Here is a 72,089-nt window from a genome sequence, read left to right on the forward strand (position 1 = left end):
AAGGGCTGGTAAAGTGAATAGATTTCCCAACCTTGGGCTTGAGAATATTTGCTAATTTCAGAGGGTTTTAAAGCTTCCAGGCTGTAGTGAGACAAAGTTTGATCGAGATGGACTCATAAAACCTGCCTACCTTTGTTTGGAAGCTCGAGGAGCTGTGAGGGTGAAACACAGGTGAACCAGCCCTCGTAGTGACCATGGCTCAGCTTCTAGGCATCTCAGCCCCTGAAACTGGGTGAAGATAACCCCTGATTGACTGGGCCACCAGGGGCCTCAGAGAAGCAAACAAAAAGCCTCACTGGAGGCAGAGAACAAAAACAAAATTAGATAAAGGCATTATCAGACAAATGAAACTGAGAGTTTACCACAAGCAGACCTCCACTACAGGAACCTTAAACATGAGTGTTTTAAGTAGAAGAAAAATTATCCCATGTGGAATGATATAGCTGTAGGAAAAAATGAAGAGAACAGAAAAGAGAAAACGTATGTGTGATATTGGCTATGTAAACCAATAAAAATGTGTCTTATGGAGCATAAGATATATATGTTGAAATATGCAACGACTATGGCAGATATCAGAAGGGGATACAAGAATTTACTAATACCCAAGATCTTTGGATTTTTCAAGAAAATTTCAAAAATACCAATTAACTGTGGGCTATGACGAGTCAGGATGCATATTACAGTCTCTTAGGTAACCAATAAAAGGACAATAATAGTGTATAACTGTTCATCTAATAAAAGAGGGAGATGAATTTTAAAACTCAATCCAAAAGAAGAGAAAAGGGGTGCAGGGAAAGGAACTTAAAGCAGGTGAGATGAAGAAAAGCACAGAGTAAGATGGGAGATTTAAACCTAAACATGCCAATGATTACATTAAGCATAAGTAGACTCAATGCTCTGATTAAAAGGCAAGATTATCAGCTTGAGTATAAAAACAAAACAGAGTCATGTGCTCTTTACAGGAGACACACATACAAGAAAAGGAAACAGAGAGGTTGGCAGGAAAATGAAAAAGAAAGATAGGCCATATAAATGCTAGCTCGAATAAAGCTGGTGAGCTCTATCTACTACAGACTTTATGTCTAAAAGGCATTACTAGAGATTAAGAGAAGACTTCATTATGATAAAAAGTTTAATTCACTGAAAAGATATGTCACATTCATGATCTCTGAAGAAGATTTAGCTTCAGGACCAGGGACCAGCCTTGATCAATCAAGAGCTTTTGTGCAGCAGAGTTTCATTAAAGTATAAAAGGGACAGAGTAAGCTTCTGACACACACATCAGAAGGGGGATGGAGAGTGCCCCCTCGCTAGTCTAAGCAAGGGAGCTGTATACTTTTTAATTGGTTATTACAATAAATCACAAGAATGTCTCAAAGTTGAAAAGATCTTACTAGACCCACTCCCACAATTTACATTTTAAGATGACAGGATTCTGTTCAGATCAGTTCAGTTGCTCAGTCGTGTCCAACTCTTTGAGACCCCATGGGCTGCAGTAGGCTAGGCTTCCCAGTCCATCACCAACTCTGGAGTTCACCCAAACTCATGTCCATTGAGTCAGTGATGCCATCCAGCCATCTCATCCTCTGTTGTCCCCTTCTCGTGCCTTCAGTCATTCCTAGCATCAGGGTCTTTTCCAATGAGTGAGTTCTTCCCATCAGGTAGCCAAATTATTGGAGTTTCAGCTTCAGCATCAGTCTTTCCAATAAATATTCTGGAATGATTTCCTTTAGGATTGAATGGTTGGATCTCCTTGCAGTTCAAGAGACTCTCCAGAGTCTTCTCCAACACTACTGTTCAAAAGCATCAGTTCTTCAGCACTCAGCTTTCTTTATGGTCCAACTCTCACATCCATACATGACCACTGGAAAAACCATAGCATTGACTAGACGGACCTTTGCTGACAAAGTAATGACTCTGCTTTTTAATATGCTGTCTAGGGTGGTCATAGCTTTTCTTCCACACAGCAAGCATCTTTTAATTTCATGGCTGCAGTCACCATCTGCAGTGATTTTGGAGCCCAAAAAATAAAGTCTGTCACTGTTTGCATTGTTTCCCCATCTATTAGCCATGAAGTGATGCCATGATCTTGGTTTTATGAATGCTGAGTTTTAAGCCAACTTTTTCACTTTCCTCTTTCACTTTTATCAAGAGGTTCTTCAGTTCTTCTTCACTTTCTGCCATAAGGGTGGTGTCATCTGCATATCTGAGGTTATTGATATTTCTCCCGGCAATCTTGATTCCAGCTTGTGCTTCCTCCAGCCCAGCATTTCTCATGATGTTCTCTGCATATAAGTTAAATAAGTAGGGTGACAACGTACAGCCTTGATGTACTTCTTTCCTGATTTGAAACCAGTCTGTTGTTCCATGTCCAGTTCTAACTGCTGCTTCTTGACCTGCATACAGATTTCTTAGGAGGCAGGTCAGATGGTCTGGTATTCCCATCTCTTTCAGAATTTTCCAAGTCTGTTGTGATCCACATAGTCAAAGGCTTTGGCATAGTCATTAAAGCAGAAGTAGATGTTTTTATGGAACTCTCTCACTTTTTCAATGATCCAACAGATGTTGGCAATTTGATCTCTGGTACCTCTGCCTTTTCTAAATACAGTTTGAACATCTGGAAGTTTATGGTTCATGTACTGTTAAAGCCTGGGTTGGAGAATTTTGAGCATTACTTTCCTAACGTGTGAGATGAGTGCAATTGTGCATTAGTTTGAACATTCTTTGGCATTGTCTTTCTTTAGGATTGGAATGAAAACTGACCTTTTCCAGTTCTGTGGCCACTGCTGAGTTTTCCAGATTTGCTGGCATATTGAGTGCAGCACTAATAGCATCATCTTTTAGGATTTGAAACAGCTCAACTGGAATTCCATCACCTCCACTAGCTTTGTAGCGATGCTTCCTAAGGCCCACTTGACTTCACATTCCAGGATGTCTGGCTCTAGGTCAGTGATCACACCATCGTGGTTATCTGGGTCATGAAGATATTTATTGTATAGTTCTGTGTATTCTTGCCACCTCTTCTTAATATCTTCTGCTTCTGTTAGGTCCATACCATTTCTGTCCTTTATTGAGCCCATCTTTGCATGAAATGTTCCCTTGGTATCTCTAATTTTCTTGAAGAGCTCTCTAGTCTTTCCCATTCTACTGTTTTCCTCTCTTTCTTTGCATTGATCACTGAGGAAGGCTTTCTTATCTCTCCTTGCTGTTCTTTGGAACTCTGTATTCAAATAGGTATCTTCCCTTTTCTCCTTTGAATTTCACTTCTCTTCTCTTCGCAGCTATTTGTAAGGCCTCCTCAGACAACCATTTTGCCTTTTTGCCTTTCTTTTTCTTGAGGATGGTCTTGATCACTGCCTCCTGTACAATGTCATGAACCTTCATCCATAGCTCTTCAGGCACTCTGTCCATCAGATCTAATCCCTTGAATCTCTTTGTCACTTCCAGTGTATAGTCGTAAGAGATTTGATTTCAGTCATACCTGAATGGTCTAGTGGTTTCCCCTTCTTTCTTCAATTTAGGTCTGAATTTGGCAATAGGGAGTTCATGATCTGAGCCACAGTCAGCTTCTGGTCTTATTTTTGCTGACTGTATAGAGTTTTTCCATCTTTGGCTGCAAAGAATATAATCAGTCTGATTTCAGTGTTGACCATCTGGTGATGTCCATATGTAGAGTCTTCTCTTGTGTTGTTGGAAGAGTGTGTTTACTATGATCAGTGCGTTCTCTTGGCAGAACTCTATTAGCTTTTGCCCTGCTTCATTCTGTACTCCAGGCCAAATTTGCCTGTTACTCCAGGTATTTCTTGACTTCCTACTTTTCCTACTCCCATAATATATATTATAAGATAACAGGATTAGTCAGAAAGTTTTCAAGGAGAAACTGTCCTCAAGCAGGATACATTGTTGTTATAGAATCCTTAGTATAGAGCTTAAACTGAGTTGTCTTGTTGTGTAACCATCAGCTCCAGGCTTAAAGGAAAAAACAAACAAACAAACAAAAACATTTTATGTGGCTACCCCAGTGGTAATGTATGGATGCGAGAGTCGGACTGTGAAGAAAGCTGAGCGCCAAAGAATTGATGCTTTTGAACTGTGGTGTTGGAGAAGACTCTTGAGAGTCCCTTGAACTACAAGGAGATCCAACCACTCCATTCTAAAGGAGATCAGCCCTGGGATTTCTTTGGAAGGAATGATGCTAAAGCTGAAACTCCAGTACTTTGGCCACCTCATGCGAAGAGTTGACTCATTGGAAAAGACTCTGATGCTGGGAGGGATTGGGGGCAGGAGGAGAAGGGGACGACAGAGGATGAGATGGCTGGATGGCATCACCGACTCGATGGATGTGAGTCTGAGTGAACTCCGGGAGATGGTGATGGACAGGGAGGCCTGGTGTGCTGCGATTCATGGGGTCACAAAGAGTCAGACATGCCTGAGCGACTGAACTGAGCTGAAGACTAAGGAATGTAGAAAAAAAAAAAAAAATGTCCTTTTTCTCCTCCTTGAGAACTCCAGACCCCTATCTCCTCACTGGGGACCCTGGACTTCTTATCAACCTACCTAGAAGTTGACTCCCTCAGATATACCACCTTGAAAATTTTACATATTTAATAATATAGTCTCAAAATAAATGAAGAAAAAACTGAATTACTAAGGGAATAAACAAATCTATAAAAACAAGAGGGAGATTTAAATATACCTCACTCAAATTAAAAAAACAAGCAGACAAAAATCAGTAAGGATGTAGAAAATCTGAACAATGCATGTAACAAGCCTGACCTAATTGACATATTTAGAACACTGCACCCAGCAACCAAAAATTCTACATTCTTTTCAAGCACCCTCAGAACACTTTAGCCATATGTTAAGCAAGTCTCAACATAGTTCCAAGAATAGAAATCAAACTATCTTTAACCACTGTGCAATTAAGCCAGGTATCAATAACAAAAAAATAACTAGAAGTATCTTTTTGTTCAGAAATTAAGAACCTCACTATCTAAATAACTAATGAGGAAATAATGATGAAAATTAGAATATAGTTTAAATAACAATAAAAAATATTACATATTCAAACTTGCTGCTGCTAAGTCACTTCAGTCTTGTCCGACTCTGTGTGACCCCATAGACGGCAGCCCACCAGGTTCCCCCATCCCTGGGACTCTCCAGGCAAGAACACTGAAGTGGGTTGCCATTTCCTTCTCCAACGCATGAAAGTGAAAAGTGAAAGTGAAGTTGCTGAGTCGTGTCCGACCCTCAGCAACCTCATGGATTGCAGCCTTCCAGGCTCCTCCGTCCATGGGATTTTCCAGGCAGGAGTACTGGAGTGGGGTGCCATTGCCTTCTCCAATATTGAAACTTGGATTCAACTAAATTATTAATGTATCAGAAAAGGAGCTGAAAATCAATAAATTCTCAATCATGTTTTACAAACTTTTCTTCTCAAAAAGCCTCCTTCTTCCTAATTTCCTGAGCCAGACTTCACACCTGCTAAATAAACTAACTTCTCCCCAGGGCTGAATCCATCATTTCCTGAATCCCATTTCTTTTTCTTTCTTAGTGGGCTTCCCAGGTGGTGCTAGTGGTAAAGAATCTGCCTCCAATGCAGGAGACGTAAGAGATGTGGGTTCGACCCCTGGATTGGGAAGATCTCCTGGAGAAAGGCATGACAACCCACTCCAGTATTCTTGCCTACAGAAATCCCATGGACAGAGGAGCCTGGTGGGCTACAGTCCATAACACTTTTCTTTCTTAGCTTATGCCTTTATTTAGATGGTAGTGCATTCTCAAACAACTTTCTGAGAGAACATGATGGGAGATAATATTCCCCAGTTCTTAAAAGTATGAAAATAATTCTATCCTTATATTTGACTTGTCCAGGTATAGGACTTCAGGATAAAATTCTTTTTCTCTCAGAACATTTCCTGAAGACATTTCTTGATGAACTACCAAAGTACAAGGTTACTGATAAGAAAGTTGATACTAGTTTTTTTAAATACCTTTTTTTTCTTTCTTTCTTTCTTTCTTTCTTTAGCCGCATCATGCAGCACGTGGAATCTTAGTTCCCTGGCCAGGGATCGAACCCATGCCCCCTGCATCGGAAGTGCAGAGTCTTAACTACTGGACCACCAGGGCAGTCCCCAGGATGTTTCTTTTTTCCTTGTACACATTCTGTTTTTGTTTGTTTTATTTTCAGAAGCTTTTAGAAGCATCCTTGAGATTTGAATTTCACATTCATACGTCAAGATTTGGGTCAATTTGCACTGATTGTGTTGAAATACAATAGGCTCTTTCAATGAGGAGATTTTGCTCTTTGACTCTAGGAATTTGCTTCTATTATTTCTTGGGCAATTTTCTCTCCCCAATTTTATCTGTTTTCCTTTTGTAGGGCTCATTATTAGTCAGATGTTGAACTTCCTATATTGATCTGCCATGTAGATCATTTAATTTCTTTAAAGATAATTGCCATTTTTGTTTCTGTTTTTTTGTTTGTTTGTTTGTTTACCTGAGTTGAGGGAATATGTAGGTGACTTGATTGTATTCAGTGTGGGGAGTGAGGAAGAGATTGATGGTTCTACTCGCAATTTCAATTACTTCCTCTCTTTACAGCCCCTCATACTACCACCCCCTCCAGTTATACTTGATGTCCTTGTTCCAGTGCCTGTTTTGCCTCTAAGTTTTCTTCTTCGTTGCTGTCTCTCCTTTTCTCTACCTCACCAGTATCACTCTTCACCTATTTTCCATCTTTCAGAAAGTGTTGAAAATTTTCATTCTCTTCATTGAATAGAGATTATAATTTTTTCGAAAGTTTACAATTATCTTAAGGGTTTTGGGAGAGAGGTGGTAAATCTATGTGCTCCATCTCCTGTCTTTACTTGGAAGCTCACCTTTTGTTTCCTTAGCTGTCTACCCACTGTAAGGCAGTAAACAAAGGGCCACCTTCTGTTTTTTCATCTCTAGTTTTAGTGCCTGACACAAACATCCTAACTATCATTGTTTAAACAATTGTTGAATAGAATTGCCTACTGCATATTAGGCATGTTCAGTCACCCTAGGACAATTGCTAAGTCCTTAAGTAACCTATAAAGATATGCCTACAATAACCTTTGTCCAAACTAAAGTTAGGATAAAATTTCTGACAAACTCCAGTGCCTTGAATGAGGACCAAATAGGTGAATGTTTTAAATCTAGATGATCCTTCAGAAATCTGCAGCTCAGGGTTAACCTACTACTCTGTTAAATCTCCAGCGTCTACTTACAAGAAACCCTTTTAGTGTTGCTTTTTTTTTCTTGATGATGAATGAAGTTAGAAGAAATGTCACCTATCGCAATCCTGAGGCTATTAGGGATTTTCTAAGTTGAAAGCAAGAACGTCTCTTCAGAGTGAATAACTGCTGAGTATTGTTCCAGATGTTGCCACTCCTTTTCTGAGTTGATAAAGCCTCGAGATTTTGATCAATGAATTAGGAGGTTTTCCCTTTTATCAATGATTTAGAACCTGCCTTGTGGCTGATGAAAGAGTTTAATTCACAGAGGATTGATTTTCTAGTTATTTACCAGGAAGCAGTCATTCGACTCCCAGAAAGAATGATAGCTCATTTTTCTTCCTTTGTCTGAGCTGGCCAGTAACCTGGGAGAACCAGAGCAGCCCAGATTGAAAGCTTAGACTAGCAGTGTGTACTTAACTCGAAGAGACTTAGAGAAAGTACATCTTTGAATGTTCTGAGACACTAAAAGCCCAGTGAAAGTATTACAAATAAAGTCATGTGGGTCAGAATCTGTATCTCTGGCTGTGTCTCTTGGTACAGATATTCCATGGCAGAGTGATAAAAGCAAGGGCTTTTGAGTCATGCAGGCTCATCTGACTCTTCTACTTTCCAATCTGAGATTTTGGGAAGCTTCTTGACCTTTCTGAGCTTTACCTCCCTTACTTATGAGGCTATTGGGGAAAACTACATGAGAATGTGAATGTTAAAGCATTTATCCAGTGGCCAGTACATAGCAGTTGCTCAAGAAATGCTCATTCTCCTTTTTCCTTTGTGTCTTGGGTAAGAGCCAAAGAGCATCCCTGTGAAACTGTTCTCCTCGACAGAGGACCTGCTCGTGGTTCGCCCCTCTGCTCAGGTGATGGAAACTGATAACTCCTTAGGCAGATTCGACACTGCTTCTCCATTTTAAGGCACCCTCCCACTGCTCTTGCTCCTGTTTCCCTCCCTGTTTTATCCTTCCTTCTTTCCCTCTTTCCCTCTCCTTCCCCACCAAGTCTCACATCTTGTAATAAGAAAAGACATGGAAGACAGTGTAGAGTCAAGAGTAGGAAGTAAAAAGGGAAGAAAGAGAAGAGAATGATAACACTGCTCTGCCTTTGTCCCCCCAAATATTTTTTTCCCCAACATGTTTTTTTTTCCCCCCTCCCACCCTGAGGTCTCTCATCTATGCCTTTTTTACAATTGTCATTCTAGGTTGGTGTTTTGTGATTCTTCATCTCCACCTCAGTTATCTCCTCTCTAACACTGCATATCCAACAGCCATTCAGTGCCTTCACTTCTGTGTCCATATGCTCTTCAAGAGCAATATTTTTAAACTAAACTCATCATTCTCCCACATGCCCGGTTTGCCCACAACCCACTTATCCTCCAGGACAATCTGTTTTAGGTAGTAGCACTGGTGTCCATTCAACTGTCCAACAATAAGCCTTGAAATTTCCTCTCTATCAATTACTGCATGCATCAATCATTAAACTTACCAAAGTTCATGTCCACTAGGATTGAATACTACTCACTGCTGAACAAACATCAACAAGAGAATGATGAATCCCACCAAAAAAAGATACCCCATGTCCAAGGGCAAAGGAGAAAGCCCAGCAAGACAGCAGGAGGGTCTAAATCACACTAGAATCAAACCCCATACCTCGGAGCCAGCGATGCTCAGAGGTTTCAAACAAAACACTGTGTGCACCAGGAGACCCCACAGAGACTGAGCCAGACCTTCCTTTGAGTGTTTGAGTATCTCCTGTCACTCAAACAATATATAGGTCAGCAGTGGCCACTGCAGGGGCAGAGGCTCTGGGTGCAGCAGAGCTGGGTGTGACATAAGCCTTCTTGGAGGAGATCGCCATTAACCCCACCATAAAGCCACCAGAACTTACACGGGACTGGGGAAACAGACTCTTGGAGGACACAAACAAAACCTTGTGTGCACCAGGACCCAGAAGAAAGGAGCAGTGACCCCAAAAAAGACTGACTCAGACTTGCCTGTGAACGTCCAGGAATCTCTGATGGAGGCATGGGTTGGCAGTGGCCTGCTGCAGGGTCAGGGGCTCTGAGGGTGGCAGTGCATGCATGGGACCTTTTGAAGGAGATCACCATTATCTTCATTACCTCCACCATAATTTGGTTTCAGGTCAACAACAGGGAGGGAACACAGCTACACTCATCAACAGAAAATTGGGTTAAAGATTTACTAAGCATGGCCCCACCCATCAAAACAAGACCCAGTTTTCCCCTCAGTCAGTCTCTCTCATCAGGAAGCTTCCATAAGCCTCTTATCCTTATCCCTCAGAGGTCAGACAGAATTAAAATCACAATCACAGAAAACTAATCAAAATAATCAGATGGACCACAGTCTTGTCTAACTCAATGAAACTATGAGCCATGCCATGTAGGGCCACCCAAGATGGATGGGTCATGGTGGAGAGTTCTGACAAAATGTGGTCCACTGGAGAAGGGAAGGCAAACAACTTCAGTATTCTTGTCTTGAAAACCCCATGAACAGTATGAAATGGAAAAAAGATATGACACTGAAAGATGAACTTCCCATGTCAATAGGTGCTCAATATGCTACTGGAGAAGAGCAGAGAAATAACTCCAGAAAGAAGGAAGAGACAGAGCCAAAGTGAAAACAATGCCCAGTTGTGGATGTGAGTGGTGTTGGAAGTAAAGTCCAATGCTGTAAAGAACAATATGCATAGGAACCTGGAATGTTCAAGGTCCATGAATCAAGGTAAATTATAAGTGGTCAAACAGGAAATGGCAAGAGTGAACATTGACATTTTAGGAATCACTGAACTAAAGTTGGCTGGAATGGGCAGATTTAACTCAGATGATCATTATATATACTACTGGGGACAAGAATCCCTTAGAAGAAATGGAGTAGCCATCATAGTCAACAAAAGAGTCTGAAATGCAGTACTTGGGTGCAATCTTAAAAACAACAGAATGATATCTATTTATTTCCAAGGCAAGCCATTCAATATCACAGTAATCTAAGTCTATGTCCCAACAAGTAATGCTGAAGAAGGTGAAATTGAACAGTTCTAGGAAGACCTACAAGACCTTCTACAATTAACACCCCCAAAAAAGATGTCTTTTTCATCATAGGGGACAGAAATGCAAAAGTAGGAAGTCAAGAGATAGCTGGAGTAACAGGTAAATTTGGCCTTGGAGCACAGAATGAAACAGAGCAAAGACTAATAGAGATTTGCCAAGAGAACACACTAGTCATGGCAAACAACCTCTTCCAACAACACAAGAAAAGACTCTACACGTGGACATCACCAGATGGTCAATACAGAAATCAGATTGATTATATTCTTTGCAGCCAAAGATGGAGAAGCTCTATACAGTCAGCAAAAACAAGACTGAAAGCTGACTGTGGCTCAGATCATGAACTCCTTATTGGCAAATTCAGACTTAAATTAAGAAAGTAGGGGAAACCACTAGACCATTCAGGTATGACCTAAATCAAATCCCTTACAATTGTACAGTGGAGATGACAAAGAGATTCACCAGATTAGATCTGATAGACAGAGTACCTGATGAACTATGGATGGAGGTTCGTGACATTGTACAGGAGACAGGGATCAAGACCATCCCCAAGAAAAAGAAATGCAAAAAAGCTGAGCACTGAAGAACTGGTTGTTTTGAACTGTGGGGTTGGAGAAGACTTTTGAGAGTCCCTTGGACTGCAAGGAGATCCAAACAGTCAATCCTAAAGGAAATCAGTCCTGAATATTCATTGGAAGGACTGATGCTGAAGCTGAAGCTCCAATACTTTGGCCACCTGATGCAAAGAACTGATTCATTGGAAAAGACCCTGATGCTGGGAATGATTGAAGGCAGGAGAAGGGGACAACAGAGAATGAAATGGTTGGATGGCATCACCAACACGATGTACATGAGTTTGAGTAGGCTCTGGGAGTTGGTGATGGATAGGGAGGCCTGGCATGCTGCAGGCCATGTGGTTGCAAAGAGTCGTACACGACTGAGCAACTGAACTGAACTGACCTCCCCTAAGCTCTTATTATTCACATATTGTCTCCTGTATCTCCTCTTCAAGTCTCATTTTCCCCATGATTTCTGTCTTTTTGTAGTTTTGATGTGTATGCCTACTTCACAGGGTTTAGTGAGCCTTGACGTGAGTCTGAGTGAACTCCGGGAGTTGGTGATGGACAGGGAGGCCTGGTGTGCTGTGATTCATGGGGTTGCAAAGAGTCAGACACAACTGAGCGACTGAACTGAACTGAACTGAATAAGAATATATCTGTCAGTTTATGTTTTCTAAACAGAAAAGTCATATAAAAAATTGAGGTTTCCAAATAATTGGTGTGATTTGAGGGAAGCTATAATCTTAAAACACAACCTCTACCAGCTTGTCACTGATGCCTGTAACTTCCACAGTGAGAGGAGCTCCCTGGGACTGGGGCAGTATGATTCCAGTAAGCCACTGTTAAAAGGCACATGAGGGATTTCCCTGGAAGCCCAGCTATTAAGACTCCACACGTCCACTGCAGGGGATGCAGGTTCCATCCCTGGTGAGGGAACTAGGGTCCCGCATGCCACGTGGCCAAAAAAAAATAGAAAATAAAATTTCTTAAATGGAATAAAAATGAAAACATAACAAAATAACTAGTTATTTTTAAAAAGGTTCATGATACAGGAGAAGGAAGGGAAAGGGAGAAAGCATGGAGTCATTAGAATTCACTGTTATGGAGGAGTCTCAAGAAATTATTGCTCAGATTGGCTAATTCTCTGAGTATAAGAAATAGGAGAGGTAAGGTTTAATGAGTGAGGGAAGTGTGGGAAAGGTTCCAGGTGATAGCCACAGAGAGAGCCCCTGGTATGCACAGTATTGGTATTCCCTGACCAGTGCCATAAAAGCAGAAAGGCCAGCTTTCTTCATCCTTGAGCAGTGCTTGTCTTTCTCTTAATTTTGTTTTCAGAAGTACTTCTTCCTTTCAGACAATTATCTTCCTCTCCATCAGGCAAAATATTCCATGTATGAAGGACAAAATTGAGGGAAAAAAACATTCGAATCCCTGGTTTCCCTTCAACCAAGAATGCTATATAATATTTTATCCTTCTTTTTCATTTAATGTAAGATACCATCAATTATAAGATACTATAATTTTATGTAATATCCAGTTCAGTTCAGTTCAGTTCAGGTGCTCAGTCATGTCCGACTCTTTGCGACCCCATGAATCACAGCATGCCAGGCCTCCCTGTCCATCACCAACTCCCAGAGTCCACTCAGATTCACGACCATCAAGTCAGTGATGCCATCCAGCCATCTCATCCTCTGTCATCCCCTTCTCCTCCTGCCCCCAATCCCTCCCAGCATCAGAGTCTTTTCCAATGAGTCAACTCTTCGCATGAGGTGGCCAAAGTACTGGAGTTTCAGCTTTAGCATCATTCCTTCCAAAGAAATCCCAGGGCTGATCTCCTTCAGAATGGACTGCTTGGATCTCCTTGCAGTCCAAGGGACTCTCAAGAGCCTTCTCCAACACGTGCTTTCTTCAAAAGCATCAATTCTTCAGCGCTCAGCTTTCTTCACAGTCCAACTCTCACATCCATACATGACCACTGGAAAAACCATAGCCTTGACTAGCCGGACCTTTGTTGGCAAAGTAATGTCTCTGCTTTTCAATATGCTATGTAATATTAAGAAAGAAAAATTTCTTCCAGTTTAAACTATGACATGATATTGATTACTAAGACTTATCCCAGTTTCAGAGATGATAAATGTGAAAAAAAAATGTACATCTTAAAATCTATGTAATATAACACCTATATATCGATGGGGTCGATATATCTGGTCTTCTGCCACTATCTGACATAATACTGTCTATCTGGATAGGTGATTACAATATGAAATTTTACATACACTCAGAAAATCGTTAATTGCTACCAAGGACTTTTTGATAGAGGAGCTATCCCACATCCAAGGTCAGGAGCAGTGGCTGCGCTTTGCTGGAGCAGCCATGAAGAGATACCCCCACGTCCAAGGTAAAAGAAACATAAGTAAGACAGTAGGCACTGAGAGAGGGCATCAGAGGGCAGACAGACTGGAACCACAATTACAGGCAACTAGCCAACTGATCACATGGACCACAACCTTGTCTAACTCAATGAAACTAAGCCACACCATGTGGGGCCACCCAAGAGAGCGGGTCATGGTGGAGAGGTCTGACAGAATGTGGTCAGCTGGAGAAGGAAATAGCAAACCACATCACTATTCCTGCCTTTAGAACCCCATGCTTCTGCTGCTGCTGCTGCTGCTGCTGCTCCTAAGTTGCTTCAGCCATGTCCGCCTCTGTGCGACCCCATAGACGGCAGCCCACCAGGCTTCCCTGTCCCTGGGATTCTCAAGACAAGAACACTGGAGTGTGTTGCCATTTCCTTTTCCAATGCATGAAAGTGAAAAGTGAAAGTGAAGTCGCTCAGTCGTATCTGACTCTTAGCGACCCTATGGACTTCAGCCCACCAGGCTCCTCCATCCATGGGATTTTCCAGGGAAGAGTACTGGAGTGGGGTGCCATTGCCGTCTCCAAGAACCCCATGAACAGTATGAAAAGTTGAAAAGATAGGTTACTGACAGATGAACTCCCCAGTTCGGTAGGTACCCAATATGCTACTGGAGATCAGTGGAGAAATAACTCCAGGAAGAATGAAGGGATGGAGCCAACGCAAAAACAATACCCAGCTGTGGATGTGACTGGTGATAGAAGCAAGGTTCAATGCTGTAAAGAGCAATATTGCATAGGAAACTGGAATGTTAGGGCCATGGATCAAGGCAAATTGGGAGTAATCAAACAGGAGATGGCAAGAGTGAATGTCGACATTCTAGGAATCAGCGAACTAAGATGAACTGAAATAGCTGAATTTAACTCAGATGACCATTATATCTACTACTGTGGGCAGGAATCCCTTAGAAGAAATGCAGTAGCCATCAGAGTCAACAAAAGAGTCCAAAATGCAGTACTTGGATGCAATCTCAAAAACGACAGAATGATCTCTGTTCACTTCCAAGGCAAACCACTCAATATCAGGGTAATCCAGGTCTATGCCCCAATCAGTAACACTAAAGAAGCTGAAGTTGAACGGTTCTATGAAGACCTAAAAGACCTTCTAGAATTAACACCCCAAAAAGATGTCCTTTTCATTATAGCAGACTGGAATGCAAAAGTAGGAAGTCAAGAAGCACCAGGAGTAACAGGCAAATTTGGCCTTGGAGTACAGAATGAAGCAGGGCAAAGGCTAATAGAATTCTGCCAACAGAATGCACTAGTCATAGCAAACACCCTCTTCCAACAACACAAGATAAGACTCTACACATGGATATCACCAGAAGGTCAACACCAAAATCAGATTGATATTATTCTTTGCAGTCAAAGATGGAGAAGCTCTATACAGTCAGCAAAAACAAGACCAGGAGCTGACTGTGGCTCAGATCATGAACTCCTTATTGCCAAATTCAGACTGAAATTGAAGAAAGTGGGGAAAACCACTACACCATTCAAATCCCTTATGACTATACAGTGGAAATGAGAAATAGATTTAAGGGACTAGATCTGATAGACAGAGTGCCTAATGACCTATGGACAGAGGTTCATGACATTGTACAGGAGACAGGAATTAAGACAATCCCCAAGTAAAAGAAATGCAAAATAGCAAAATGGCTGTCTGAGGAGGCCTTACAAATAGCTGTGAAAAGAAGAGAAGTGAAAGCAAAGGAGAAAAGGAAAGATATACTCATTTGAATGCAGAGTTCCAAAGAATAGCAAGGAGAGATAAGAAAGCCTTCCTCAGTGATCAGTGCAAAGAAATAGAGGAAAACACCAGAATGGGAAAGACGAGAGATCTCTTCAAGAAAATTAGAGATACCAAGGGAACATTTCATGTAAAGATGGGCTCAATGAAGGACAGAAATGGTATGGACCTAACAGAAGCAGAAGATATTAAGAAGAGGTGGCAAGAATACACAGAAGAACTGTACAAAAAAGATCTTCACAATCCAGATAATCACGATGCTGTGATCACTCACCTAGAGCCAGACATCCTGGAATGTGAAGTCAAGTGAGCCTTAGGAAGCATCACTATGAACAAAGCTAGTGGAGATGATGGAATTCCAGTTGAGCTATTTCAAATCCTGAAAGATGATGCTGTGAAAGTGCTACACTCAATATGCCAACAAATTTGGAAAACTCAGCAGTGGCCACAGGACTGGAAAAGGTCAGTTTTCATTCCAATCCCAAAGAAAGGCAATGGCAAAGAATGCTCAAACTACTGCACAATTGCACTCATCTCACACGCTAGTAAAATGATGCTCAAAATTCTCCAAGCCAGGCTTCAGCAATACGTGAACTGTGAACTTCCACATGTTCAAGCTTGTTTTAGAAAAGGCAGAGGAACCAGAGATAAAATTGCCAACATCCTCTGGATCATCGAAAATGCAAGAGAGTTCCAGAAAAACATCTATTTCTGCTTTATTGACTATGCCAAAGCCTTTGACTGTGTAGATCACAATAAACTGTTCAAAATTCTGAAAGAGATGGGAATACCAGAACACCTGACCTGCCTCTTGAGAAATCTGTATGCAAGTCAGGAAGCAACAGTTAGAAATGGACATGGAACAACTGACTGGCTCCAAATAGGAAAAGGAGTATGTCAAGGCTATATATTGTCACCTTGCTTATTTAACTTCTATGCAGAGTACATCATGAGAAACGCTGGGCTGGAAGAAACACAAGCTGGAATCAAGATTGCCAGAAGAAATATCAATAACCTCCGATATGCAGATGACACCACCCTTATAGCAGAAAGTGAAGAGAAACTAAAGAGCCTCTTGATGAAAGTGAAAGAGGAGAGTGAAAAAGTTGGCTTAAAGCTAAACATTCAGAAAACTAAGATCATGGCATCCGGTCCCATCACTTCATGGCAAATAGATGGGGAAACAGTGAGAAACTTTATTTTTCCGGGCTCCAAAATCACTGCAGATGGTGACTGAAGCCATGAAATTAAAATATGCTTACTCCTTGGAAGGAAAGTTATGACCAACCTAAACAGCATATTAAAAAGCAGAGACATCACTTTGTCAACAAAGGTCCATCTAGTCAATGCTATGGTTTTTCCAGTAGTCATGTATGGATGTGAGAGTTGGACTATAAAGAAAACTGCTGCTGCTGCTAAGTCACTCCAGTCGTGTCTGACTCTGTGCGACCCCATAGAGGGCAGCCACCAGGCGCCCCCATCCCTGGGATTCTCCAGGCAAGAACACTGGAGTGGGTTGCCATTTCCTTCTCCAATGCATGAAAGTGAAAAGTGAAAGTGAAGTCGCTTAGTCGTCTCCGACTCTTAGCGACCTCATGGACTGCAGCCCACCAGGCTCCTCCGTCCATGGGATTTTGAGTGCCGAAGAATTGATGCTTTTGAACTATGGTGATGGAGAAGACTCTTGAGAGTCCCTTGGACTGCAAGGAGATCCAACCAGTCCATCCTAAAGGAAATCAGTCCTGGGTGTTCATTGGAAGGACTGATGCTGAAACTGAAACTCCAATACTTTGACCACCTGATGCAAAGAGCTGACTCATTGGAAAAGACCCTGATGCTAGGAAAGATTGAGGGCAGGAGGAGAAGGGGACAACAGAGGATGAGATGGTTTGATGGCATCACCGACTCGATGGACATGGATTTGGGGGGACTCCAGGAGTTGGTGATGGACAGGGAGGCCTGGCGTGCTGCAGTTCTTTGGGGTCGCAGAGTTGGACACAACTGAGTGACTGAACTGAACTGAACTGATGGTGATGGTAAACTTAACCTTCAGTTTTTCATGGAGTATAGTGTGGGAAATTTTACATACATAGTAGATAAAGAGTTGGGCATGACTGAGTGACTAAACACAGCAAGACAACAGATACAAAGGAGATGTACAGCATAGTGTTTCAAATTTTTTATAGATTAATTTCTTTTATAGTTATAAAATATTTGCTTTATTTCCTAATATATATCATTGTAGCTAATTTATTTTTCACATATTAATAGTAGTTTACACCTTTTAATCTCTGATCCCTGTCTTGCCCCTTCTCCCTTCCCCCTTCCTTCTCCGCTGCTGGTAACCACTAGTTTGTTTTCTGTACCCTGTGGGTGTATTTTCTATACCCTGTCTGTGGCATTTTTCTTCTTATATTCACTAGTTTGCTTTATTTTTAGGTTCCCCACAGAAGTAATAACATACAGTATCTGTCTTTCTTTGTCTGACTTATTTCATTAAGCATAATACCCTCTAGTTCCATCAAAAGATTTTTTAAAGGATACAAATGGTTTTATTCCCCAAGAAACAGATTTAGTTCTTACCATTAGTTTTCAAACTGAGGCTCAGAGCTCAACTGTAGGCCCAAAGGGCCCTCCCAGGGACCCTGAGAACAACAGGGATCCTCAGACCCCATATGAAGTCTTATAGAAAACCCACCTCATTCCCCAGACCCCAGAGACCTCCTCACCAATCACAATAAAGGACAAACTCCATCAATCCAAGGGACACCAATACCATAGGACATTCAGTTCACATCAGATCAGATCAGTCGCTCAGTCATGTCCGACTCTTTGCAACCTCATGAATCACAGCATGCCAGGCCTCCTTGTCCATCACCAACTCCCGGAGTTCACTCAGACTCACGACCATCAAGTCAGTGATGCCATCCAGCCATCTCATCCTCTGTCATCCCCTTCTCCTCCTGCCCCCAATCCCTCCCAGCATCAGAGTCTTTTCCAATGAGTCAACTCTTTGCATGAAGTGGCCAAAGTACTGGAGTTTCAGCTTTAGCATCATTCCTTCCAAAGAAATCCCAGGGCTGATCTCCTTCAGAATGGACTGCTTGGATCTCCTTGCAGTCCAAGGGACTCTCAAGAGTCTTCTCCAACACCACAGTTCAAAAGCATCAATTCTTTGGCGCTCAGCCTTCTTCACAGTCCAACTCTCACATCCATACATGACCACAGGAAAAACCATAGCCTTGACTTGCCGGACCTTTGTTGGCAAAGTAACGTCTCTGCTTTTGAATATGCTATCTAGGTTGGTCATAACTTTCCTTCCAAGGAGTAAGCATCTTTTAATTTCATGGCTGCAGTCACCATCTGCAGTGATTTTGGAGCCCAGAAAAATAAAGTCTGACACTGTTTCCACTGTTTCCCCATCTATTTCCCCTGAAGTGATGGGACTGGATACCATGATCTTCATTTTCTGAATGTTGAGCTTTAAGCCAACTTTTTCACTCTCCACTTTCACTTTCATCAAGAGGCTTTTGAGTTCCTCTTCACTTTCTGCCATAAGGGTGGTGTCATCTGCATATCTGAGGTTATTGATATTTCTCCCAGCAATCTTGATTCTAGCTTTTGTTTCTTCCAGTCCAGCGTTTCTCATGATGTACTCTGCATATAAGTTAAAAAAACAGGGTGACAATATACAGCCTTGACGAACTCCTTTTCCTATTTGGAGCCAGTCAGTTGTTCCATGTCCATTTCTAACTGTTGCTTCCTGACCTGCATACAGATTTCTCAAGAGGCAGGTCAGGTGTTCTGGTATTCCCATCTCTTTCAGAATTTTCCACAGTTTATTGTGATCCACACAATCAAAGACTTTGGCATAGTCAATAAAGCAGAAATAGATGTTTTTCTGGAACTCTCTTGCATTTTCGATGATCCAGAGGATGTTGGCAATTTGATCTCTGGTTCCTCTGCCTTTTCTAAAACCAGCTTGAACATCAGGAAGTTCATGGTTCACATATTGCTGAAGCCTGGCTTGGAGAATTTTGTGCATTACTTTACTAGCGTGTGAGATGAGTGCAATTGTGCAGTAGTTTGAGCATTCTTTGGCATTGCCTTTCTTTGGGATTGGAATGAAAACTGACCTTTTCACATAGTCTTCATTAAATAATGCCTATAAGCCCAGCACCAAGTAATATTATTAGAGTTAAAAAGGAAGTTGATCACCCAGACCCTGCCCTACTCTTCCTGGAAATCCCAAAATAGACAGTAGGTTCTTAGCACATGGTAAAGTCAGGGTATTCCCTGGAAAAAGCCAACGAGACCCCCATAGTCTATATGGTGTGAAGGCATGCATCATTACTTTGGTGAGTTCACCCAGAGTCTGAGTTCTGGCCCTGAAAAGTTTCATCTCTCTAGAGAAGAGATTTATCTCTCGGGATCAGACTCATTAAACAGGACTGATAGATAAAATCAGAATGTAAGTTAATTCACTTAACAAGAAGAATTGTAGCTGCTCCATGGACTTGAATTCTTCAGTTCCCAGCTCTATATGAGACACCAGTCCACAGATGGAGTTATTGGGTGATCCTGGAAGCAGGATAAAAGGAGGGTAGTACAGGACCAAATGTGTAGGGGCAGCAGGTTAAAGTTGCCCTGAGGGACCTACCTCCACAGTAGGTTCTCACCCATTTGACTGGAAATGCAACAAACTCATTGCCTGCAGCCGTTTATCTCCACATTAGACACAGCTTTGCCTAATGGGATCAGAATAAGCAAAATGCTATGGCTAAGGCACCTGTCTCTACTCCCTGGATGAACATTGTTCCAAGATTTGCCTTTTATTTTTATTCTGAGGCTAACCAGCCCCTTCTTTCTTTAGATATAATAATTCTTTCCACCAGGTCTTATTCTGACCTGAGAGCCATTCTGTCTCCCTAAGTTAAATTCATTTTACTACCCATTCAATAAGAAGTAATTGAGCAACTACTATGCGCCAGTATTCCAGGCACTATGGTAGGCACTGGGACAGAAGTGTGAGCAAGTGTGATAAGTGTCACAACCGAGGAAGTCCAGATAGACAAGGAACACATGGGAGAGATTCTGGAATAGACTCTGGGATGGAACGTTGTCCCAGAAAGCTGACTGGAGAGTTACCTAGAGAAGGCTGAAGGACCTACAAGGAAGAGAGAAGCACAGGAAGAAAGGCTAGCCTGCAATTCAATTGCAGCTGATGCTTCGGTTGATCCTCCAGGGAACTCTGAAATTGAGCTAGCCCTTCAGAAAGCTCCTAAATAGCTCTCCTTTCTCCAACTTTGTGTCCTGTGCCCTTGACTCAGGACCTCAGGATTCAGTCCCAAGTGTAGCCTTCCAGCTCCTGCTGGTACATGTTAGCCAGATTCTGTGGCCACTTCAGCAGATGGTCCCTCTTCTCCTTAGTGGGCCGAGCTTATCTTCAGTCATGTGGGGATTTAGCCCATGTGATTGATCTAATTACCAGGAGAGGAGACAGAGGTAGACTCTGAGAGAAACAAGCATCATCTTGTAAGACACCTGCCTCAATGGAAGCCTCCACACGATCTTCAGAACCTGCCTCCAATGGGGAGTAGGTCCTGTCTATGGATAACCAATAGCTCTGGGAAAATTTTTAATTTCAAGGTTCTCAACTGCACCTACTCAGATATCCTAGTCTCAAGTCTTAGGGTCCCATTTCTTCTCTATTAGAACCCTAAAAAAAAAAAAAAAAAAAAAAGAACCCTGACTTGAGCAAAGAAGACTTGGTAGAGTGAGATTCAACTTTCTCGGCAGGTCTGCTCATCCTAAAATTGAGTCCTGAGCCTGATTCTCCACACTTCCTGGCCCTACTGCAGAGATTCATTTCAGTTCAGTTCAGTCGCTCAGTCGTGTCTGACTCTTTGTGACCCCATGAACCACAGCACTCCAGGCCTCCCTGTCCATCACCAACTCCCAGAGTCCACCCAAACCCATGTCCATTGAGTCGGTGATGCCATCTAGCCATCTCATCCTCTGTCGTCCCCTTCTCCTTCTGCCTTCAATCTTTCCCAGCATCAGGGTCTTTTCCAATGAGTCAGCTCTTCACATCAGGTGGCCAAAGTATTGGAGTTTCAGCTTCAACATCAGACCTTCCAATGAACACCCAGGGCTGATCTGCTTTAGGATGGACTGGTTGGATCTCCTTGCAGTCCAAGGGACTCTCAAGAGTCTTCTCCAACACCACAGTTCAAAAGCATCAATTCTTCGATGCTCAGCTTTCTTCACAGTCCAACTCTCACATCCATACACGACCACTAGAAAAACCATAGCATTGACTAAATGGACCTGTGTTGGCAAAGTAATGTCTCTGCTTTTGAATATGCTATCTAGGTTGGTCATAACTTTCCTTCCAAGGAGTAAGCATCTTTTAATTTGATGGCTGAAGTCACCATCTGCAGTGATTTTGGAGCCCAGAAAAATAAAGTCTCTCACTGTTTGTATTGTTTCCCCATCTATTTGCCATGATGTGATGGGACCAGATGCCATAATCTTAGTCTTCTGAATGTTGAGCTTTAAGCCAAATTTTTCACTGTCCTCTTTCCCTTTCATCAACAGGCTCTTCAGTTCTTCTTCACTTTCTTCCATAAGTGTGGTGTCATCTGCATATCTGAGGTTACTGATATTTCTCCCTGCAATCTTGATTCTAGCTTGTGCTTCATCCAGCGCAGCGTTTCTCATGATGTACTCTGCATATAAGTTAAATAAGCAGGGTGACAATATACAGCCTTGACGTACTCCTTTTCCTATTTGGAGCCAGTCAGTTGTTCCATGTCCATTTCTAACTGTTGCCTCCTGACCTGCATACAGATTTCTCAAGAGACAGGTCAGGTGGTCTGCTATTCCCATCTCTTTCAGAATTTTCCAGAGTTTGTTGTGATCCACACAGTCAAAGGCTTTGGCATAGTCAATAAAGCAGAAATAGATGTTTTTCTGGAACTCTCTTGCATTTTCAGTGATTCAGAGGATGTTGGCAATTTTATCTCTGGTTCCTCTGCCTTTTCTAAAATCAGCTTGAACATCTGGAAGTTCACAGCAGAGATTAGGATTTCCTAATGCTGCCAAGGAGGCTTTGGATTTCCTATTTTGTCTAGAATTGATCATTAATTCTACTCTGCTCTATACCTATCATCATCTCTCAGTGACATTCAATGACAGTCAGTAACTGCCACCAATTCCATGATCCTCTTAGGTACATTTTACTCACACCCCTTCAGTGCCTAAGCTATAGTAAGTCCCCTACGTATGAACCTTGAGGTTGCAAACTTTCAACAATGTGCACGTGTGTTCACATGTCCAATCACATAAGTTAGTTCAGGTGTCTGGCATACCTTGTCACATGTGTGCACCCTCTACAAGTGGTCGTGCTTTTGTGTACTTTACTGTACAGTACCATATAGAGTACAGTAATACAGTATCTTTACTTCAACCTCAGGATGTCCTGAAGCAACCTTAAAAGCAGCAGTTTATAGCTGATTGTGTTAGTTGGGTACCTAGGCTGACTTTGTTGGATGTAGGAACAAATTGGACATATGAACATACTCTTCTCGTTCACATGTAGGGTACTTACTGCACTACACGAGCCAGTGCATCCCCTTCCACTAGTGTCCTAGCCCAGTCCTCACAATTGACCTGCTACATACACCAGGGGCTATCCTGACTCTATCTACTACCAGTGTTGACGTTCTCTTTGCCAGATGACTGGTGAATGAGACCAGTTCACATTTTAGCATCTCCTTCCCAGGACCACTCCTGACACCGCCTTAGCTGGGATTTCTGGGAGATAGATCATTGTACAGAAAGTTGACCAGAGGGTCCTCTCAGAAGACATCCCTGTGAGGAAGTGAGGAAGGCAGGATTGGAGAAGCCGGCCTGCAAAGAAGCTGCAACCAAGGCTCCAGACAATTTTATGAGGAACTCTGGTGCTGAGATGGCCTTGTGAAGTGGACCCACATTGAGGCAAGGGAGCTAAGCCTTGGTATCTCTGAAATCAGCTAGTCTTTGGCTGTGACTGCACCCCCTGTGGAGGGGCATGACTTTGAGGAGGCAGTACTCCACGGCCCATAACAAACCTCAGTGAGAGCTGCAGCAGCTGCTGACATTTCCAACAAATAAGGATGCATATGCTAACCAGGAAAAGAGGGTCTGGAGCCCCAGTGTCCAGCACAAAGAGATGTGGGGCCCAATCAAGAGAAGGGGTGAAAAAGTCAAATGGGAAGTGAGTGGTAGAAGGAAGAGGGGAAGTGCCTCAGGCAGAGGGAGGAACATGAGCCAGACAGGGACAGAGAATGAAATGACATTTGATGAGGCTGGAGCTCCGGTGGAGTGCTGGGGGGAGGGTGCCGGATGAGGCTGGAGAGGGAGACAGCAGACTCCTTTGTCATATGGAGGGAGGCAGCAGGCATGGTGTGCACAGTGCATGACGCACTCATTCCACTGTTTAACCTTCAGCGAGGACTCTTGTTTCTCTCATTTCTAAGTTTTTGTGGAAGTGAGTCACTATTACCCCGTATTCACCCAAGAGTCCCTTTGAGGAATTAAGGCTTATGGACAAAAAATAAGAAGAGTTTAATACCTAGCAATCTAGATAAAATGCCTGGGATGGATGGAATGCCCTAGGAACATGCTGTGTAACACACTCCCTCTGCTCTATGCTGTTTTCTGTGGGAGAGGCTGCAATTCTTTCCCTGCCTTAGTACATCCAGTTATAGCTGATGCCAGAAAGCAGAGAGATTTTACCCTAGCTTCCCAGGAACCACATGGGGCAGAAATTAGCATGCTCCATGAAGAAAGTATGACAAGTGAGGCTGCCAATCAACAGATTAGGTTATGTGGAAGAAGAAGCTGGACAGGAAGATGGGTGGGTATCAACTCAAGGGTGTGCTCTGTGTGGTGCTTTGGGAAAATCCCTGTACCTCCCAGGGCTCTAGAGAGCAAGACTAGGCTCAGTCCTCTCAGTTCAGCAGTCCTTTGATTCTGTATTTCTTAATAAATACCTTATAATATACTTAATGAAAGCAAGACATCACCCTTTGATGACCAAATCCATCCTGAGTCTACCTTTCTTTTGGGCAAGGTTTTTGGTAGTAAGAGGAAAAAGCAGGTGGCCTATGGGAGCTGGTGAGAATTTCTTCCCCTCTAGACACAGTGATCAATGAACCAAAAAGGCATGTAACCTTCCAGTCTAAGGTTTCCTCCTGAATGGTAGGTTCACTGACTTTTCACTGGAGCATCCCACCCCGCACAAGGAGAGTTCAACCATCCTTGGCTTCAACTCTTATCTAGCAATTAGCAGGCACCCTGCCCTTTCTAATTCCTAATCTAATCTTCCCTGGCGCTTTCTCCATGCTCTCCTCACTTCATCTCTGCCTTGCAGTGCATGTTACTTGATTCACAAAATTACTGCCTTCCCAGCCCAGGCAAACATGGTTTAGGGCTTTATCTAAGCAGTGGGTACAAAGACAAATACTACATTACAGAGTTAACTTTGTAAAGCAAAGACCAATCTATTATTTATAACCGTGAAGAACTCTATTAATTCCCTGTCCTCAAATAGAGCAAATCTATGCCTTAAACAAGTTGGTTCTCTTAACAGTTGTTAGTTTAAGATTGGCTTACTGCACTAGGCACCAATGCACATTAGTGGATTACACATATTACTTATTTAACCAATGTATTTCATTAATGGGTTCACCTAACTACATATGAAAGCATAGCTTATCTACTTAGCAGGTGTGCACTTGCATCAAATATTCATTTTCAATAGTAAATATGCTTTATAAGAAGCCAACAGCCTCCCGCAGTGACCACGTAATTCTGGACCATCAGCAGTGGCAGCAGCTGGCAGCATCTTTTGGTCAAGCCACCCAAGGGGCTCCCAAATGGAGGATACTCCCTAAGGTGTTAGTAGGCATCATTTCACCTGTCAACAAGCACCTGATGGGCATCTGCTCTGTGCCCCAGACTATGCACAGGGAAGAGATGCAGTGGGAGGCACTGGGAGGCAGTGGAACCTTCCTGGAAGCTTCAAGTCTAGCTCCAGTCCCACTGTTGTCTCTCATGAGCTATATAAGCTTTGGCAAAACATTTCATCTCTGTAAGCTTTAATTTCCTCCCTTAAAGAAAGAAGCTACTTACAGCTCTGTCATGAGGCTCAATGACCACAGTGAAGTGAAGGTGCTGGAAATCATCCTCAAAGAGGAGTCATTCTGGCTACTGCTGTTGTTGTTGTTAGGCATAAAACAATTTCTGCTCTTTTGATTTTCTATTCTCAATTACAAATTTTCCCATGAAAGAACTGAGACTGTTTATTCATCTCCAATCAGTGCCTGGCACATCTCTGACCCTCCATAATTGTTGGGTAAATGAGTCTCTTCCTTATGAGTAATTGTTTGTTTCATTTCTAATTATTAAATAAGTTTTAAGTAAAATAATTATAATAATACAAATGATAACTGGTAACAGATAGATCATCATTTGACACAATTAAAGACAAACAAGATATTACAATGCACATACATGCATTCATTGAATAAATACTTCAGTTCAGTTCAGTCTCTCAGTCATGTCCGACTCTTTGCGACCCCATGAATCGCAGCACGCCAGGCCTCTCTGTCCATCACCAACTCCCAAACATCCGCTGGATCATGGAAAAAGCAAGAGAGTTCCAGAAAAACATCTATTTCTGCTTTATTGACTATGCCAAAGCCTTTGACTGTGTGGATCACAATAAACTGTGGAAAATTCTGAAAGAGATGGGAATACCAGACCACCTGACCTGCCTCTTGAGAAATCTGTATGCAGGTCAGGAAGCAACAGTCAGAACTGGACATGGAACAATAAATACTTACCAAAGTCCATTTTAAGTTCTAAGCCCTGTTCTAGGTGCTGGGGCAAAAATGAGAACAAGACACACACGGTTCCTATCCTAATAGCAGGGCCCTTATAAAAGGAGAAGATGAACAAGAAATAAATATGCAAATATCAAGATAATTGCAGGACTTCCTGGTGCTCCAGTGGTTAAGAGTCCACCTGTCAAGGTGCCTGGTCCAGGAAGATCCCTCATGTATCAGAGCAGCTAAGCCCATGCACCACAAATGCTGAGCCCACACTCTAGAACTCACATGCTGCAACTACGGTGCCTATGTACTGCAGCTACTGAGCTTCTGTGCCTAGAGACCACGTTCCACAATAAGAGAAACCACCGCAATGAGAAGCCTGCGCACCGCAGTGAAGAGTAATCCCCACTCACTGCAACTTGAGAAAGCCTGCACACAGCAGTGAAGACTCAGTACAGCCAAAATTTAAATAAATAAATAATTTTTAAAATTAAAAAAGGATAATAGCAAAGAGTTGTAATGGAGGGAAGGCGTGTCTACATTAGAGTGACTTCTCAGAGGGAATGATAATGGGACTGGACTGGAATTTTAAAAGGGAGCTTGGCCCCTGAAGTTCTGATATCAATTTTCTAGGCAGAAGGAGCAAGTGCCTTAAATGGGGGTGGGTTGTTACATTCAAGATATAAACAACAACCCAGTATAGAAGTAGAAGAAACAAAGAATGGTATGCAAGGAGAATCTGTAGCATGTTGAGCTATAGCCAGCACTTGTGATTTTAATTTAAGAGCAGGGGAAGTGAGCAGAAGTTTATAAGTAGAGAAGAGATGAACCACTTTACATTTTCAGAATTTCTGTCTGGTTATCATGCAGAGAAAGATTTGTAGGAGAAAAGAGGCTATTTCCATAAGCCAGAGTTTCAGTTGGGGTTCCCCAGAAGCAAACCCTAAGACAAGAGCTCAAGTGCAATTTGTTTATTTCGGAGATGAAGGGAACTCCTTGGTAGAAGTGTGGGGAAGGAATACAAAGAAAAAGCAAGCAGCAAAGAGTATATTATTAAGCCGGTTGCCATAGTAAGTGACTGGAGCTTAATGCTGCAGAGAAACCTAGGGAAATGCTTCAATACACATCGAAGAATAGTCCTGCCTCAAAGGTGAGAGAGTCAGGGTATTTATGCACCAACTCCCAAATTGAGGTTGCTGTTAAGAGATAGCAATTGTTACCTCCATAGCCCTTCCTGTCCATAGCAGGTGTGCAGAGTGACCATTCAAGATTGGAGGAGGGCAGGTTTGCTCATTGAGATGCAAAATCCAAGGGAGATAAGTGGGCACCAACATCAGCTACTACATGAGGTTAGATATAACGATGACTTGAAATAAGAGTAGTGGTGGAGAAGGGGATGAACTTGAAGCCAAATTGGCAAGGCTTGCCAGATAAGTTTGGGGAGTGATGGAAAGAGAAAAATCAAGGATAGTTCCTGCACTAGGACCTAAGTAACTGGGTGGATAGTGGGACCATCTTATGAAATGGAAATGTTTGGAGAAGGCATCAGCTTCAAGGGAAAAGAATCAACAGATTTGTTTTGACATGCCTGTTAGACCTCAGAAAGGAACTGCCAAGTAGACAATTGTATGCAAAAGTTGAGCTCATGGAAAATGGCCCTGCACTCAGTCTCCCACCCTGACTCTGACCAGAATAGCATTGTTTTGGCTCAGATGGTAAAGAATCAGCCTGCAGGAGACCCAGGTTTGATCCCTGGGTGGGGAATATCCCCTAGAGAAAGGAATGGCAACCCACTCCAGCATTTTTGTCTGCAGAATCCCATGGACAGAGGAGCTTGGCAGGCTACAGTCCATGGATTCATAAAGAATTGGACACAACTGAGCAACTAACACTTTCACTTTCATATTTTTTATTCCCATTTTCTAAGTTGGTTTCCTTGAAGAATTTCATCTAAATTCATGATTCTGGCACTAAGAAGTATTTGCCAAACACCTACTAGTGCAAATAGGTTGACTGCAGAAACTTGAGATCCAGTACTTACTGAACAGCTATTATGTGACCAGCCTTGTACTAGACTATGTCACATGCATTATCACATGTAAGCCTCCAGTAACCGAAGATAAGATATTATTATTGCCATTTTACAGCTAGGAAATCTGACTCAGAGAGGTGAGGTGACTTATCCAATGTCACACAGCTAAGAGAGAGAGGAGAGGAATCAGGCTTCCATGCTCCAGCTCGACACTCATTCCCCAGCACCAAGTTACCTGGCTCAGTAATGAAGAGCAGACTCTGCCATCCAGCTTGGGTCCCTGAGTTTGGCTGCTGAAGGATTTTGGCATGGCTTCTTAGTCATTTGTTAGAGACCCCACCCAGAAGAAACCAGAAAGGAAGGACCCAATGACCATTTCCCAGGAAGTGTCTGAAGAACAGCCTCCACCAAGGAAAGATCCAATGATCACCAACTTGAAGAAAGATTGTCCTTCTCTTAAAGGGTCTGGGTGCATGCTGGAATGTCAACAAAGCTAATAACACAATAGTTTACCAAAACAAAACCTGCTTTTGGTTTTTTGTTTGTTTCCTTGCTTTGATTTGTTTTTTTGGCCATGCCATGCAGCTTGCAGGGTCTTAGTTCCCTGAGGGTTTGATCCCTGGTAGGTGAACTAATGTGGAGTCCTAACCACTGGACCACAGGGCATTCCCCCTGCTTTTGTTTACTCTAACATTTCCCAAATCTGCTCAGCCATTGGACCCTAATCTCAAGAGCCCTATTACCATCCCCAGAGGGAGTGTTCTGAGGGACATGTTTGAAAATCCCACACTTGGCTAAGTCAGCACACCTTGGATTTCATCTTGTCTCAGTCATCTCAACCCCTCAGATGGCGCCATGACTTTGAACATCTTGCTTAACTCTGAAATTCAGTGCCCCCATTCTGACGATAGCATTCACAACTCTTCCATTCAACAAATGTTTGCTGAGCTTGTGCCAGGCCCAGTGCCAGGAGTGGCAGGTCCGCAGTGAATGAGTCGGCTCCTGACAGCTTGATTCCTGGTGCAAGCCACAGAGAAGGAGGCCACCTATTGCAGCTACCTGATCTCCAGAGCTTTCTCTTCCGTGAGAATCCACGCAAAGCTTTTATCAGAGTAGACAAGATTAACGATCATTTATCCACAATGAACCTTAAGCCAGCTGAGAAGTAGCCCTGACAGCAGGACTACTACACACCCCGTAGGACCAGTTCGAGGGGCCCCTTACTCTAAAAGCATGTGGATTGCACTAGAACTAAGTAAGACATAAAGCTTTTTTCTTCAAAAACAGTGTTACTTGCAAACTACCATAGGTATGATGATGATACATAAGTCACACATAAATTTATAAACTGCAAAAATACAATATTTTGATATCATTTTACAGAACAAAAGAACAATAATATGTTATTAATGTGATATCTTGATTGACTATGAGATTCTTCTGTCTGGCTTTTCTAAATATTCATTTATTAGGTCCAAAATTTATACTTTTAGCAACTTCATTTTCAGTTGATGTAATTGAAAGCATCTCTCTTGGCAAATGCCAGATCACAAATAATTTTTGGTAATTTTTTATCTTGAGAAGGATCTTTCTGCTGATGCAGCTATTACTGGAACTGTTAAGAGTATTTTATAGGTTGTGACAACATTGGGATAAATTTCTGATAAGTTATTTCAAAATATAAATTTTAGTGCATCTACAGCTGATGATTCTTACAAAACAATTTTTCTAAAAAGATTTAACTCTTCACACAATTCATTTTTGTGTAAGTCTGAATTTAATTTGAAATATAAATTCATCCAATGACATCTTAATATTTCCTGTGATATTTCCTGTAACTTGTGGAGGATATACAAGAAACCAAAAGTGACATCATGATTTACATATCACTCGAAACATCTGTGTATGGTATATGGTTGTATCGTCAGTTACAAAGCAAAATTAATTTTTAAATAGTTTTCATGAATAATTGGCTTATCCAAAGCATCTTTTGAAAGTGGTGTTCTTTTCTATTGAATGAGATGATCTTTAAATTTGATTTCTCTTTCTAATCATGCTTGCTTTGCAATGTTGCAGCAGTTTTCAAACCCAGAGATTCTGAACTTTTTGAAGGGGGAGACAGGGACAAATTGGGAAGTTGGGATTAACATATACACACCACTATATATATATATATATATATATATATATATATATATATAAAATATATAGCCAACAAGGACCTGCTGGGAACTGTACTCAATATTTTGTAATTATAAGAGAAAAGAATCTGAAAAAGAATGTGTTTGTGTATAACTGAATCACCGTGCTGTACACTTGAAACTACCAAGATATTGTAAGTTAACTGTACTTCAATATAAACATTTTTTTAAACACTGTAAAATAAGATACTGGGAAATGATTAAGTGGATCATCCTTTCTTCCTCTAAGCTTCTAATACAGCCAGCTAATCAATATCCAAGTGAGCACCACCTACTTGCAGTGTGACTTCAAGAATGCAGAGTACATGGGGATGGACCGGGAGACTGGGCTTGACAAACATACACTACCATGTATAAAACAGATAACTAGCGAGAGCAAATTGTATAGCACAGGGAGCTCTACTCAATGCTCTGTGGTGACCTAAACGGGAAGGAGTCCAAGCCAGAGGGGCTATATGTAGACATGTAACTGATTCACTTGGATGTACAGCAGAAACTAACACAGCATTTCAAGCAACTATACTCCAGTCCAAAAAAAGAATGCACAGTATAGTAAATACAGGCCTCAATATTGTAGTATAGTCAAAGTTGTTAAGAGACTAGATCTTAATTATTCCAATCATTAAAAAGAAATGATGATTATGTGACATGATGGAATTGCTAATTCTCTCTACAAAGGCAATCATATTATAGTATATAAGTGTATCAAATCAACACATTGTACACCTTAAATTTACAGTATTATATGTCAAATATATTTCAATAAAAAAGAACATTTGTAGTTCTTTAATAATAAACAGACTGAAGAATTATAATTCTAAAGTATACTTTATAGCAAAGTCCATGTGCATACTCACTGGCAGTTTGTAATAATTTTCTGACAAAGCTTGCTCGCTTTTCCTGTGGTTCCTGTCCTATTGCTCAGGCTGGAGTCAATACTTGTGCAGCTGGCATAGGGACAGGCTGTAGGATGGACAGGCAAGTCTCGACCCCAGACCCTAGCACTGGCCACATGGGGTTCCACCTTTCTCCCATGGCCATATCACTACCTCTGCTGCTTCTGTCACCATCATCACTGCCAATCCAGCCCCAGGGCTGTGCCCTGCAGCACCCTGAACACCCCAAGCATGCAGGCAGACTGTCAGGCCAACTCCTCAGCATGCACGTTACCTGCTATGTTTAGAAGTCTGGCCTATACTTACACACATGTTGCCTAGAATATCTCCTCTGCTCGCATACATGCTCCATTGGGCTTTCTTACAAAACACATTCAAAGATAAGATTATTAAGAATTTCAAGACACTGACAGCAGAGGATAAACCAAGATCCCTGCCTCCTCTGAGAGTAGAGTCTTGCACTGGTCTTATACCCGTAAAGCCAGCCCTGCCTGAGAGGCATCAACATTTACACTATTTACAGGTTTTTCAAAAACCCTATGACATCCTTCAGCATTATGTTTGCAGCCCTAACATGTGTCAGCCTTGAAGGACTGCAAAGATACAAATAGCCTGGCCCTGGACTCTTCCATCAGATCCTTCCCTATATCATACCAAGGTAGTTATCCTGTTGGATTCTTTGAGTTCCAACCCTAGTCTGTCTTCTTTAACTTTTCAATTCATCCCACCTTTATTTTTTAAATCCTCCACTGATAGATCCATCTGATCCAAAGATTTAATCTCTCCTACAGGTTTTGCTCATTTGGCTTTGCTGAGTTCCAGCTTGATTTTTCAGAGAAGGCAATGGCACCCCACTCCAGTACTCTTGCCTGGAAAATCCCATGAATGGAGGGGCCTGGTGGGCTGCAGACCATGGGGTCGCTAGGAGTCAGACACGACTGAGTGGCTTCACTTTCCTTCTCACTTTCATGCATTGGAGAAGGAAATGGCAACCCACTCCAGTGTTCTTGCCTGGAGAATCCCAGGGATGGGGGACCCTGGTGGGCTGCCATCTATGGGGTTGCACCGAGTCGGAGATGACTGAAGCAATTTAGCAGCAGCAGCAGCTTGATTTTTCCAATGGCAATAATACTGTATTTAAAAATAAACTGAAGGAATTATAATTGTGATAAGAATTAGCCTATAAGCAGTGACTAATGGAGGTGACTGTGGATTAAGTGACTAAGCAGTCAGTGGGCTAAGTAGCTATTATAAGATAAATCTCAGCTAGAATCAAAAGAACAGCACCCTACCTCCTTGGCCCTTTTCCCACAGCTCTCTTTTTCTCTTGAAATGTTGAATTCTAAATAAGAAGAGCCATCATCTTTCTTCTCTCTGAGTCAGCCCTCTGGAAGGTCCTATGAAAGGAAGAGAATTAACATTCTTAAGTACCACTGTATACCAAGCATGATGCCACGCACTTTATAAAATCTTATTTACTCTTCATTGTTGTTGGTGTTCAGTTGCTCGGTCATATCCGACTCTTTGTGACCCCATGGACTGCAGCACATCAGGCTCCCCTGTCCTTCACCATCTCCCAGAGCTTGCTCAAACCCATGTCCAACAAGTCGCTGATGCCATCCAACTGTCTCATCCTCTGTCATCCCTTTCTCCCCCTCTCAATCTTTCCTAATATCGGGGCCTTTCCTAATGAGTCAGCTCTTGGCATCAGGTGGTCAAACAAAGCATTGGAGCTTCAGCTTCAGCATCTGTTCTTCCAGTGAATATTCAGGGTTGATTTCCTTTAGGATGGACTGATTGGATCTCTTTGCAGTCCAAGGGACTCTCAAGAGTCTTCTCCAACACCACAGTTCAAAAGCATCAATTATTCATACTCAGCTTTCTTTATGGTCCAACTCTCACATCCATACATGACTGCTGGAAAAACCATAGCTTTAACTAAATGGACCTTTGTTGGCAAAGTAATGTCTCTGGCTTTTTAATACGCTGTCAAGTTTCATCACAGCTTTTCTTCCAAGGAGCAACTGTCTTTTAATTTCGTGGCTGCAGCCACCATCAACAGTGATTTTTGGAGCCCAAGAATATAAAGTCTGTCACTGCTTCCATTGTTTCCCTATCTACTTGCCATGAAATGATGAGACTGGATGCCATGATCTTGGTTTTTTGAATGTTGTGTTTTAAGCCAGCTCTTTCACTTTCCTCTTTCACCTTCATCAAGAGGCTCTTTAGTTCCTCTTCACTTTCTGCTATAAGGGTGGTGTCATCTGCATATCTGAGGTTATTGATATTTCTCCCAGCAATCTTGATTCCAGTTTATGCTGCATCTAGCCCAGCATTTCACATGATGTACTCTAAATAGAAGTTAAATAAGCAGGGTGACAATATACAGCCTTGATGTACTACTTTCCCGATTTGGAACCAGTCAAATTCTATCTGTTGCTTCTTGATTTGCACACGGGTTTCTCAGGAAGCAGGTCAGGTGGTCTGGTATTCCCATCTCTTTAAGAATTTTCCACAGTTTGTTGTGGTCCACACAGTCAAAGGCTTTGGCGTAGTCAATAAAGCAGAAGTAAATGTTTTTCTGGAACTCTCTCAATTTTTCGATAATTCAACCGATACTGGCAATTTGATCCCTGGTTCCTCTGCCTTTTCTAAATCCAGCTTGAACATCTGGAATTCTCGGTTCACATACTGTTGAAGCGTGGCTTGGAGAATTTTGAGCATTACTTTACTAGCGTGTGAAATGAGTGCAATTGTGCAGTAGTTTGAGCATTCTTTGGCATTGCCTTTCTTTGGGATTGGAATGAAAACTGACCTTTTCCAGTCCTGTGGCCACTGCTGAGTTTTCCAAATTTGCTGGCATATTGAGTGCAGCATTTTAACAGCATCATCTTTTAAGATTTGAAATAGCTCAGCTGGAATTCCATCATCTCCACACTAGCTTTGTTTGTAGTGATGCTTCCTAAGGCCCACTTGACTTCATATTCCAAGATGTCTGGCTCTAGGTGAGTAATCACATCATCATGGTTGTCTGGGTCATTAAGATCTTTTTTATATAGTTCTTCTGTGTATTCTTGCCACCTCTTCTTAATATCTTCTGCTTCTGTTAGGTCCATAATGTCTCTGTCCTTTATTGTTCCCATCTTTGCATGAAATGTTCCAATTGTGTCTCTAATTTTCTTGAAGAGATCTCTAGTCTTTCCCATTCCATTGTTTTCCTCTATTTCTTTGCACTAATCACTGAGGAAGGCTTTCTTATCCCTTACTATTCTCTGGAACTCTGCATTCAGATGGCATATCCTTTTCTCCTTTGCTTTTTGCTTCTCTTCTTTCTCAGCTAATTGTAAGGCCTCTAACAACCATTTTACGTTTTTGCATTTCTTTTTTAGGGGATGGTTTTGATCATTGCCTCCTGTAAAATGTTATAAACCTCTGCCCATAATTCTTCAGGCACTCTGTCTATCATATCTAATCCCTTGAATCTATTTGTCATGTCCACTGTATAATTGTAAGGGATTTGATTTAGGTCATACCTGAATGGCTTATTGATTTTCTCTACTTTCTTCAATTTAAGTCTGAATTTGGCAATAAGGAGTTCATGATCTGAGCCATGGTCAATTCTTGGTCTTGTTTTTGCTGACTGTATAGGGTTTCTCCATCTTTGACTGCAATGAATATCATCAAACTGATTTTGGTATTGACCATCAAGTCAATACCAAGAGACAAGAGTCAACAAGAGACAAGTCGTCTATTGTATTATTGGAAGAGGGTGTTTGCTATGACCAGTGTGTTCTGTATGAGGGTGTCTGGCCTGAACTAAATGATAGGCTGAGGCAAGGTTGCCAAATCTCATTCTGCTAACCAAGAAATGGAAATATTCAATAAAGGGTACAGTGGTCCAGGAGATCCTCTACAAGAGAAGAGGATGGCAAGGAGTCAACATCTAGAGGTATCTCTAAGCTGGAATTTAGGGTTGCATTTATGTGGTGGCCACAGCTGTTCATGTGAGCAGGCTGTCACCACTTTATAGCTAATGGAATAAAGATAAAGATGTGAGAGTTGGATCATAAAGAAGGCTGAGCACTGAAGAATTGATGTTTTCAAACTGTGGTGCTGGAGAAGACTCTTGAGAGTCCCTTGGACAACAAAGAGATCGAACCAGTCAATCCTAAAGGAGATCAACCCTGAATATTCACTGAAAGGACTGATGCTGAAGCTGAATCTCCAATACTTTGGCTACCTGAAGCAAAGAGCTGACTCACTGAATTAGAAAAGATCCTGATGCTGGGAAAGAATGATGGCAAGAAGAGAAGCGGGCAGCAGAGGTTGAGATGATTAGATAGTATCACTGATTCAATAGACATGAGTTTGAGCAAACTTCAGGAGATAGTGAAGGACAAGAAAGCCTGGCATGCTGCAGTCCATGCGGTCACAAAGAATCGGACAGGACTTAGCAGCTGAACAACAACAAAAATGAAGTAGGTTCCCCAGGACCATATCAACAGAACCTAAATTCCAACTGGACCTGGTACATAAAGACTCCAACATTACGTGATTATGACACTGATAAAAAAGTTTGGTTTTGTGAACTCCCCTGGGCCCACCACACATACACACATACACACACATCCCCATTCAGCTGAAGTATCTGACAACATAATTCTCTACATTGGTCTTAGCAAAGAGCTTCATTCAACCACGCTAACTCAGCTAGCCCAGGATCTCTGGCACTGAATTAAGAAAAAAACATGAGTCTAAATACCCAGTTTGTAAACTGAATAAGCCAATTGTGTTTCTCTGGATGCCAACAAACCTTGTTAGCCTGACTCTTGCTTATTATTTTTCAAACAACTGTCTAGGCTGTGGACTGAAATTATTTTGAAACAAAATGCTACTTTGAAACAAACCTGAGCACTGATTCCTTTGCCACCTTTTTATCACTCTCTAGAAACAATGACTACCTCTAATAGGCAGAGGCCCTTGAAGCAAGTAGGAACTAGGAACAAATAGGTTTTACCAAGAATGAAAAGTAATTCAGTTAATATTTCAAGAAAAGTATCCATTCCATGCTTACAGAGGACCTTGAATGTGAAGGATATGGAGGGTGAAGGAGGCGGACAAGTAAATGGAAGTAATAGTGAGATTGGTTCAGTATCAGATGATGACATCTATTGGGGGGACACTTCTCCACGTAAAGTGGACACTCTCACCTAAGCTATTCTTTTTGTCTCTGTTGAGATAAAAACCTCTGCTCTTCTCCCCAGGAAACTCGGCCTCATACGTGCTGCTGACGGCTGAGTGGGTGTCTGTCTAGTTGGCTCTCACACTAAGCTGAGTCCCAAATTAGTCTTCATCAGTAATAAATGTGATATTTTAGTTCTCGTCAGTGGCGCTAGTTGTAAAGAACCCATCTGCCAATGCAGGAGATGTAAGAAGTTCTGTCCCTGGGTCAGGAAGATCCCCTGGAGGAGGGGGTGGCAACCCACTCCAGTATTCTTGCTTGGAGAATCCCATGGACAAAAGAGCCTGCCAGGCTACAGTCCATCAGGTCATAAAGAGTCAGACAGGACAAAGCTACTTAACATGCACAGTTCTTGTCTGCTCAACTCTTTTATCTTTACCTCCATTTCTTCAGAATGCAGGTAAGAAGAAAGGCACTAATCATGGTGCTTTCTCAGAGACCCCAGCTCCATCAGACCCTTTACCAACATATTTTGTGAATGGTCAATCTACTTCCCCCTAGAGGCATCGTTCAGTCCACTCATCATTCAAACTTCTTTGCACAGCTTGCCTGTCTCATCCACCAACATAGTCCCTCATTACAAAAAGAGATAATGTGGGTACCTCAACTCGTATTGCCTTTTTTAAAATAAACTCATGCCAGTTCCAAAGGGACACCATTTCCTCTGCTAAATCTACTTTTACTCCATGATAGCTGGGACTTAGCCAGGTAACAAGGTCAAGCGGTGGGAGCTTAACTTTTTCCCTTTATAGAAGCAGATATCGTGTGGTTCTCTCATTCTCCCAGATCCTTCAGAGTTCAGGACAGCATCTCTGTGGCCACATCTGCAATTTCTTCCAGCTCCCTTGGAAGTAATTCATCTGAGTTTGAACGCCTTTAGAGCTGCTTTGTACTGTCAATTCACTCATCTTAGATTTCAATTCCCTCTTAATCATGTTTGTTCTACCCTTTCCAGTTTCAAGGTCATTCTGCTTGATAGTGAAGACAGAGGCAAATGAGGGCTGTTTTCTCTGTCATCTTTTAACATTATCCTATCTACCCCAAGCCATGGGACTACCATTCAGCCCTTACTTCAAAGGTAACTTCTTTTTCTTTCTTCTTCTTTTTTTTTTTTTTTTGGAGGGGGTGGGAGGCAATAAAAATTTTTTAAGCTGCATCTCATCCTGGGCTTTACCAATTCCAACACTATTTTTGTACATCTGTGCCTCTCTTGTGCTTTCCTGGTTATTTGGAGATATTTCCATCTTTTATGCAAGGTTTTTAAATGTCTGAGCCCCTCTGGGATCCCCCCTGCGCAGTTACTTACTGTCCCTGCCTCCACCCCACACTTATACCCTGGGTTCTTTGTGCTGATACACTCTCAGACATTTCTGCCACAGTGCTCTGTGTTAAAATCTTGGCATTTCTTTATGCATTCTCTATGTCCTGCACATCACTGGATCTGTATATACAGTCTTCAGTGTTGTTTTTGCCGCAGTCTGCTCTTCCTGCCTGTTTAGAATAGCTGCACAGTTCCACTACTCTTCTCTCCATGTCAGGACCCTCTTGTCCACAGCTATAATAGCTGATACTCAGGCATTTTTCTCCTTTTTCCCTGAATTCTGGTTTAAAACCACCTCAGCCAGGTGAACAATTTTCTTGCTAAACACATTCTTCCCCACCTCCCCTCAGGCATTCTCAGATGCAGAGTAAGTGGTGAGCAGCTGGGATGCTCAGGGCAAGCACAGTGGGTCAAGTGTCCAAGTGCAAAGTCCATTTGCAAAGTCCCTTCACCTCTCCGAAGACAAGAGCTTTATTGTCTGTAATGTGTATGACTACCTACCTCCTACGTCCTGTCATCTTGTGACAATTAAATCAGAAGAAATCTATAGCAGTCTCTACAAATGCTCCCACGAGTCCATCTGTCTCTTCTCTGTCATCTGCACTGAGCAGCAGGCCTGTCAGTCCAGTTTCCTTCTACTTCGTGTGTTTCTAAAGCCACACCCTTCTCTCCCACTCCTCACGCAGCTGAACTCCCATTCAAACCTCAGGTTCTAGGCCTGCTCTGTTCTTATCATACTGAGGAAGACGGAGACAGTCAGGAATATGGGGTTGCCCCAGGGCCCGGATTCTTCCGGTGCATCCCAGCTTCTGATGTCTGCTGCTCTTTCAGGAAGCCCTAGGGACCCTCCTCAGGGGAGAAAAAGAGGAAGATGGTTTGCCTTGTCCTTTGAACATCATTTCTCTAGAAAGAAATGTGCAGCTATTCAGAGAGGGAATGCCTGGCTTGATGCCAAAAGTTTCTGGAAATATTCTCCACTCATATCCTAAACAAAACTATAAAGATATAGAAAAGGGAAAGGGAAGTCGTTCAGTCGTGTCCGACTCTTCGCGACCCCATGGACTGCAGCCCACCAGGCTCCTGTGTCCGTGGGATTTTCCAGGCAAGAGTACAGGAGTGGGGTGCCATCGCCTATAGGCATCCTAAAGGCAAAAATGGCACCTGTATAAAATGCCTTAGAAGGATGACATCATGGGTCAGCAGTGGCTGCCACAGGGGCAGGGGCTCTGGGTGCAGCAGCCCTGGGTATTGGTGCCTTTTCTTTACAGTTTTCTCTCTCTCACCTTTAATTCCTTTAATAGTTGCTATACTATTTGAATTTTACACTATGTTTAAGGGCAAACACAGGTGTTTCAGAATATTATGATGCCTGATTGTGAGGCTGTGGAGGGAGAAGAGTCCGTTCCTACACCATGCAGTGGTGGCCAGGATTTGGACGGGCAGCTCATGCACTCTCCTGTGATAACTGAGTTAAGATTTCTGCAAAACCCACTTACTGAATTCTGAGCTATTGCACTAAGGACCCTGCATATTGTCTCAGTTAGTCCTCAACAACTTCATGAGGTAAGCATTGTTACTTCAGTTTTACCCATGATGAAGCCAAGATTTGTGAAGTTAAGTAACTCGCCAAGCAGCGTGTGGCAAAGCAAAGGTTTGAACACAGATCTATGTCTGGAATCAATTATTTTAGCCACTTTTCTATGCTATGCTAACTCCTCACCCCTACACATGCACTCATACACACACTCATATACACAGAAGTATTTGCACAGGGACAGCACATACAAATGAGTATGTGCAAATATGTGCATGCATACACATATATACACACACATGCCTATACACACAAATACATTTTCCATTCACTTCAAAGTGATGTTTGAGACTGCTAACAGATGATCAGAGCTCAAACATTTAGATCCTCTTTCACGGTTGGCAAGAAAGGAGCCCCCTTTACATCTGTTCTGCTGCTGCTGCTAAGTCACGTCAGTCGTGTAACCCCATAGACAGTGGCCCACCAGGCTCCCGTCCCTGGGATTCTCCAGGCAAGCATACTGGAGTGGGTTGCCATTTCCTTCTCCAGTGCAGGAAAGTGAAAAGTGAAAGTGAAGTTGCTCAGTCGTGTCCGACTCTTCGTGACCCCATGGACTGTAGCCTACCAGGCTCCTCCATCCATGGGATTTCCCAGGCAAGAGTACTGGAGTGGGGTGCTATTGCCTTCTCCACATCTGTTTTATATCTCTGTAAAACTGATTTACATCTCTGAAGACTGTGGTGGAGATAGTTAACTTTGCCTAACCAAAGGGCTATCTTTCAGAGCAGGGCTAGTTGCCAACCCAGAGAAGAACACTGTCTGATTTCTTCTTGAGCCTCACTGTTGAGGAGGGTCTTCAGGTTGAAGTCCTGTCTCAGTGTGGTCCACTCTTCAGGCTTTTCACCCTTGCTCAGCAGTCCCCCACTCACTGTGTGCCAGTTCAGAAGTTGCCTCTTCCGAGTCAGGATATGTATAATTTATAAACTAAATAGTAAGGTATCAATGGTTCACTAAGAACTTTGTTTTGCCAGATCCCCAGGTTGGGAAATCTACTGTGGGTCCTAGAACTTCTTAGGAGTGTGAGAACTTATTTGGTATAATTATTCTGCAGTTTTGGAGAAGGCAATGGCACCCCACTCCAGTACTCTTGCCTGGAAAATCCCATGGACAGAGGAGCCTGGTGGGCTGCAGTCCATAGGGTTGCTAAGAGTCAGACATGACTGAGCGACTTGACTTTCACTTTTCACTTTCATGCATTGGAGAAGGAAATGGCAACCCACTCCAATGTTCTTGCCTGGAGAATCCCAGAGATGGGGAGCCTGATGGGCTGCCGTCTATGGGGTCGCACAGAATCAGACACGACTGAAGCGACTTAGCAGCATTCTGCAGTTTGTGGGTCATTTGCTTGGCATCTCTATGGTGGGATTAATGGTGATCTCCTCCAAGAGGGCTTATGGTACATCCAGGTCTGCTGCACCCAGAGGCCCTGCCCCTGTGGTAGGCCACGGCTGACCTGGACTCCACAGGAGACACTCAAAAATTCAAACAGGAGACATTCAAACACTCAAAGAAATAGAAGAAAACAATAGAATAGGAAAGACTAGAGAGCTCTTCAAGAAAATTAGAGATATCAAGGGAACACTTCATGAAAAGATGCGCACAATAAAAGATAGAAATAATATGGACCTAACAGAAGCAGAAGATATTAAGAAGATGTGGCAAGAATACACAGAAGAATTATACAAAAAAGATCTTCATGGCCCAGACAACCACGATGGTGTGATCACTGGACTAGAGACAGACATCCTGGAATGTGAAGTCAAGTGGGCCTTAGGAAGCATCACTACAAACAAAGCTAGTGGAGATGATGGAATTCCAGTTGAGCTATTTCAAATCCTAAAAGATGATGCTGTGAAAGTGATGCACTCAATGTCAGCAAATTTGGAAAACTCAGCAGCGGCCACAGGACTGGAAACGGTCAGTTTTCATTCTAATCCCAAAGAAAGGCAATGCCAAAGAATGTTCAAACTACTGCACAATTATACTGATCTCACACACTAGCAAATTAATGCTCAAAATTCTCCAAGCCAGGCTTCAACAGTATGTGAACCATGAGCTTCACAATGTTCAAACTGGGTTTAGAAAAGGCAGAGGAGCCAGAGATCAAATTGCCAGTATCAGCTGGATCATAGAAAAAGCAAGAGAATTCCAGAAAAAAGTCATCAAATACTTTGACTGTGTGGATCACAACAAACTGTGGAAAATTCTTAAAGAGATGGGAATACCAGACCACCTTACTGGCCTCCTGAGAAATCTGCATGCAGGTGAAAAAGCAACAGTTAGAAATGGACATGAAACAACAGACTGGTTCCAAATTGGGAAAGGAGTACGTCAAGGTTGTATACTGTCACCCTGCTTATTTAGATTATCTGCAGAGTATATCATGTGAAATACCAGGCTGGATGAAGAACAAGCTGGAATCAAGATTGCCGGGAAAAATATCAGTAACTTCAGATATACAGATGACACTACCCTTATGGCAGAAAGTGAAGAACTAAAGAGCCTCTTGATGAAAGTAAAAGAGGAGAGTGATAAATTTGGCTTAAAACTCAGTATTTACAAAACTAAGATCATGACATCTAGTCCCATCACTTCAAGGCAAACAGATGGGGAAACAATGGAAACAGTGAGAGACTTTATTTTGGGGAGGCTCCAAAATCACTGCAGATGGTTACTGCAGTCATGAAATTAAAAGACGCATGGTCCCTGGAAGAAAAGCTATGACCAACATAGACAGCATATTAAAAAGCAGAGACATTACTTTGTCAACAAAGGTCCGTCTAGTGAAAGCTATGGTTTTTCCAATAGTCATGTATGGATGTGAGAGTTGGACTATAAAGAAAACTGAGCACAGAAGAATTGATGCTTTTGAACTGTGGTGTTGGAGAAGACTCTTGAGAGTCTTTTGGACAGCAAGGAGATCCAACAAGTCCATCCTAAAGGAAATCAGTCCTGAATATTCACTGGAAGCACTGATGCTGAACCTGAAACTCCAATACTTTAACCACTTGATGCAAAGAACTGACTCATTGGAAAAGACCCTGATGCTGGGAAAGATTGAAGGCAGGAGGAGAAGTGGATGACAGAGGATGAGATAGTTGGATTGCATCACCGACTCAGTGGACATGAGTTTGAGCGAACTTCGGGAGTTGGTGATGGACAGGGAGGCCTGGCATGCTGCAGTCTATGGGGTCACAAAGAGTCAACAACACTGAGTCACTGAACTGAACTGAACTGAGGAAATTTCTATGACTCTGCTTTTCTAAAACTGAAACTTTGTCTGACAGAGGAAGTAAAGCTACCACCTGAGCACCCAGGTACTTCTGTGTCCTTCTTCAGTAGTCAGCTGGCGGAGCATCTGCCCACATTACAAGCTCCTACTCTGAGAGGTAGACCTGTGTCCTTGTTCCCAGCACCATGGTCCCTGCAGGTCTCTGGAAGCACTTCTTTATTTTCTAACTCTCTTTAGTCTTAGGTTAAACTGCATAATCCCTTTTATAATAAGCCCTGGATGTCTGCCCTACAGTCTGTAAGAGCTGGCACAACGTCTCTGTGGACAAGGACCAAGCCTTGTGTTGCTTCAGTATCAGGGCAGGCAGACTATCAAAGTGGTCAAGGACAAGGTCTCTGGAGTCATAAAGGCTCAAGGGTTCAAGGCCCAATACTACTTTTTAGCTGAATGACCTCACATATGTTATTTAAGATCTCTGAGCTTCAGCTTCCTCCTCAGTAAAATGGGCATCAGTTCAGTTTAGTCACTCATTCATGTCTGACTCTTTGCAACCCCATGAATTGCAGCACGCCAGGCCTCCCTGTCCATCATGAACTCCCGGAGTTTACCCAGACTCACATCCATTGAGTCAGTGATGCCATCTAGCCATCTCATCCTCTGTCGTCCCCTTCTCCTCCTGCCCCCAATCCCTCCCAGCATCAGAGTCTTTTCCAACGAGTCAACTCTTCGCATGAGGTGGCCAAAGTACTGGAGTTTCAGCTTTAGCATCATTCCTTCCAAAGAAATCCCAGGGCTGATCTCCTTCAGAATGGAGTGGTTGGATCTCCTTGCAGTCCAAAGGACTCTCAAGAGTCTTCTCCAACACCACAGTTCAAAAGCATCAATTCTTCAGTGCTCAGCCTTCTTCACAGTCCCACTCTCACATCCATACATGACCACAGGAAAAACCATAGCCTTGACTAGACGGACCTTTGTTGGCAAAGTAATGTCTCTGCTTTTGAATATGCTATCTAGGTTGGTCATAACTTTCCTTCCAAGGAGTAAACATCTTTTAATTTCATGGCTGCAGTCACCATCTGCAGTGATTTTGGAGCCCAAAAATATAAAGTCTGACACTGTTTCCACTGTTTCCCCATCTATTTCCCATGAAATAATGGGACTGGAAGACTTTGACTGTGTGGATCACAATAAACTGTGGAAAATTCTGAAAGAGATGGGAATACCAGACCACCTGACCTTCCTCTTGAGAAATCTGTATGCAGGTCAGGAGGCAACAGTTAGAACTGGACATGGAACAACAGACTGGTTCCAAATAAGAAAAGGAGTACATCAAGGCTGTATACTGTCACCCTGCTTATTTAACTTATCTGCAGAGTACAACATGAGAAATGCTGGACTGGAAGAAACAGAAGCTGGAATCAAGATTGCCAGGAGAAATATCAATAACCTCAGATATGAAGATGACACCACCCTTATGGCAGAAAGTGAAGAGGAACTAAAAAGCCTCTTGATGAAAGTGAAAGTGGAGAGTGAAAAAGTTGGCTTAAAGCTCAACATTCAGAAAACCAAGATCATGGCATACCAATTCCTATTCCATAAATTTGCTATAAAGATTAAATGAGAATACACATATCAAGTGCTTAGAGTCTGGCATGAGTATACACATACACTCACACAAACACTCAATAAATTGGTAGTTATTATTATTCCTCACAGTGCCTTGCTGGGAGAGAGCAGAATAGATGTGTAATACATTATATGCTTCTTTGATCCTTTATTGTCTCACTAGTTACTGATGCTTCTTAGTATAAGGACAGACATAGAGAAATCCTAAGATTGTCAACTCCCCAAAACAGAAATTATCAGTTCAAAAAGTTGAATAACAGGATGCCCAAAAGGCATGCAGATCAGATGAATGACTAGTCTTAGCGTATTTCAGTCTTTCCCATCGCTGGAGGGCCGGAGGTCCTGACTGGGCTGGTGTTTCCCCAGCACAGTGGTCCTTAGACTTGAGGGTAAAAGAGGTGCCATTAGTTTGCTTAGTTGAAGGGAAGGCTCAGTGAAATCCAACACACTGCTCTCTGCCCGCCGCAGACCACGTCAGGGCCCGTGTTTTGTTATTTCCCTCCAATTTATGAGACAAACTTTGGTCTTCAAATCAGTAAGCATGAAGAATGGCTCTACAGGGGAATATGTTGTTCAAATCCAGCTGCTGAAATGTGGTAGTTTGTGAGTAATTAGCTCATTTGCTTCAGAGGATAAACTAAAACTATCCAGATTCAAGCCCAGGTTTCCACCAGCTGTTATGGAGTTCGAACTCCTTCCTCCAAGTCTTAGAGAATTGCATTCGTCTGCCTAAACTGCCATAGCAAAACATCACAGATGGTATGGCTTAAACAACAGACACCTACTTGTCACAAGCAGGGACACTCATCATCTCTGCATCTTTAGAGTCCTTCTTCCTTTTTCTTGAGGAACAGCATGTGTCCACAACTGAATAGGTCTATGGCCCAGTCCTATAGGATTGAAGAAGTCTGACAATTCTTTATTTTGTCTCATATTTTTTCTGTTCTCTGTCATTCAGACTGTCAGTGTCTTCACTGATATAATTGCATCCTTAGCTTCTGTTAAAACGCTGGATTCAGTCCGTGAGTCACATACATGATCTCTTCATCAAATGGTTGTTCAGTCCCTCTAATAGTGCTCTCTTTGCAAGCTTCCTCACGTGTTGCAATATGGACGGGCAGATTTCCCAAATCTTCAAGTTCTGCCTCCTTTTTGCTGAACAATCTCTTCTTCAATCTGTCTTTTTCCTTTCCCATTTTACTATAGGCATTCAAGAGAAATAAAGCTACTCCTTCAAAATTTTGCTTAAAAATCTCCTCAAATAAATATCCAATTTCATCAGTTGGAAATTCTACAAACACCACAGACACTAGCAAACAGTTCAGCCAAGTTCTTTGCCACTTTATAACGAGGATCGCCTTTCCTCCAGTTTCCCGTAACATGCTCCTCGTTTCCACCTGAGACCTCACCAGAATCACTTTTAACATTTCTAGCACGTGCCTCAAATCTTGTCCAGCCTCTATTCATCACCCAGTTACAAAGCTGCTTCCACATGTTTAGGTATTTGTTACATCAGTACCCCTCTTTCTGGTAGCAAAATCTGTATTAATGTGCTCTGGCTGCCTTAACAAAATGCCACCAACTAGGTAGCTTAAACAGCAAACATTTATGTCTTACAGTTCTTGGGGAAGTTCAAGATCAAGGTATTGGCAAGTTTAGTTGCTGGTGAGGACCCTCTTCCTTACTTGCAGCCAATCACTTTCTCACTGTGGCAAAGAAAGAAATCTCTCTTCCTCCTCCTCCTCATCCTTCCTCTCCTCCTTCCTCTTCCTCCATTAATTCCCTCTTGATGGCCTTGCTCTCATGACCTTCTCTGACACTATTTACTTCCCTAGGCCCCATTCCCAAATACCATTACACTGAGGGTTGGGCCTTCATACAAACTTGGGGTGGGGAGAATACAATTCAGTCCTCAGCAATGATTTAACATCTGCATTTTTACTTAAGCCTTGTCTGGTCCTAGGAGCCCTCTCGCCTGTATTGTGTGACATCTGTGAATATTTTTAAGGAAAGGCAGGCATAGCTGCACCTTCCGTTTTCCCTCACCCCTCTTCCTTTAACTCTTAAATAATTGGTCAAATGAGAACTGCTAGAATTTATTGAGAATTTACCATGTGCCAGGCGCTGTTCTAAATAACTTATCATTAAGCCTCATAACAAATCTATGAGTTAGAGTTCTCTTCACAAACTTTTTTGCAATATAGAATGCATGCATGCATGCTAAGTTGCTTCAGTTACATGTCCAACTCTTTGTGACCCTGTGGACTGTAGCCTGCCAGGCTCCCCTGTCCTTGGGATTCTCCAGGCAAGAATACAGGTGTGGGTTGCCTTGCCCTCCTCCAGGGAATCTTCCTGACCCAGGGATTGAACCTGCATCTCCTGTGGCTCCTGCATTGCAGGGGAAATCTTTGCTGCTGAGCCACTGGGGAAGCATGCAATATAGGATAGGTATTACTAACAACTGTATTTAAAAGATGAGCAAATGGAGACACAGAAAGTTGAGTAATGTGTTCAGAATTGAAAGACCCAGAATTTAAACAGAAGCTGTCTAACTGGAGAGCCCACATCTTAATCGTTACACCACAGGTCTCTGAATGTGTTATATGCTGCCACATCTCTTTGTGTGCCTCCTCTGTCTGAAATTCCCTTCCTGCCCCATTCCATCATTTGGTGAGCTGCTACTCACCCTTCAAGTTCATGAAGTCTTTCCCTGACCCCACTGGGAGAGTTAGATATGGGCTTTCCTCTCTGCCCCCAAAGCACATGGCATATGCTGCTGCTGCTGCTAAGTCGCTTCAGTCGTGTCCGACTCTGTGTGACCCCATAGACGGCAGCCCACCAGGCTCCGCCATCCCTGGGATTCTCCAGGCAAGAACACTGGAGTGGGTTGCCATTGCCTTCTCCGAACATGGCATATAACATAGGCCGGTTTTCCAGCACTCCCGTGACAGTTGTTCATGTATCTTTCCCCACCAGTCAAGATGAAGCAGAGGACCCCCAGCACAGGTCTAAGTAGTCCACACCTTTGAAACCCCAAAACCATGCACATGGGGCTTAGTACATTGTTGTCATTCAAAATATTATTGTTGAAGTTAAAACTAAAAAGCATAACTAGGTAATAAACTGTTTGAATTCAGCAAACTCAGTAAACTCCTTGAATTCTGACCCTCAAAATGAAATAGCTGACATCTAATTTTTCTGCTACAAATTTGTCAAGGATAAAATATGTCCCTGGCTCTTATCAACTCCTGGGAAATGTTTCCTCTTCTCTTTTAATACCACTCTTCCTCAGCTGTTGCCTGAACAATCCCATTGGTCCCCTTCTACCCCTTTCCCTGTCTTTCCCGTTCCAAATCACTAGCTTAGGCTCTACCAGAATGATCTACGTAAACAGATCCAACGATGTCACTTCCTACAATCCTTTCAATGTCCCCACCTCCCTCTCTCCTTACACACACCCAAGGCTGACCAGCATACTTGTTGTGGGTTGTTAGTTCAACCCCACTCACCCAGCTCCAATGATGCACTTTTAAATACTTAAATGCCATCACATTTCAACATCAGCATTCAGGGTTGAGGGAAGATGCTGAAATCATCTTGCAGGCTCAAGGTGGAGAAATTTTAAACTCATTGGTTTTCCGTGCTGACTAAGTTCTATGTGACTAGAGGGAAACAAATCAATCGCATCACTTTTCACTTAATTAGCCTGAAGCTGCTGGCCTGGGCATTCTTCCTGCTGAGCCAGCACAGCCTGTCTGCTTCATTCCCCTTCTGATAGTCAGCAGAGGGCCCCTCCACAGTGTACTCCTAGTCCTACGGCCATATCCCGTGGGCCCCTGAGGCCACTCACTCACGTCTATATTATGAAGCTTCTGCCTCATAGAGTAGGTGTCCATGTTCTCACCAGGCTCTGAGTCTGAAGGGGCAGAGACAATGCTCACTTATTAGTTATCCCCAGGACCTGGCATACAGTTGATATTCAGTTTTCAATAAATGATGTCACATCCCAGAGTAAAATTCCCAAAACCATGCTTAAGAATTAGATGTAATCTTCTCATTCCACTCTAGAAATTGGACAAGCATCTTGCTGGCTAGGCACCTGTCTTCTCCTTGTCTCTTCAGATGGGCACACAACAGTCTCTGTGTATCCAGCTACAAGCAGTTCAAGCCACACACCGGCATCTGGATGACATCTTCTCCCCAGTTCATGTTGATAAACTCCTTCTTGGGTTGATTAAAAAAATAATAACCAGTCCAGTTGGCCCTAGTGGTGAAGAAATCACCTGCCAATTCAGGAGATGTAAGAGACATAGGTTCAATCCCTGGATTGGGAAGAAGAAGGAATGGCAACCCTCTCCAGTATTCTTGCCTGGAGAATCTCATAGAAAGATGATCCTGGCTGGCTATGGTCCATGGGGTCACACAGAGTCGGACATGACTGAAGCAACTTAGTACAGCCCAGCACAAGGTCTTGCTAGTCTTAGAGCCATTCAGAAGTCAAAGGGTTATTATGAAATAGAGAACATGAGTGCACTTTTTGTGGGTCAGTGGTCTTTGGAAGGTCCTAAGAAGAATACCCACATCCCTTCCTTGATCCTGGTCTTCTCATGAACCTGTGGCTGCCAACAATGACTCCATTTGTGCTAATAATCTAAGATCAATCCCTCCTTTTGTGTGGTGAATTCTATTCCCTCTCACTTATGGAAGAACAGAACTTTAACAACTTCTCTTACTCTCTCCTGTATCATAGTTTTCTCTCTTTACTGGATCATGTCCATCACTACACAAAAGCACTACAGGGACTTCCCTGGCAGACCAGTGGTTAAGACTCTGTCCTTCCTCTGCAGGAAGCACAGGTTTGATCCCTGGTCAGGGAACTAAGATCCCACATGTCTGCATGTCATGCAGCATGGCCAAAAAAAAAGAAAGGAAGAAAGAAAAGGAAAGGGGGGAAAGGCACTATATAAGAAAATTTTTAAAAAAGAGAGAGGATTTGAAAAGTAAGAAACAAAATTCATTATGTACTAATGATATGAATTCTCCACACAAAAAAAAAAAAACCCAGAGAAGAGAGAATAATATGAGAGATTAGCAAGGTTTCTAACTTTTTAAATAAAAGGTATCCCTGGTGACTCAGATGGTAAAGTATCTGCCTGCAATGCAGGAGACCTGGGTTTGATCCCTGGGTTGGGAAGATCCCCCTGAGAAGAGAATGGCAACCCACTCCAGTATTCTTGCCTGGAGAATTCCATGGACAGAGCAGTCTGGCAGGCTACAGTACATGGGGTCACAAAGAGTCAGACAGGATTGAGCACTGAGCAACTAACACAAATATACATCCCTATATTAAAAACAATCAATCTAAGAATAATTGTGAAAATTTATATGATATTAGGAGTAAGCATGAACAAGATATTTTGGGTATAATTATAAAGCCTAATTTAATGCCATAAAAGATGATTAAAATAAGTTGAGTGATATACAAAATTAATGGGTAGAAAGATTCAACAGCTTAAAGATGACAAATTCTCTCCAATCTGAATCTAAATGGTCAATGAAGTCCCAATCAAAATATCTTCAAAGTTTTTAGCAAAATTTAATAAGCAAATGCACATATTTATATGGAGTAATAAAGGATTGAGTGAGAAAGCAGAGACATTACTTTACCAACAAAGGTCCATATAGTCAAAGCTATGGTTTTTCCAGTAGTCATGTATGTATGGTGAGAGTTGCACCATAAAGAAGGTTGAACGCCAAAGAATTGATGCTTTTGAGATGTCGTGTTGGAGAAGACTCTTGAGTCTCCTCAAGAGTCAGCAAGGACAGCAAGGATATCAAACCAGTCAATCCTAAAGGAAATCAGTCCTGAATATTCATTGGAAGAACTAATGCTAAAGCTGAAGCTCCAATAATTTGGCCACCTGATGTGAAGAGCCAACCCATTAGAAAAGACCCTGTTGCTGGGGAAGATTGAAGGCAGGACGAGAAGGGGGTCAACAGAGTTTGGATGACATCATCAACTCAATGGACATGAGTTTGAGGAAGCTCCGGGAAATGGTGAAGGACAAGGAAGACTGGCTTGCTGCAGTCCATGAGGTCGCAGAGTCTGACGTGACTGAGCGACTGAACAACAACAACAAAGGATAGAGGATATCCGGGAGAGTTTCAAAGAAGGAAAATAAGGAGGGAACTCACCTAATCAGTGGATTTGTCATTACACAATAAAAACTAAAATCATGCAGCAGGCATGGAGGTTGCTTACCCAACACCCATTCCCCCTTATTTCTCCCCAAAAAATCTCAGTTCTCTCTGGGATGGCAAGGTGAACAGTCACCTTCTCAGATTCTCTTGAGCTATTGTATCCATGTGACTCAGGTGTAATCAACACGATAGGTTTACTGATTGGAAAAGCTACTGTTTAAAAGATAAAAAGCATACTTGGGGATATGTGCCTTTTCCCTTCGCCTTTATTCTTTCTTCCTCCATAGAATAAAAGTGCTGAATGTGAAAATGCAGCAACTCTCTTGTGATCAGGAGGAAGGAAGATACATGATAAGATCAGTGGACTGGAAAGAGGAATTCTGGAGGTTTTTTCCCCTTCCCTTTTCTTCCCTCTGCTTTTTGCTTCCTTTCCTACTTCCCTGTTGTATTCTCCTTCTTGCTTATAGTTTTTATTTCCCTTTCACACTTCTCTCTTTCTCTCTCTGCTCCATGCAGCTTATAGGATTTTAATTCTCTGACCAAAGATCAAAACTGCAGCGACAGCAGTGCGAGTGCGGAATCCTAACAATTGAACAGTCAGACGAATTTCCTCACACTTCTCTTTTCTTCCTTCCCACTTCACTTCTTTTCTCCTACTGCCATTTTTTAAAATCTTTTTTTGCTTCCCTTTCTTACTTCCACATTTTGTTCCCTTTACTTTGTTGTCATTTTTTGCTCCCCTTTTAAAACTTCCTCTTTTTTTGCTTTGCTTTATCTGCTTCCCTTGTGTTGTTTCCTGTTTCCTGATTCCCTTTCTCAACTGCCCTTTCTTTGCTGTCTTTTCTTGCTTCCCCTTTCTACTTCTCTTTTTGCTTCCCTTCTTTCAGTTCCCTTTTCTCTGTTCCTTTCTTATTCCTAAAGCTTCTCTTTTCTTCCCTCTCTTTTCTCACTTTCCTTTTCTTGCCTCACTTTTATTGACTCCCTTTTCTCGCTTCCCCTTATCACTTTTTCCTTTCATCTTCTTTCTTGCTCCCCTTTCTTATTTCCCAATCTTGTGTCCCTATCCTTGCTCCATTTGCATGCTTCCCATTTTTAATTCCCAAATTTTCATCCCTTTACTTGCACAAGATTTTTTAACGTTGTTGTTGTTCAGTCATTCAGTTGTGTCAGACTCTTTGCGACCCCATGGACTGCAGCATGCCAGGCTTCCCTGTCCTTCACCATCTCCTGGAGCTTGCTCAAACTCATGTCCATTGAGTCAGTGATGCCATCCAACCATCTCATCCTCTGTCGTCCCCTTCTCCTCCTCCCTTCAGTCTTTCCCAGCATCAGGGTCTTTTCCAATGAGTCAACTCTTCACATCAGGTGGCCAAAGTATTGGAGCTTCAGCTTCAGCATCAGTCCTTCCAATGAATATTCAGGACTAATTTCCTTTAGGATTGACTGGTTTGATCTTCTTGCAGTCCAAGGGACTCTCAAGAGTCTTCTCCAACACCACAGTTCAAAAACATCAGTTCTTCAGCACTCAGCCTTCTTTTTAACTTTACTGAGATATAATTGATATATAACATTGTTTAAGTACAAAACAAAATGTCAATTTGGTATCCTTAACAAATAACTATATTAGTATAGTTAACTAACTATATTAGTATAAATAACTATATTAATAGTATAGTTATATATAATAATATAGTATAACTATATTATTAACTATACTGTATATAATAGTATGCATTATGTAAATATAAATATAATCACCATGTTGTATATTAGATACTCTGAACTTACTCAATGAATAACTGGAAGTTAGATTCCATTCATCAATATCTCTTAATTTCCCTCACCCATCAACCCCTGGTAACCACCATTCTACTCTCTGTTTCTATGAGTTCAGCTTTTTTAGATTCCACATACAAGTGATATCATGTAGTCTTGACTATTTGTCTTTTTCAATCTGACTTATTTTTTTATTGGAGTATAAATGCTTTATAATGTTGTGTTAGTCTGTGCTATACAGTGAAGTGAATCAGCTCTATGTGTCCACATATCCCCTCCCTCGTGGACCTCCCTCTCACCCCACCCTCCATGCCACTTCTCCAGGTTATCACAGAGCACTGAGCTGAGCTCCCTGTGCTACACAGCAGATTCCCAAGATCTGTTTTACAGACGGTAGTGTACATATGTCAATGCTGATCCACTTTGTCCCACCCTCCCTTTTCCCACTGTGTCCACACGTCCATTCTCTATTCAATTTAGCTCAATGCTCATGGCCCATTCCTGTTGTCACAAATGGCAAGATTTCCTTCTTTCTCATAGCTGAATGATGTCATTGTGTGTATATATACACACCACATCTTCTTTATCCATTCACCCATAAATGGACACTTATGTAGTTTTCATATCTTGCCTACTATGAATAATGTTGCAATAATGGGAGTGAAGATATCTCTTTAATATATACCTGAAAGTGGGATTACTGGATCATATGGTAGTTCTATTTTTCCATTTTTGAGGAATCTCCATATTGTTTTCCATCTCAGCGATGTCAGTTTACACTCCCACCAACAGCCCACCAGTGTTCCCTTTTCTCCACTTCCTCGCCAACACTTGTTATCGCTTGTATCAGTGATGATAGTCATTCCAACAAGTGTGCGAATATGGTTTTGATTTGCATTTTGCTGATGATTAGTGACATTAAACAGCATTTTTGAACCTGTTGGCCACTGTATGACTTCTTTGGGAAAGTTTGTTTTGTTCATTGACCCATTTTTAAATGAAATTGTTCAGGTTTATGTTATTGAGTATGAGTTCTTTATATTTTGGGTAAGGCATATCTCATTTTACTGTGCTTCAAAGATATTGCCTTTTTTACAAGTTGAAGGTTTGTAGCAACCTATGTTATCAGATAATAGTTAGCAATTTTTAGTAATAATTTTGTATTAAGGTAAGTTTATGTTACATGTTGCACACTTAACAGACTAAGGAATACTGTAAACATAACTTTTATACACACTGAGAAACCAAAAAATTCATGCGACTCACTTTATTGTAGTACTTGTTTCATTGCAATGGTCTGGAACTGAACCTGAACTGTCTTGAAAGTATATACCTGTAGTGATATGTAATACACCTATCAATATGTGATATGCAGGCATTTTCTCCCATTCTATAGGTTGTCTTTTCATTTTGCTAGTTCTTTCTTTTGCTGTGCATTTTAGTTTAATGTTTTAGTTTAATGTTTTATGTTTTGTGCATTTTAGTTTAGTTTAGTTTAATGTTTAGTGTTCAGTTCAGTTCAGTCGCTCAGTCATGTCCGACTCTTTGCGACCCCATGAATCGCAGCACACCAGGCCTCCCTGTCCATCACCATCTCCCGGAGTTCACTCAAACTCACGTCCATCTAGTTGGTGATGCCATCCAGCCATCTCATCCTCTGTCGTCCCCTTCTCCTCCTGCCCCCAATCCCTCCCAGCATCAGAGTCTTTTCCAATGAGTCAACTCTTCGCATGAGGTGGCCAAAGTACTGGAGTTTCAGCCTCAGCATCATTCCTTCCAAAGAAATCCCAGGGCTGATCTCCTTCAGAATGGACTGGCTGGATCTCCTTGCAGTCCAAGGGACTCTCAAGAGTCTTCTCCAACACCACAGTTCAAAAGCATCAATTCTTCGGTGCTCAGCTTTCTTCACAGTCCATCTCTCGCATCCATACATGACATAGCCTTGACTAGACGAACTTTTGTTGGCAAAGTAATGTCTCTGCTTTTGAATATGCTATCTAGGTTGGTCATAACTTTCCTTCCAAGGAGTAAGCGTCTTTTAATTTCATGGCTGCAGTCACCATCTGCAGTGATTTTGGAGCCCAGAAAATTAAAGTCTGACACTGTTTCCCCATCTATTTCCCATGAAGTAGTTTAATGTAGTCCCACTTATTAATTTTTGCTTTTGTTGCTTGTACTTTTGATGTCATATCCTAAGAATCATTGCTAAGACCAATATCAAGGAACTTTTTCCCTACATTTTCTTCCAGGAGTTTTATGGTTGCTTGTTTTCTTTTCAAGTTGTTAATCTATTTAGAATCAATTTTTGTAAGTGATTTGAGATAGGGGTCTAACTTCATTCTTCATTTCCCCAGCATTATTTATTGTAGAGACTATGCTTTCCCCATTGAGTATTCTCGGCTTCCTTGTCAAATATTAGTTGATCATTTATTTCTTGTGTCATATTTCCTTGAATTTTCACATTCCTTGGAGGTTTCTGTTGCTGACTTCACATTAATAGCAGTCACTTCCTCTACGAAGAAATATCTTTTGGGATCCCTGCTAGAGATTCTGAGACTTTCTCGAGCCTCCTATGGCTATGCCTGCTCTATTCTCCTTGCTCATTTTTGTGGCAGAGTTCTCACACTTGTATGAAGACTGCTTTTAACACTACAGGGCACCAGGTCCAGTGTTGGCAGCCTCTCTTTGCTTTTCCCAAAAGTGACACTACAGCTCAAGCTTATAATCTCTCCCTGGACTGCAAATTCAGGCCTACTTTCTGCCTGTGTTCAATAGCTGTCTTCTTAAGTTTACCCTTACTGCCACCTTTGGGAGTGCACACAGGAAGCCTGTTGCAGAGAGGGGTGGTGGGTAGAGGTGAAGCATATTGGGTTCTGGAGGTACCCATGGGCCAGCTGGGAGGTACCCATGGGCTAGTTGGGTGAAGCTTTCCCCGTGGCTTGTGGGTACATGAAAAATTTACAGATAGAGTTTTAAAGAAAAACTTTAAAAGAAAATATGACTTACAGTAGAACAGTGTATGTATGACATATTTATGATATTGGGGTAAGAAAACATTTCTTAAACAACACACAAAATGATGGGTGGCAAAAGCAAAACCATCTATGAATTTAAAACATAATTTTAAATATCTATATAAAAATTTACCCATCAAGAAAAGATTAAGAGGAAGAGAAATAAATGAAAGCATAAGCTAGATAAGGTGATGAGGGAGGGTAAACTGAGATTGGAAGGACCATGTAAAGAGCATGAGGGAGACTGTTATAAGCAAAGGAAGACTGTGCAAAGCCCCAGAGTTAGGAAGGGCTTGGTAGTTAGCAAATAAAAATGGCAAGGGTGACTGGAGGTAGAGACAAAGAAGGAGCAATAAAGTTGAAGATACAAACAAGGGAAAATCCCAAGGGGCTTGTAAACCACAGAGTGTGGCTGACTTGTGCAACAAGAGGCTGTTGAATGGCTATGAGCAAGGGGACCTGTAAGTTCTATGAGCTGTTCATTCATAGCCCACTGCAAATAATGACTAAAGAAGCTCTGAAGACCTATCTGCCCCGCATTATGAAAACAAAAGGTCCCTTGGACTGCAAGGAGATCAAACCAGTCAATCCTAAAGGAAATCAACCCTGAATATTCATAGGAAGGACTGATACTGAAGCTGAAGCTCCAATACGTTGGCCACTTGATTTGAAGAGCCCACTCACTGGAAAAGACCCTGATGCTCAAAAGACTGACGGCAGGAGGAGAAGGGAGAGACAGAGGATGAGATGTTCAGATAGCATCACTAATTCAATGGACATGAGTTTAAGCAAACTCCAGGAGACAGTGAAGGACAGGGAAGCCTGGCACACTGCAGTCCATGGGATCACAGAGTCAGACACAACTTAGCAACTGAGCAACAACAACAAATTCTCTAAGCCATTGGAGATCTCACAGAAGGAAGAAAAAATGAATTCAAAAATGATGCCATGCCCCAGATATATACATACAAATGTGATCTTGGTCTGGAATGGCTGAAAACTAAAGTCACTGAGGTGGGAGGCCAGGGCTGAAGCAGTGAGGATCAGAGTGGGAGAACTAAGGTGGGTGACAAGGAACTGGACTGGACTGTTGACCCAAAAAGGAAAGCTTTACTGACTTAAATAAAGATTATTCAGAGTATTTTGATATTTGGAGAAATAACTAGGTCAGAAAGCTGAACTGAGAACCCTGGATCTGAGTCAAAGCTCTTTATATGTGCTTTAGCTGTCCTGGTTCAGGGCAAATACTGCTCACTGGCTTATAAAAATAAAGCAAATCATCTTTGAAGGAAGCTTCCCCACGTTGGGCCTCAGAAACTCCTACAAACTGAGGTAGAGCAACTGAGCTCTCATTTTTCAAAGTATTTACATGAGAAGTCACTATGAATGAAAAATAAGCTGAAACAAGAATCAGTAGATTTAGATGCCCAGGAACCACTAAGGATGTGAGAATGCATTTTTAAAATAGCTATGTATAAATTTATAAATAGTTATGTGTAAATTATGTTTAAAGAAATAAAAGATGCAATTGCAAAGATAAGAACTCAAGAAACTACTAAGAAAGAAGAAACAAGTTTGGAGGAAAAACAAATGGAACCATTAAAAAATGAAAAATAGGGGCTTCCCTGGTGATCCAGTGGTTAAGAATCTGCCTGCCAATGCAGGGAACACCAGTTTGTTTCTCCGTCCAGGAAGATCCCATGTCTCAGGGCAACTAAGCCCTGATAAGTGCCACAACTAATGAGTCTGGAGCCCACAGGCCACAACTTGGTGAGGCCATACACCACAGCTACTGAAGCCATTTACCCTAGAGTCTGTGCTCCCCAAAAAGAGAAGCCACTGCAATGAGAAGCCTGCACACTACAAAGAAAGTAAACCTGCTCATGCTCACTGCAACTAGATAAAGCCCACACACAGCAGTGAAGAGCCAACACAGTCAAAAATAAATAAATATTTTTGTTTTAATGAAAAAAATATAAAATTAAAATCTCAATGGACAGGCTATCTGGCAGTTAAGATTCAAATTAGGAGAGAATCAGTGATTGGAAGATACCCAAAGAATTGTCAGAAGATAGAAAAGAGAAATCAAGAAGAAGAAAATACAAAAGAAGGGTTTAGAGACATTGAGAATAGAATGAGAAAGTCTAACATGTGTAATTGAAATCCAAGAGGAGAGAACAGGCAGAAGGTAGGAGAGGCAATATGTAATTTGATAGAACTAATAAAAAGTATAGATTCAAAAATGCAGGAAGTAAAATCATCCCAGATATGACACATAAAAGAAAATCCATACCTAGTATAATAGTGAAACTGTATAACACAAAAGACAAAGACCCAATATGGAAAACAGCCTGATAACAATCACAGACTACCTACAAAGGTGCAGCCATTAGAAGGACAGCTGACTTCTCCCTGTAAACCATCAAACTTAGAAACACTGGAGTTACAACTTAAGTATGTTGAGAGAAAATAACAATTCAGAGGATGTACCCAGAAAAATTATATTTTAAAATAGTAAAAGAATAACACTTACAGACAAATAAAAACTGAGTGTTTACTACCAAGAAACTTCTCTAAAGGTCATCAGTCAGATCAGATCAATCACTCAGTCATGTGACTCTTTGAGATCCCATGGACTGCAGCATGCCAGGCTTCCCTGTCCATCAACAACTCCCAGAGCCTACTCAAACTCATGTCCATCACGTCGGTGATGCCATCCAACCATCTCACACTCTGTCATCCCCTTATCCTGCCTTCAATCTTTCCCAGTATAAGGGTCTTTTCAAATGAGTCAGCTCTTCGCATCAGGTGGCCTAAGTATTGGAGTTTCAGCTTCAGCATCGGTCCTTCCAATGAATATTCCAGATTGATTTCCTTTAGGATTGACTGTTTGGATCTTGTTGCAGTCCAAGGGACTCTCAAGAGTCTCTTCTCCAACACCACAGTTCAAAAATATCAATTCTTCAGTGCTTAGCTTTCTTTATAGTCCAACTCTCACATCCATACATGACTACTGGAAAAACCATAGTTTTGACTAGACAGACCTTTGTTGATAAAATACTGTCTCCGCTTTTTAATATGCTATCTAGGTTGGTCATAATTTTCCTTCCAAGGAGCAAGAGTCTTTTAATTTCATGGCTGCAGTCACCAGCTGCAGTGATTTTGAAGCCCCCCAAAATAAAGTCTCTCACTGTTTCCATTGTTTCCCATCTATTTGCCATCAAGTGATGGGACCAGTGGCCATGATCTTAGTTTTCTGAATGTTCAGTTTTAAGCCAACTTTTTCACTCTCCTTTTTCACTTTCATCAAGAGGCTCTTTAGTTCTTCTTCACTTTCTGCCATAAGGGTGGTGTCATCTGCATATCTGAGGTAATTGATATTTCTCCCAGCCATCTTGATTTCAGATTGTGCTTCATCTAGCCCAGCATTTTGCATGATGTGCTATGCATATAAGTTAAATAAGCAGGGTGATAATATACAACCTTGACATATTCCTTTCCCAATTGGAACCAGTCTGTTGTTCCCTGTCCAGTTCTAACTGTTGCTTCTTCACCTGCATACAGATTTCTTAGGTGGCAGGTCAGATGGCCTGGTATTCCCTTCTCTTGAAGAATTTTCCACAGTTTATTGTGATCCACACAGTCAAAGGCTTTGGCATAGTCAATAAAGCAAAAGTAGATGTTTTTCTGGAACTCTCTTGCCTTTTTGATGATCCAGCAGATGTTGGCAATTTGATCTCTGGTTCCTCTGACTTTTCTAAATCCAGCTTGAACATCTGGAAGTTCTCAGTTCACATATTGTTGAAGCCTGGCTTGGAGAATTTTGAGCTTTTCTTTGCCAGCATGTGAGATTGGTATAATTGTGCAGTAGTTTGAACATTCTTTGGCATCGCCTTTCTTTAGGATTTGAATGAAAACTGAACTTTTCCAGTCCTGTGGCTACTGTTGAGTTTTCCATGCTCAATATATGCCAATACTCAATGGCATATTGAGTGCACCATTTAACAGCACCATCTTTTAGGATTTGAAATAACACAACTGGAATTCCATCACCTCCACTAGCTTTGTTTGTAGTGATGCTTCCTAAGGCCCACTTGACTTCACATTCCGGGATGTCTGTGTCTAGTCCAGTGATCACACCATCATGGTTATCTGGATCATGAAGATCTTTTTTGTATAGTTCTTCTATGTGTTCTTGCCACCTCTTCTTAATATCTTATGCTTCTGTTAGGTCCATACTGTTTCTGGCCTTTATTGTGCTTATCTTTGCATGAAATATTCCCAGTATCTCTAATTAAAGGTCATATTGTACTTCAAAAAGAAAAGAAAAGATCCAGAAAGATGACCTGAAATGCAAAAAAGAACTTAGAGCAAAGGAAACCAGAAATATACAGATAAATTCAAATACTGTCTAAATATAATAATGATAATAATTTTATTTGTGGAATTAAAAGTTTAGGACTGAAAAATGAGCAGTGACAATATAAAAATTGATGTGCAAAGATTGGAAATAAAATGTTATAAAATCCCTTGAACCTAGAGCCTATTATACAGAGTGAAGTAAGTCAGAAAAATGAAAAACAAATATCATATATTAACACATGTATATGGAATTCAGTAAGACGGTACTGATGAATCCATTTGCAGGGCTACAATGGAAACACAGATATAGAAGACAGACTTGTGGACACAGGGTAAGGAAGGAGAGAGTGGGACAAATGGAAAGAGTAGCATGGAAACATATTCACTGCTATATATAAAATAGATGGCAAGTAGGACTTCACTTTCACTTTTCACTTTCATGCATTGGAGAAGGAAATGGCAACCCACTCCAGTGTTCTTGCCTGGAGAATCCCAGGGATGGGGGAGCCTGGTGGGCTGCCATCTATGGGGTCGCACAGAGTCAGACACGACTGAAGGGACTTAGCAGCAGCAGCAGGAATTTCCTGTATGACTCAGGTAATTCAAACTGGGGCTTTATGGCAACCTGGAGAAATGGGATGGGGTGGATGAGATGAGATGAGATGCAGAGAACAGTGGAAAGGTTGGGTTTTAATGGGAAAACAGATGCATCCTATATGGCTAAGATGAGGGAAGGTGGGAGGGAAGTTCAAGAGAGAGGGGACATATGTATACCTATGGTTGACTCATGTAGATGTATGGCAGAAACTGAAACAATATTGTAAAGCATTATCATTCAATTAAAAATAAATAAGTTTAAATATTATAATAATAGTAAAACGTTATAAAATCCTTAAAGTATTTGGAAAATGGGGTCAAGATACCATTTAGTTTCCTTAATAATTGAAGAATGGCAAGACTCGAATAGGGAGACTCCTTAAGAGGTGGTTGCATCAATCCAATATCAAAATAATGGTTTCCTAGACTAAGACATGGAGAATACAATGGCAACCCACTCCAGTACTCTTGCCTGGAAAATCCCATGAATGGAGGAGCCTGATAGGCTGCAGTCCATGGGGTCGCTAGGAGTCGGACACGACTGAGCGACTTCACTTTCACTTTCCACTTGCATGCATTGGAGAAGGAAATGGCAACTCACTCCAGTGTTCTTGCCTGGAGAAGCCCAGGGATGGGGGAGCCTGGTCGGCTGCCATCTCTGGGGTCGCACAGTGTCGGACACGACTGAAGCGACTTAGCAGCAGCAGCAGACTAAGATATGACAGTAAAAATAAAAAGAAGCAGAAAATCTCAAGATTCATTTTAGAGAGAGAAGGAATGGGAGGAACTAAGGAGCTTCTAGGTCTTGGTTTGAGTCACTGGATAGATGGTGGTGCTAAATGAGGTGGAAATGCCTGGGTCACTAGGGCAGGTGAGATAGAAAATGTCATGTCCTATTTGACCCTGTAAATTTCAGGAAAAAGGCAATTCTATAGTTTTAGGTAGAATTCTGACCTGGGGACATCAATGTGGTCATCATTAGCATAGAGATATATTTTTAAATTAATGAAATTGGATAAATTTACTTAAGGGGAAGAATATAAAGAAAGATTGAATGTCCTAAGGCAAGTCTTAAGGTCTGTTTGCCTTTAGAGGTCAGGTAGAGTAGAAATAACCATCAAATAAGCTGCAGGGAACAAGTAAGAGGAAGAGAGAGTGGTGTTACCAGATCCAAGAGGGCAGAGGATTTCAAGCGTGATTCTATGTGCTGAGACATCAAGTGTGATGGGAACAGAAGCCATGACTTTGATAAGAGTTAATTTAAACAAAATGTGGTCCACTGGAGAAGGAAATGGCAAATCACTTCAGTATTTCTGCCTTGAGAACCCCATGAACAGTGTGAAAAGGCAAAAAGATAGAACACTGAAAGATGAACTCCCCAGGTTAGTAGGTGCCCAATATGCTACTAGAGATCAATGGAGAAATAACTCCAGAAAGAATGAAGAGATGGACCCAAAGCAAAAACAACACCCCTTTGTGGATGTGACTGATGATAGAAGCAAGGTCCGATGCTGTAAAGAGCAATATTGCATAGGAGCCTGGAATGTTAGGTCCATGAAGCAAGGCAAATTGGAAGTGATCAACTGGAGATGGCAAGAGTGAATGTCAATACTTTAGAAATCAGTGAACTAACATGGACTGGAATGGGTGAATTTAACTCAGATGACCGTTATATCTACTACTGTGGGCAGGAATCCCTTAGAAGAAATGGAGTAGCCATCAAAGTCAACAAAACAGTCCAAAATGCAGTACTTGTATGCAGTCTCAAAAACAACGGAATGATCTCTGTTTGTTTCCAAGGCAAAACATTCAATATCACGGTGATCCAAGTCTATACCCTGACCACTAATGCTGAAGAAGCTGAAGTTGAATGGTTCTATGAAGAACTACAAGACCTTCTAGAATTAACACCCCAAAAAAGATGTTGTTTTCATTATAGGGGACTGGAATGCAAAAATAGGAAGTCAAGAAACACCTGGAGTAACAGGCAAATTTGGCCTTGGAGTACAGAATGAAGCAGGGCAAAGGCTAATAGAGTTCTGCCAAGAGAATGCACTGGTCATAGCAAACACCCTCTTCCAACAACACTAGAGAAGACTCTACACATGGACATCACCATCATCACATGGTCAACACCGAAATCAGATTGATTATATTCTTTCCAACCAAAGATGGAGAAGCTCTATACAATCAGCAAAAACAAGACCAGGAGCTGACTGTGGCTCAGATCATGAACTCCTTATTGCCAAATTCAGACTGAAATTGAAGAAAGTAAGGAAAACCACTAGACCATTCAGGTATGACCTAAATCAAATCCCTTACGATTATACAGTGGAAGTGACAAAGTGATTCAAGGGATTAGATCTAATAGACAGAGTGCCTGATGAATTATGGACAGAGGTTCATGACGTTGTACAGAGGACAGGGAGCAAGACCATCCCAAAGAAAAAGAAATGCAAAAAAGCAAAATGGCTGTCTGAGGAGGCCTTACAAATAGCTGTGAAAAGAAGAGAAGCAAAAAGCAAAGGAGAAAAGGAAAGATACACCCATTTGAATGCAGAGTTCCAAAGAATAGCAAGGAGAGATAAGAAAGCCTTCCTCAGTGATCAGTCCAAAGAAATAGAGGAAAACAATAGAATGGGAAAGACTAGAGAGCTCTTCAAGAAAATTAGAGATACGAAGGGAACATTTCATGCCAAATGGGCTCAATAAAGGACAGAAATGGTATGGACTGGGTGGGAATGCAAACTAGTACAGCCACTATGGAGAACAGTGTGGAGATTCCTTAAAAAACTGGAAATAGAACTGCCTTATGATCCAGGAATCCCACTGCTCAGCATACACACTGAGGAAACCAGAAGGGAAAGAGACACGTGTACCCCAATGTTCATTGCAGCACTGTTTATAATAGCCAGGACATGGAAGCAACCTAGATGTCCATCAGCAGATGAATGGATAAGAAAGCTGTGGTACATATACACAATGGAGTATTACTCAGCCATTAAAAAGAATACATTTGAATCAGTTCTAATGAGGTGGATGAAACTGGAGCCTATTATACAGAGTGAAGTAAGCCAGAAAGAAAAACACCAATACAGTATACTAATGCATATATATGGAATTTAGAAAGATGGTAACAATAACCCTGTATGTGAGACAGCAAAAGAGACGCTGATGTATAGAACAGTCTTATGGACTCTGTGGGAGAGGGAGAGGGTGGGAAGATTTGGGAGAATGGCATTGAAACATGTATAATATCATGTATGAAACGAGTTGCCAGTCCAGGTTCGATGCACGATACTGGATGCTTGGGGCTAGTGCACTGGGAGGACCCAGAGGGATGGTATGGGGAGGGAGGAGGGAGGAGGGCTCAGGATGGGGAACACATGTATACCTGTGGTGGATTCATTTTGATATTTGGCAAAACTAATAAAATTTTGTAAAGTTTAACAATAAAATAAAATTTAAAAAAAAGAAAAGAAAGAAAGAAATGGTATGGACCTAACAGAAGCAGAATATATTAAGAAGAGGTGGCAAGAATACACAGTAGAACTGTACAGTAAAGATCTTTATGACCCAGATAATCATGATGGTATGATCACTCACCTAGAGCCAGACATCCTGGAATGAATGTGACATCAAGTGGGCCTTAGGAAGCATCACTATGAACAAAGCTAGTGGAGGTGATAGAATTCCAGTTGAGCTATTTCAAATCCTAAAAGATGATGCTATGAAAGTTCTGCACTCAATATGCCAGCAAATTTGGAATATTTGGCCACTCAGCAGTGACCACAGGACTAGAAAAGGTCGGTTTTCATTCTAATATTGGCAATGCCAAAGAATGCTCAAACTATCTCACAATTGCACTCATCTCACATGCTGGCAGAGTAATGCTCAAAATTCTCCAAGCCAGGCTTCAACAGTATGTGAACCGTGAACTTCCAGATGTTCCAGCTCGTTTTAGAAAAGGTAGAGGAACCAGAGATCAGATTGCCAACATCCGCTGGATTATTGAAAATGCAAGAGAGTTCCAGAAAAACATCTATTTCTGCTTTATTGACTATGCCAAAGCCTTTGACTGTGTGGATCACAATAAACTGTGGAAATTTCTGAAAGAGATGGGAATACCAGACCACCTTACTGGCCTGAGAAATCTGTACGCAGGTCAGGAAGCAACAGTTAGAATTGGACATGGAACAACAGACTGGTTCCAAATAGGAAAAGGAGTATGTCAAGGCTGTATATTGTCACCCTGCTCATTTAACTTATATGCAGAGTACATCATGAGAAACGCTGGGCTGGAGGAAGCACAAGCTGGAATCAAGATTGCTGGGAGAAATATCAATTACCTCAGATATGCAGATGACACCACCCTTATGGCAGAAAGTGAAGAATAACTAAAGAGCCTCTTGATGAAAATGAAAGAGGAGAGTGAAGAAGTTGACTTAAAGATCAACATTCAGAAAACAAAGACCGTGGCATTCGGTCCCATCACTTCATGGCAAATAGATGGAGAAACAGTGGAAATGGTGAGAGACTTTATTTTTCTGGGCTCCAAAATCACTGCAGATGGTGACTGCAGCCATGAAATTAAAAGACACTTACTCCTTGGAAGAAAAGTTATGACCAACCTAGCAGCATATTAAAAAGCAGAGACATCACTTTGTCAACAGAGGTCCATCTAGTCAAGGCTATGGTTTTTCCAGTAGTCATGTATGGATGTGAGAGTCGGATTGTGAAGAAAGCTGAGCACTGAAGAATTGATGCTTTGGAACTGTGGTGTTGGAGAAGACTCTTGAGAGCCCCTTGGATTGCAAGGAGACCCAACCAGTCCATCCTAAAGGAGATCAGTCCTGGGTGTTCATTGGAAGGACTGATGTTGAAATTGAAACTCCAAAACTTTGGCTACCTGATGTGAAGAGCTGACTCACTGAAAATACCCTGATGCTGGGAAAGATTGAGGGCAGGAGGAGAAGGGGACAACAGAGGATGAGGTGGTTGGATGGCATCACCGACTCAATGGACATGAGTTTGAGTAAACTCCGGGAGTTGGTGATGGACAGGGAGACCCGGTGTGCTGCAGTTCATGGGGTCACAAGGAGTCAGACACGACTGAGCAACTGAACTGAACTGAAGTTAAAGAAGTGTGGTGAATGGTGGAATTGAGTGGGAGAGAAAGAAGCAGAGGAATATGTATGAAGTGAAACAGTGAAATAGAATAGTACCTACATAGAAAAGTGAGGTCAGTGAAAGAGTTATGCTTTGGTGTTTGTTTGTTTGTTTGTTTTAAGTGTGTTCCTGTATAGTTTAGGAATGCTTCAGCAGAGAGGGGGATTTGCTGATGCTGGAGAGAAACATCACTAAAGAGATGTCATCTTTGAGAGAACGAGATGAGATGCAGAGAACAGCAGAAAGGTTGGCTTTTAATGGGAAAAGAGATGCATCCTATATGGCTAAGATGAGGAAACAAAATGTATTTATGTTGTTAGGTCTAGATGTAGGAAGACAAAGGAGTTCAATTTCCTCAGTATAGCCTGAGGCAACATGGATCACCGGGGGTGAGGAAGAAGGAGCGACAAGCAGTTGAGGGGAAATATATGAAACAATATCCCCTTCCTCTACATCACCGTGCACACACTTAGTCATGTTCAACTCTCACTTATTTCCTTTGTGGAGCTATAGCAATCTTTAAGAATCTTGTTTATTTTCCCATTTGCTCACTTACTATCTGTCTCCTCTACTAAAATGGAAGCTCCAAAAGGAGCAGTAACCAGGTCTGCCATGTTTAAATAATCCAGTGCTTAGCAGGGTGTCAGCACATAGTACATCCTGAAAAAATATTATCTGGAACTAGAATGAATAAACATATTAGCATATTCAGTGCTCAGTAATTATTAGAGAATTAAAAACACTTAAGTGGAGGCGGTACGGAGACCATTGCTGAATCACCTACAGCAACACCTCCACTCCCAGCCTATTCCCAACCCCACCACCAGCTCCACCTGGTTTTCAGGGCCAGTCAACACCCTTTTGCGATCCACCTGCTCTCAGTACCTAACACAGAGCCCACACACAGCCTGACACCTGGCACTCAACAATTCCTGCCTCCTACTCTCGCTGGCTGGAACCTGAAAAGTGGCAGGGCCTTGAGGAAAATTCTGACAATCTACAACATCACCAAAAAATTATTTTTTTGCCCTTTCTATTATAAGCAGATGGAATTTAAGATGATCGTGACTGTCTATTGTTCTTAAGTAAATTATGCCAGGATCAAGAGGTACTTCAGAAGAGGAAGAAAATGTAGCAATGACATTTTAAGCCTCTTTATTTAGAAATTGGACTGGCTTGATCTTTATGCTCCCATCAGCATCCCAGAGGAGGTAAGAGAGCTATAATTTGATGTCATGACAGGTCCATGATTTCTGCTTCATGGATGGTAATAAAAGGGGTCATGACACCCCTTCCCACTCTTACCATTCCCACCACCACCAATCTCAGGTCCTGACAATGCTCATAAGGCTTGACTGTGAGTTGTGAGCAATCCCTCTGGATTTGCTTCCCAAGTTCACACATCTGAAAATTCCACTTTCAACAGAAGCCTGGAGAGAGGCTTCTGAATAATGATGATTATTCAATGCTAAATTGGAAAAGAAATAAAAGAGCAGCAAGAAACTTCTAACAATCTCTTGGATTCCTGAAAATTCTATCTTATTATTGTTTTTAAAAATGAAAATTAAAATGTTAGTTCCTCTGCTGCTGCTAAGTCACTTCAGTCGTGTCCGACTCTATGTGACCCCATAGACAGCAGCCCACCAGGCTCCCCCGTCCCTGGGATTCTCCAGGCAAGAACACTGGAGTGGGTTGCCATTTCCTTCTCCAATGCGTGAAAGTGAAAAGTGAAAGTGAAGTCACTCAGTCATGTCCGACTCTTAGCGACCCCATGGACTGCAGCCTACCAGGCTCCTCCACCCATGGGACTCTCCAGGCAAGAGTACTGGAGTGGGGTGCCACTGCTTTCTCCGTTGTGTCCAACTCTTTGTAACCCCATGTACTGTATCCCATCATGCTCCTCCATCCATGAAATTCTCCAGGCAAGAATACTGGAGTGGGGGGACTTCCCTGGTGGTCCAGTGGCTAAGACTCTGTGCTCCCAATGCAGGGGCCTTGGGTTCCATCCCTGGTCAGGGAACTAGATGACACATGCTTCAACGAATACCTGGTGCAGTCAAATAAGTAAATAATTAAAAAAAAAAAAAACACTGGAGTGGGTAGCCCTTCCCTTCTCCAGGGGATCTTCCTGATCCAGAGATCAAACTCAAGTCTCTTGCATTGCAGGTGGATTCTTTACCATCTGAGCCATCAGGGAAGCCCCATTGTCTTTAAAGAACTAAATAATTAGACTTAACCTTGGGAAGGGAAGCATTTTATTTTTGTCTGATTTGCAAACAGTGGTACACAAGACCACAAATATGTTCACACACACACACACACACATATCCTCAGACCCCTGCAAGGTTAGGAACAAGCATAGCAGTTAACCTTGACTAGTATACTTTCTCCATCAACAGGAATGAAAGAAGACTTTTGTATATATGGCATGCAAAAGATACTGCGTGCCACACACCATGTTGATTCCATTCTCCTCATCACTCTCCCCCTTGAGCATGCAGTAGACACTCAATACTTCCCACCAACCTGCTTATACTTCAAGTCTTACTTCTTCCATGAAGTCCTCTCCAAATTTTCCAACACTTCTCTGAGTTTCTACATTACTGATCCTAGTCATGGAGTATATATTGCCTCTTTGCCCCCTTCCTCTTTTCTTTTAAATTGAAACATAGTTAATTTACAATGTTGTGTTAGTTTCAAGTATACAGCAAAGTGATTCAGTTACAGATTTTTATATCTACCCTGGGCTGGAAGAAGCACAAGCTGGAGTCAAGATTGCTGGGAGAAATATCAATAACCTCAGATATGCAGATGACACCACCCTTATGGCAGAAAGTGAAGAATAACTAAAGAGCCTCTTGATGAAAATGAAAGAGGAGGGTGAAAAAGTTGGATTAAAGCTCAACAATCAGAAAATGAAGATCATGGCATCTGGTCCCATCACTTCATGGGAAATAGATTGAGGAAACAGTGGAAACTGTGTCAGACTTTATTTTTGGGGCTCCAAAATCACTGCAGACAGTGACTGCAGCCATGAAATTAAAAGACACTTACTCCTTGGAAGAAAAGTTATGACCAACCTAGATAGCATATTGAAAAGCAGAGGCATTACTTTGCCAACAAAGGTCCGTCTAGTCAAGGCTATGGTTTTTCCTGTGGTCATGTATGAATGTGAGAGTTGGACTGTGAAGAAAGCTGAGCACTAAAGAATTGATGCTTTTGAACTGTGGTGTTGGAGAAGACTCTTGAGAGTCCCTTGGACTGCAAGGAGATCCAACCAGTCCATTCCAAAGGAGATCAGCCCAGGTGTTCTTTGGAAGGAATGATGCTAAAGCTGAAACTCCAGTACTTTGGCCACCTCATGTGAAGAGTTGACTCATTGGAAAAGACTCTGAAGCTGGGAGGGATTGGAGGCAGGAGGAAAAGGGGACAACAGAGGATGAGATGGCTGGATGGCATCACCAACTCGATGGACGTGAGTTTGAGTGAACCCTGGGAGATGGTGAGGGACAGGGAGGCCTGGCGTGCTGCGATTCATGGGGTCACAAAGAGTCAGACACGACTGAGCGACTGAATTGAACTGAACAAGAATAGGGTAAATTTTACATAGTGTATTCCCCCAGTGCCACCAGGGTATTAGATACAGCTATAGATGCTCAGTAAGAAGTCAATGCATATTTTCTCACTAGTCATATGATCAAATGGGTGTATATAGATGGATAATCACACAATAGCATAATAATAACAAAAACAAGAGATACTATATTTGAGCATTAATATGGATCAGGTATCAGGCTAAGAAGTTTCTATGTATCATCTAATTTAAATTTATCAACAACTCTATGAAGTGTATTCTATTTTTATCCCCACCTTACATACTGAGAAAGGGCTTTCCTGATGGCTCATATGGTAAAGAATCTGCCAGCAACACAGGAGACCCAGGTTCAATCCCTGGGTCAGGAAGATTCCCTGGAGGAGAAAAGGGCAACCCACTCCAGTATTCTTGCCTGGAGAATCCCATGGACCAAGGAGCCTGGCAGACTGCAGTCCATGGAGTTGCAAAGAGTTGGGACTGAGCAACTAACACTTTACCCTAACCAAAGCTTCTCTGTGGCCAAGCAGAGCCATTTGAATGCTATCCAGGCTGCCAAGAAGCAGACGGTAACACAGACGGTGACACAGGCAGTCCAATCAGGACAAATGCCTCAACTGAAACCAAATTACCTTCCACATGAGCCAGAGAGGGGATGTATACCCACCCCTGTCTCCATCTGGCCTTGCGTGGCAGCCTCTGCCTGCCCTGGGTCGGGAAGGAAGGGAAGCGGCTAATCGCATCAGGGCCTCTAATCCAGTCACAATCTAATCAAGCTTGGGGCTGTCAGCAGCAATGCAGTTTTCAAAAGACACTTTGCTCTTCTGAGTTGTCACTGCCAGGGCTGCCCACATCAATCTCTCTGGAGCCAGAAGCTACCATACTCGTGTGCCCATTAGACCTGGGACTAGCAAAAATGCCAGCATTCCAGACACACCACACCAGATCAGAGCTGTCCCCAGATGTTTCATCCAGAGGAAGATTGGGTGTAGATCCCTCAGGGGAGAACCTGACAAGAGGTGCAAACAGCTCTCTTCTGCTTCCAGGAAATACATATCTTGTTTTCTTTCTGATTGTTAACATGAATGGTCATGCACTCTGGGACTGACAAAATGTTTCCCAATGAAAAGGTAGTAACAACACTTAGGAGAGTGTCTTTCTTTAAAATTAACTGGGACAATACAGTAACTGGCCTCCCCAGGCTCCATTCTCCCCTCTCTCCATTCCATCTTTCAAAAAACAAATTCATATGTCCCCTCCCTCTTGAACCTCTATCCCATCTATGGTTGATATATGTTGATGCTTAGCAGAAACCAACAAAATTCTGTAGAGCAATTATCCTTCAATTTAAAAATATGTACATAAATTCATTTGGGGACTTCCCTGGTGGTCCAGGGTTAAGAATCCACCTTACAATGCAGGGGATGCAGGTTTGATTCTTGGTCAAGGAACCAAGATCCCACATGCCTCAGGGCAACTAAGTCCTCGAGCCCCAACTACTAAAGCCCATGCTGCTGCTGCTGCTGCTAAGCCACTTCAGTCGTGTCCGATTCTGTGTGACCCCATAGACGGCAGCCCACCAGGCTCCGCCATCCCTGGGATTCTCCAGGCAAGAACACTGGAGTGTGTTGCCATTTCCTTCTCCAATGCATGAAAGTGAAAAGTGAAAGTGAAGACACTCAGTCGTGTCCGACTCTTAGCGACCCCATGGACTGCAGCCTACCAGGCTCCTCCATCCATGGGATTGTCCAGGCAAGAGTACTGGAGTACCCACTGGAGTGGGTTGCCATTGCCTTCTCCACTAAAGCCCATAAGCTCTGTCAAATACTGATTCCTCATGACACAACCAGAGAGTCTGTGCACTGAAAGGAAAAGACCCTGCATGCCACAACTAAGACCCAACACAGCCAAATAAATAATAAAATAAATAAGTAAAATTTTTAAGAAAATAAATAAAATCACTTGTCTAACAAATCTGCTTGAGCATCCAATCTGTGGACCACCAAGGAACAAGATGATTAAGACCTGGTCCCTGGAAAACAAATATGGAGTCACTGAGGAGGTCACATCACTCTCTTGCACAAAAACCCACCCCACATTCTCCCTAATTGCAGCAGTCAAGTGTTCTTTTCACCAGTATCCCTGCTCTCTTCCTTCTAGATCCAGAGTGGCATTGCCCCTCCCTCCTCTCTCCCTCATGACCACATAATTTATCTTGATCAACAAAATATATGTGAAAGTGACACGTTACTTTTGGATGGAAGCCTTTAAGTGAAAGCAAATTTCCATGTCCACTGCCTCCTACTGTAGCAAATTATAACATTCTACATGGTAGAAACTCCATCAGTATGAGCCTGGATCGAGGAGGACAAGGAAGCAGTTTCCCTGCTGATTTGAGATGGTCTTGTAGCATGAGTTAAAGCTAAGCTTCATTTAAGCCACTGAGATTTCAGTCTGTTCCTGCAGCATAATAGCTCTTTCAAACTCCTTAGGCTGGCATCCACGGCCTTCCCATGGATCAGAGTACCTACACTTCTAGACTTTTGTTTCATAATACTTATATGAATCTACACTCTTAGCCTACTTACTGTCTTCCTCACATATCCAGCACCATCTGACAAGCAGACTTTTCTCAAGCTAGTCCTCTTGCCTGAAATGCCATCCTACTATCTCCAATTAGCCTTATAAAATCCAGTTTAGTTACTCCTTTCCCAAGAGGTCTTCCTTGATGACATAAGTTAGAAACAAGTCATCCCATGAATTCCAATAGCCCTTTACATATTCCTTTCATGGGTATTTCCCTTGCAGGATTTTCTAGAATATTTGGTTATTTATTGTCTGTGTCCCTGCCGAATTGACTGTGAACTCTTTGAGTTTCAGGTCTCATTGGTCTTTGTGACCCTGACTTTGAATGCCTTACACATCCTAGTCAATGACCATCATTTGCACAGGCTGGAACACTCCCTAAACCAGTTTTCATGATTCATTTGGTCTTATTGTACATGAAAAATATAATGAGCTCTCATAGTCACACTATAACTCTAAGCCACTACTAAATTCAACCCTCCAGTATTTATCACCTAGAGCCAGACATCCTGGAATGTGAAGTCAAGTGGGCTTTAGGAAGGAAGCATCATTACGAACAAAGCTAGTGGAGGTGATGGAATTACAAGTCAGCTATTTCAAATCCTGAAAGATGATGCTGTGAAAGTGCTGCACTCAATATGCCAGCAAATTTGGAAAACTCAGCAGTAGCCACAGGACTGGAAAAGGTCAGTTTTCATTCCAACCCCAAAGAAGGACAATGCCAAAG

The sequence above is a fragment of the Bos indicus genome, chromosome 3 (genome assembly GCF_029378745.1).
Source record: "Bos indicus isolate NIAB-ARS_2022 breed Sahiwal x Tharparkar chromosome 3, NIAB-ARS_B.indTharparkar_mat_pri_1.0, whole genome shotgun sequence".
Taxonomy (NCBI): Eukaryota; Metazoa; Chordata; class Mammalia; order Artiodactyla; family Bovidae; genus Bos; species Bos indicus.